Source organism: Mixophyes fleayi, chromosome 9, assembly GCF_038048845.1.
Source record: "Mixophyes fleayi isolate aMixFle1 chromosome 9, aMixFle1.hap1, whole genome shotgun sequence".
NCBI lineage: Eukaryota > Metazoa > Chordata > Amphibia > Anura > Limnodynastidae > Mixophyes > Mixophyes fleayi.
Window position 1 is genome coordinate 33925060 of NC_134410.1, and position 72089 is coordinate 33997148.

The window sequence follows — 72089 nt, forward strand, 5'->3', positions numbered from 1 at the left end:
ACAGATTTGTCCAGTCAAGAAGTCCCACCTCCTTCTTAGAACAGCAAGCATTGGAGGAAAGCCTAAAAAGCCTGGTGAAAACAAAAGCTATTGTGGAGGTGCCAACAAATCGGGAAAACATGGGCTTCTACTCCAAACTCTTCCTCGTTCAGAAAGCATTAGGTGCCTTCAGATTGGTACTAGATTTACGAGCTCTCAGTTGCTATGTGCAAGCAAAACACTTTTGGATGGAGTCTATCACCTCAATCCTCAAGGCAGTAGAAACAGGAGACTTTCTGATGGCTATAGACTTAAAGGATGCATATTTTCATATTCTGATCACAATCCATCAACAGCAATTCCTGAGGTTCTGCATTCAAGGACGCCACTTCCAATTTACTTCTCTTCCATTTGGTAAATATTCTTGGGGATGTGGAAAGGCCAAAGTCCTTATAGTTCTCATAGCGGCACTCGGGGAGAGAGGAGTAGGTTTGTGGCTGTATCTGGATTATATTCTGATGTCGGCAAAGTCAGAAGCGGCCTTTAGAGGTCAAATCCCAAGTAATCCGGTTGGCTAATCAATGTATCAAAGAGCCATCTGATACCCTCGCAACAGCTTGTTCGTTCTTGTATTTATTTGCACTCCTAGAAGTACAACGTCTGTCTCTCTCTCAGGAAAGATTGGACCAAATCCAGTTGCTGGTGCATAAAGTCCAATTTCAACATTGAATTTCAGCACAAACCTGTCTTCGCCTCCTTAGGAATATCTTCCTCAACAATGGGAATCCTTCCATGGGCAAGATGGCATATGGGAGATCTTCAATCAAATCTCTTTGCAGAATGGGATTATACAGTGGGGGTCTCTAGATTCCAAAATCAACCCCACAGGGTTGGCAAGACAGTCCCTGGATTGGTGGCAGCTCCCAGGCTTGAGAAAGCAAGGTGTGTCAATACCAGGCTGGTGTGTTTTTACCACAGACGCCAGTTCAATAGGTTTGGGTGCCCACGTGCAAGCGATGGTTGTGCAGGGCACTTGGCGAGAAGAAAGACTTCTCCAGGGGAACATCTTGGAGATGAAAGTGGTCTGGTGTGCAGTTCAGTAGTTCCATTCCTATCTACGAGCCAAACATCTGCAAGTATTCTCCGACAACAGGACTGTAGTAGCCTTTATAAACAAGCAGCGTGGTACCAAGAGCAGAGCAATGCTGGCCGAAATAACCACACTAATGGCATGGGCAGAGATGAATCTGAAATCTCTCTCAGGCCTTTAAGTGGCAGGCAAAGACAATGTGGTGGCAGACTATGCAGATGCAAAGTCCATCCTTTCAGCTTATGACACAGGTTTGGAACACCAGAAATAGACCTGATGGCCACAGGGAACAATACCAAGGTACCCCTCTTCTATTCCTGTCACAGAGACAACAGGGCCTTAGGGGTAGATGCCCTGTCAATGCAGTGGAACTTCAAGCTGGGGTACGTGTTTCCTCTTTCCAGTCATCCCTCAGGTACTCGGGGAAAATAAGGAAGGAAAAGGTGGAGGTGATAGCAGTTCTTCTGGCGTGGCCGCGTCGCCCTTGGTTCGTGGTAGCACGGAGTATGCTGCTGGATCCATGGCCGTTGCTGGTCAGACCAGATACAGCAAGGTCCGGTTCTGAATCCAAATCCGGACTCCCTTGGCTTGATGGCGTGGAGACTGAGCGTGACTATTGAAATCCAAAGATGTTTCAGACAACGTAATAGACATTCTAATTCAGGCAAGGAAAAAGAATTCATCTATAATTTATTACAGAATTTGGAGAAAATTAATTTGTTGGGCTGGGAACATGACGAAGGATCCCATGCCCGCCAGTGTTCCAGGTGTGTTTCTTAAAGATGGTTTTGTTAAAGGACTAGCCACCATCTACATTAAAGGTGCAAATATGTGCTCTTAACATCCTTTTGTATGTCAATCTTAGCAGCATGTGAACCTCTTTTTTTTTTTTTGCAAAACAGTGACTGCACGTGTTTCCTTGCAGATAACCATGGTTAACAGAGGAAGACCAATGATTTCAAGCCCCACCCACCTTTTAAAGCTTCCCGTCTGCTGTTCTAACTGAATCAGCATGACTGTGATCTCCAGTCTTGTCCTTGTCAACACTCACCTGTATTAATGAGTGAGTCAGTGACCTGATGTCAGTTGGTCCTTTTGTGACACAACTAAAATGCAGTGGAAATGTTGTTTTTGGGATAAAGTTCATTGTTCTGGCAAAGAGGGACTTTTAATTAATTGCTATTCATCTGACCACTCTTCATGACATTCTGGAGTATATGCAAACTGCCATTGTAAAAACTAAGGCAGCAGACTTTGTGAAAGAGTGTCATTCTCAAAACTTTTGGCCATGACTGTACACGTACTAAGAGTTTTTGAGTTTTGTTCCACTTTTGGTAACTGAAAACATTTTGCTCTGAATACATTTTTTTATTTTCTAGTACTCCAACTTTTGGTGCTCCTAAACTAACATAATTAGCAAGAACAGAGAACTATACCTGTATGGCTAAAAGCGGTGCATTCTTTTGTTAAGTGAATATATTGGAGCCCTGACAAATTTATATGTATATTTCAGAATGTCCTCTTTCAATATACATACATGTAAATGCAGACCTCAAAGGAGTAGTGGTAAATTAACTGCTGACTTTGACATATTCAAGTCAGTATAGTTCTTTTATATTGAAAGTTATTGTAACCATTTCAGAATTTTTTTCCCCAGGTATTTCTCCATGCAAGCTGTGCACCTCACAAGTTGAGCTCTAAATCATCCATTTCATCACATTTATTCATGGGGTACAGGGGAGGGGATTCAAGACAAAAGCAATACCGCAGTAAATTACTATAGGTAGTGTCATGATATGTCACAACATTTTGTTACGTTGTGTGGAACAGGATAGAGCATAGATGGCCTTAACCGAAAGCCAAACCTTTCCATGAGGAACATCAACAAAATCACAGCGGCATCAGCTGTGATCTAGTTACACAGTGCATTGGGAATTGTATCCCAAAACTTAATTTTGCTACAAAGTTGATTCCATATTATTGAAAATGTACTTTTGTTCCTGACCAACTTCAGGTAAAAATGAAGCTGCTTTTATACTCTGGAATCTAAACTGAATATGGTCATGACTGGGTCTTCTATACATTGTCAATGCTTTTGATTTCATCTCACTGTAATACCACTAACCAATTCTTAGCTGTGCCAGGTAATGGAAAAGTTCCAGGAGTTTTCTTTTTGGTTCCCTCCTGCCAGCATAACCGTTCGTTCTCCATTCCCAAGACTGCTGTGGTTCAGGAGTGGTGTTTGTAGCCCCATGTTGAGCCAGGGCTCATAGTCTAGAGTTGCTGAATTGCTGCAGGTGTAGGTTGTCTATGATATTGCGTTATCTATTCAACTTTTGACAACCTACATCCAGGGAGTGTACATGGTCATTCTGCTGTTTAGGTGGCAATCTGTAACTATTGCATCTACTGCCTAGACTCTTTGCCTCGTTGGAATACCCCTGCCTGAAAATCCAACTGTTTACTTAAATATTACAGAGTGTGAGCCTTGGAGCATTATTAGATACAGGAGCCAAGAAGGGTGACTCATTCATCCCACAGATGTCCTGGGCAGTGGGACCACTGTAGTTCTGTTTGGTAAAGAGGGGTTCCTTCTAAAAATAAAACATTGCACATACAGTAGATTTTATTCTCTGAAATGTCCAGTGTTGTGTTCATCTTTTTGCTACTAATAAATATTGTCCATTGCAATCGCTGTGGTTCCAAAGCACATAGGTTTCATTTGCAAGGTATATTAAAAGGCAAAGTTTGGTATGCATAAGCTTCTAGAAAAAAATGCTCTGGGGTTTAAGACACAGAGCTCAACAATTTAGACAATGTACAGTTGTAAAGGTAGTTACATCACTGATATACAGTTATAGTTGTAAGGTCAAAGGTTCTTGCATTCTCAGGTACTAGATCGGTCATTGGAATTCCTCTGGTCGTTGTTCTCCAAACTGCCAGGTGTCCTTTCCTCAGGCTCCCACCTCCAGACTTGTATAAACTGGTTTTTATGGCCCCAATGTACTTGGTTATTTGGTGTATTAAATAGTGATATTATTTATAACTAGCGTTCGCAAGGTGCATACACTACACAAGTAACACCAGAAACTTTCTCATGAAATTGTGAGCAGATTGATACCAAACCTCAGTGTTATTCAGATGTCAAACATTATTTAGCTTTTATATTTATATTTTATATGAAAAAGAAATACATTAAAACACTGAAATGTTATGATAAATATGTTGTGTATGGTATGCATTGTAACTGATTGTAGTGTACAGGACAGGAATTATTAATTCACCACCTTCAGCCAATTATTCGACTTCCACACCAGGTCCTACAACACCTCTGCCACTGAATTCTGTGGAACATATTGTGTTGGCAATAAACTTGTCGCTCTGCTCCATGTAGATCTACCATTTTTCTTGTGGGCAGACAATCCTAGTTAAACGCAAGCACAAAATATTCTTTCTTAAACTTTCCAGATTGAAAAGAGACTGCCGCTAGTTTAGGAACCAAATATCACATTATGTCCTCCTGTCCTAACATTTAAGCCTACAAATTTGTGTCTGATGTTCAATGGTCATAGAAGACACTAACTCAAGTTGGCTATAGTCCACAATTGCAGCGTTTGTCTTATGACTGATCTGCATTGCTGTATTTTACAATCTAGTTGAAAGTTGGGGCATCTGTGTAATTTATTTTGGACAGGAATTATATGTAGATAATTGGAGGATTGCAGTTGTCTAATGGACAGAATGAGATTAATTTATAATATGTCTTATGTATAATACCCATATCCTCTGTTCAGTTTTATGCACATCTAACAATCCTCTCCTACTTGGGTTGCGTGTATCGTTGAGTTCTAACAATAAATCGGCAACCAGATAAGTAGTTCATAGTCTGCATAGAGGATCAGCATGTCTATCTGTAAATGTCAGTTGAGGTGTCAAGATTATTCTCTCGCTCCTCTTATTTCTCCTCCAAATCAAGTAGTTCACAAACTTGTCTTCTGGTCGCACAAACAGTTCATGTTTTCTGTATCTTCTCACAGGAGCTCAGGTGGAATAATTATTCTATATCCCCAAAACATGCAATGCTGATGAAGCCAGAGAGATCTAATTGGGCACTTCTCTTGAGAATAAGTGCTGGTCAGTGCTTAGGAATTATCAGCAGGGTTTTGTTGGAGTATATAGAAGAATATTGATCATGGCAAGCTCTGCTACCCATGTGCAGGTTATGCCCCCCTCCCCAAACCATGATGTTATCATGCACATTGCTACTCTTATTTTCTTCATGACCGCTGCCGTGGAAGTTCACACCAGTTTTCTTCCCCTCTCCGACACTACCCTACCTCCCTTGTAGAAATTGTGTATATTATAACAGTGTGCACAAACGGTTTAAAAAATAAATATATATCTTTTCCCTGGACCATATACTTGTAAGACCTTGCACAAAATACACATGCAATAGCCAGGATTTAGTTTTTAGTTTTTTTGTTTTTTTTTACATATCTGGGATTGCACAAGTTAATAATTAAGGAAAATTTTAAAAATAGCGTACATCTTGCTTTTCCCCAATAATTTAACTGTTTTAGTTCCTGCATGTTCCAAAATATACCCCAAACACATTCTTGTTGAATCTGGCACATTGGAAAATTGGTGTGGTTACGCAGGATTAAACAATACTATAGCCTGCGTTGCTGTTGACATTTCTTTATTGATCTAAGTCATTAAATTGTAAGCAAAGCCATTCTGATATTCTGTAAAAGGAAAGAAAACACATACAGTTCAAACTCCTTTATCAAAGTATTTTTCATGTTTAGTTTGATTTTAATAGGTCTTTGAAAAATACAGAAAACCATTAGTTTTAAGATATGTCCACCCATCGAAAAATAGAACTACACTTCAATTCAACAAAATAAAATTGTATTGCTGCCAGTGCCAGTAGCACTGCTCTTGCTGGGCATGGTATGGAGAAGGAGCAGTAGCTGAAGCACCAAGTGGTGAGTAATTCCCAAACAGGAATGGCACCAGACTGTATTTTATTTGTGCACCGTAACTGTTGGGTGAACTGGTGCCACCATGAGTTAGCTGCAGTAAAGGTTTACTGAGCTAGAGTTCTGTATTTGACCAATACAGGAGGATGCAGCTTTACTGTGCTAGTAGTAAATGCTAAAGTCGCATTACCCTATTTGTATATAATATAATGTAATGAATTCTCATATACAAGAAAGAATATTGTCTTGACAGTAATTAATAAATGTGAGAGTTTCCATAATGAAACACCGCTAAATCTGTTAAAAAGAAAACAAATCTTGTATAGTAGTAATCATCATCATCATTTATTTATATAGTCCACATGAAATGGTCAATAGAGTAATGTAAATAGATTTAATGCATCAGTGTTGTGGCTATATTATATCAAGTACTATTAGTTTGAAAGGTCAATATTCACTCAGCCAATCAGAAGCAGCTAGACAGTAGCCATTGCCATAATTACATATCATTGCACCTGCAAGACTTTCCTAAAAGGTGTATCTGGGATACAGCCATGTCTAATTGTGCCAGTTCAGTGAATATGTCCTTACTGTACGCAGCCTATGCTTGTCCTTGCTGTTAAGCCAATTTCCACAACAGATGTACATACAACTATTTACAGTTTGAGCAGCTGCAGGTGAAATATAAAGCTCTAAGGTAGCAGTGGTCACGTAGCTGTTATATTAGGGTCCACCTCAGCCATGTAAATGGATTTATCAATTCTCCGTTCAGACATTCTTGGCTATGAATATAACTGTATATTTCTGAACTAAGTGTGGTAATATTTTTTCTCTTGTTTGGGCTTTCTATCACATTCCCACACATTTAAAGGAACCTCCTCCTCCTCATCCAGCTGCAGACTACCCGATGATAACCTAACTCTTGCCATGGGGTGTCTTATGTTTTTCCCAAAGACAGCATAATAATATGGATTTATTATTTCAGATTCAGAGTCACTGGATTCCGTCCCACTATATACATATCTCTCTGTGACTTGTGGACCTTTCTTTGATGTTGATGAAGGAAGAGGTGGTGGTGGAGGAGGAGGCGGCAATGGTGGAGGTGGAAGTGGTAGAGGAAGAAGCTGATGTGGTAGTGGCTGCCTTGAGACACTAGATGTTCTGCTTAATATAGGATAAATACCTAAAGGTCTGAATTCTGAACCATGTGGAAACCATGCAGACTTCATGTCTGAATGACTCAAAGACCTCTTGGGATAAGGTTCTGGGTTATTTTCTACTGTTTGGGGTACCATGCCGGTACTACTCTTGCAGCTAGTCCTGGGATATACTGGTTGATGGTAATTCTTTAACCTTTTGGCACTTTCATTTTGGTTTGCTGATTTACCTTCAAAAAGCTTAGATTGATTGGTAAGTCGCATGATTTCCTCCACTATGGCTGAAGTTTGTGCTGGAATTGGAGACTGACCATCGGTATAGCAGTATATGGGAGATGGAGCACGATTCACCTGGTGTCTTGCTGAAAAGGACTCAAAACCTGCATCAGTGTAAGTCCTTGGTGATGAAGGCCGCATGCTGCCTTCAGAAGAGCTCTTGAGGTTCCTAGAAAAATGGTTATTTTCCTCGTAACAAGACAAAGGTCTCCTGTGCGCCCGTTGTTGAGACACTTCACTTGCTATATAACTGTAGCTATAGCCAGGGAATGAAGAACTGCTTTTGGATTGTTGCAAAGCCACTGGCTCCATCTCCTCTGGTTTAGAGTGCTCCAACTCTGTTGTAAAAATGACTTCAATGGCTGAGTTTCTCCGGTTTCTTTCCACAGGCGCATCCCAGCCCACACTGTTGACACTTCTAGAGCAGGGTCTACTGGTGTATACTAGACGCAAGTCAGTGGGCTAGTGGACAAAATAAATATTTTAGATTAAATCCAACCTCTGGGTGGTTTTCATTTTTTGATTCATAGTACATTGTTGCTTTCAAACATCAACATCAGTGGGAAGTTAATAGTTTCTAATGTTTATGTAATGCTGGATTGCATTCTAAATATCAAAATTACTAAACTTGATAATTAAATGCATTAGCCTCTGAGCCTTTGTAATTTCTATGCTCACTTAATTTCTTAATGATCGATAACTAGACCAATTTCTATACCCACCTAAAGAATATATGTATAGCGAAACCACAATTGTTCAGATAAGTGGTACTTACAGTGATGCTAGAATGTTTGTTTTGTTTAGAATGGTCTCAATTTTTGCATAAATGTGACCGTAAATGTGTTCAGATCCTTATTTAATTTATTGTGTTCTCATTTATTGACTTAAATAACTAAATATAAATAAAAGGAAATACTTTTTCTTTCATTTATTGATTAAAATGATCCAACATTAATTTTTTTTGTTGGAAAAAATATCTGATTATCAATGGGATGGCAATCAGGGGTTAGTTTAATTTGTGTTCGTCATAGAGGTTTTGTCAATCAGAGAAGATTTCGGAGGACCTCAGAAAAAGAGTTCTCAATGCTCATCAGGTTGGAAAAGGCAAATAGTGTACAAATGGAGAAATTCAACACTATTGTTACTCTCCCTAGGAGTGGTCGTCCAACAACATTCATTCAAAAGAGCAACATGTGTAATACTTCAGGAGATCACAAAGAACCCCAGAGTAGCATCAAAGCATTTGCAGGCTTCTCTTGTATTGGCTACTGTCAGTGTTCATGAGTCTACTATCAGACAAATACTGAACAAGAATAAGAGGACAACAAGGAGGAAGCCACCACTCTGTGCTAATGACCACCTGGGTCTTTAGCAAACTTTAGATCAGCCAGAAGACTACTGGTAGAATGTTCTGTGGGAAGATGGATCTAAAATAGAACTTTTCTTGGCTACATTTAGAAAAAATATGTTTGGAGAACACCAGACACTGCATTCCAACATAAGAACTTCATGCCAAACATGAAACAGTGGTGGCAGTATCATGGTGTGGGACTGTTGCTGCTACGGGTCCAGGATGGCTAGCAATATTTGATAAAACTATGAATTCTGGATTGTAGCAGCAAATTCTACAGGAGAATATCAGGCTATTAGTCATCTGTGAAGTGAAGCTACGCAGGAAGTAGGACAGCAAGACAACAACCTTAAACATACAAATCAGAATGCAAAAAAAATAGACGAAGCAGAAGATATTCTGCATTTTTTGAATGGCAGAGTCAAAGCCCAGACCTCAATCCAACCGAAATGTTGAGGCAGGACTTGAAGCAGAGCGTTCATGCAAGAAAGCCCACCAACATCCATGAGGTGAAGCGGTTCTGTAAGGTGAAATGGCCCAAAATTCCTCCAAGCCAATCTGTGGGACTGATCAACAATTACTGTAAACTTTTGATTGACGTCATTGCTGGCCAAGGGGTAGTCACACTAGTTACTGAAAGGTAACATACTTAATAGGTGAATAGGTTCACATACTTTTTCCAACATTTTGTGTGTTATTGGATTTATTGGGCTCTTTACATATTTTTATTACTTAAATGAATAGCTGAAATGTCACATTTACGCAGGAAATTCTAAAGGGTTCACAAACTTTCTAGCACCACTGTAAGTATGCATGTCACATTCTGCAGTTATGTATAATGCTACTAATTTGGGAATATAGCATCTAATGCTTTAAGTTTGCTGTTCATAGCTATGAAAAGCCGGACAACAAACTACAAAATCGTACATGTGGATCAATGTTAGGCTTTGAGTTCATTGAAGCAACTGTATTTCTGAGACATGTTATTAAAATGCTTGAATACCGTTCATCAGATTGAATGCTTTGGGTAGTGGCACACTGGTGCTTACTATGCCCAGTGTAATATCACCAACAGGTGCCCAGTATTTATTTGAACATAGGCAGAGTAAAGGCCAGGCTCCTTTCACACAAGCGCTGATGAGCTCTGTTGGTTTTCTGGGCAACATTCATTGAGCTTATAAGCCCTATGGTGACATGAAGTCAGTGTTGATACTGTCTACTAAGTGCTGGATTCCTGTTGCTGATATACTCAGAAAGCAACCCTATTGATATACTTTTGAGAACTAGTGGATCATTCCTGGTAGCATTTTTATGAAATGATCCACACAAATGTAGAATACTATTTTCTTTTAAAAATAAATTATTCCATCTATAGAGCTTTCAGGGAAGCTAGTGGCCACAAACAAAATGCTTTGGAGCATCACATGTGGTCCATAGGCCTCCAGTTGGAGAGTCCTGAATGATATAAGCCCATTGTGGACACTCCTAGATATCGTTTTAATAAGGCCTGTGGAAAGTACTTGCATAGAGCCATGGACTGATGGTGACATTCACAAGGCATAATTTAAAGCAAGTATTCCAACAGCATATTTCATAACATATGCCTCTTCCCATTGTGAGCTTTACATTGCTTTAACACAGAAGTCAATATGCAGAGAAAAACAAGACACTATGGGCCTGAAGAAGAGCGGTCTTAAGTGTTTTTTGAGTTGTATGTAGCATGGAATCCTCAAGAGCACAGGGGGGGAATTGTACTGTGGCACCCAGTGGGCACCAAGGTAAAACTTGTTAATCAAAAAATTGATTAGGTACTGTTATGAAACTAAAAGTGCCATAAATCCCTGGCAGCCATCAACCGCTTGGGCATGCTGGTGCCTAAAGGATTACAAGACCAGCATGTCCAAGACTGCCTGTAGCTGCCAGAGCATGCTGGAGCTTGTGGAACTGCTATGAAGACTGGAAGTTTGCTGCAAAGCTGACGGTAGCTTTAATGGCTTAGATGGTACTTATAACTTCTATTTGGAGAACCTGGATCTATTTACATTCTACAAGTGGCCTACCTGTTTTGCCACTTCAGTCAGGAGGTCAGGGGAGGATCGGCATTGTCGTTCATGAAGGTTTGCCTGAAAATGCTTTCTGTAATCACGAAAGGAAAATATTAAGATGCACAAAATGTAATGATCACTCATGTGTTAGTGATATTAAATCTATAGCTAATTACCTTTCAAAGGGAAGATTCTTGGCTTTTCCTTTAGTCCATGAATCAAATAGCTGTTTTTGGGTTCTCCCACTAGGTAAAACCAGAGATGGAGACCAAATTGTGACAGGGAGAGTATAAATTAATTTTAAAATATTAGAGAATACTTTTTATCCAAAGTGGAAATGAAAACATGAAAGAGAAAAAAGTAAGGTTTTCGTCTTGACGTATTCCCAAGATAAATGCTGAATACAATGAGTCGCCCTTGTTTTAAATGAAAGCAAAATGAGTGACAAAGATTGTCGTGACCCTTTTAAAAGGCCAAGTGGATTTGAGTTTCGAAAATATGTGAGCGCAAACACTGGTGGGGGGGGATGAAGCAAAGCCGGATTTTAAATTAAGGACCAGTTTATTTTAACCCACCGTATATTAGCCTGGCGTAGAAGGCGAGGGGGCACTATGAGTGTATTAGTCTAGGGTGACCTGCACACTTATTCAGACCCTGTATCTACAACCCTTTCAGTGAAGTAATTTTTCCTCAAACTCCCCCTAAACCAACAACCCTCCACTTTTAGTGTATGTCCTCCTGCTCTAACAGTAGCTGATATTCTAGTGCCCATTACACTATATGCAGCCTTTGGAGGGTTTTATTTGTATTAAACCATAGTTGCCACATTCTTGATTATTTCTCTAGTCTACCTAGATCATCAATCATTTTGTTTATCTTGCCAGTGAGGAACAGTCTGTAAATGTTTTGTCCTTTGGATCTTCAGATTATAAGTGCATTTCTGATTTTTACCTTGTGGTCTAATAACGACTTCATCTATTTGCAGTTTTCTATTATTTACAGCACCTTCCAGATTTACTGTAAAATCAAAATATGCTACATCATATTCAACTCCACCTTGCTGTATTTCTTTAATAACCCAGTTAATCATTCAGATTTGTTTGACATGATCCCTCTATTAAATCCATGTCGCTTATGATGTCGTGAGATTTGAGATATTCTACAATTCTTTTTATTCAAGTGTTTCTATCAATTTTGACACTATAGTTGTCAGACTCACTGGTCTGTAGTTGGCTTTAGCGGGACTATGGATTAGCAGGAGTAGTTCTGTAGGACTGGAAGCAGTCACTGGTTGAAGAATACTGTTGTGTTACCAATATCCCTTTAAATAATATTAGTACCCTTGGATGTATCCCTTCTGATCACATTGACTTGTCCATTTTCAGTTCTATAAGTTCTGTTTGGATCATCTATCCTGTAAGTGGATTTGTGTCTACCTCCTTCCTATCTACTTATATGTGGTCCCTTTCCTTCTCCTATGAAGAAGTATTAAAAACGATTTGCCTATCTCCCTCCTGAAGACCATATCCCTCTGTATTTACTGTGACTATTCTTCCTTTTGTTTTTCTTCTTTCACTTATATACATATAAAAGGTTTTCCTTCTGACTGTGCTACCTTCTTCTCAGTCAGCTAAGATTTCCTAAAAGTCATCTTTTTTTTTTATTATTATTATTATTAATAAGACTATACAATTATGTCCATCTTAGAATGAAACATTTCACATTTAGCACAGCTTGCTGATTTAAAAGGAAATACACCCTATTTCTAAATAAGGTTAATTTCCCTGTATTTCTTTGAAAGTATACCACAATTGCTACGTGACCTTTTTACATTTATATATTGGAATGTGTATTTATTATATATATATATATATATTTGATAAAGTATCCGCAGATTTGAAAAATGTTGCAAATTCTATACTTTTGCTATATGCAATATGGCATGGTTAATATGTTTTATTTTAAATATAAGAATCTTTATAGTGTAGTTTTGCTCTTTCAGTGTCCGCTGTGTGGTATTGAGTGTCAGGAACCTCCACCTAGTGGTGATTTGGTGTTTAGCACTTTCTGTTCCTTCTTACATTGACCCCGCGGAGTAGGTTTAAAGGGCTATTTGCTTAAATTGTCAGATTTTGGACATTTCCTCCCCCCCCCTCCCCCCGGTTTGAAAACAGCTGCAATTACTAAAGGCCAAACCGCTAGTAAAACGACCGAAAACATTAATTTCACAAACCTCCACTTTACAGATTGTATTTTGATTATGGTAAAAATCGGGAGGGCAAACAGCCATATTTACTAAGGTGCTGTTTGAGAAACCGCCAGGAAAACAGCCAAAAGAAAAGAGCTGGTTGTGAGAGGCAAGATTGCTCAAACCGCATGGTATGAGGCCATTCAGAACATAAGAGGAGGCACTACGGACTTCAGAATTAAAACGCAGTCATTATTGATTAAGGGGCAAAATAAATTTAAAATTATCTTATGGGGGCAACAATTTTAATTATATTAAGGTGCAAAATTTTTCTATTACATTATGAGGGCAATAGGTAGTGCAACATAGGTGCATCGTATATAATTAGCAATCAAACAGTATTGCCCCCTTAATATAATTATATATTTATAATGAGCCCCCTAATATAATACAATAATATTGCCCCCTTAATATAATTATATATTTATAATGAGCCCCCTAATATAATACAATAATATTGCTCCCTTAATATCACATAAATTTATTTTAAATTAATTTTGCCACATAATAATGATTGTCCCCATAATCCATATGTCACTGGTGCCTCCTCTTTTGCTCTGAATAGCAAATTAGCTCAAACGTAATGTTTGAGCTATCTAGCCAATCAGAAAAAGGAAGTAAAACACATTTCTCTTATTTATTTATTTATTTTTCTCCTGGTGTTTCTTGATGGCTGTTTTGATTAAACCGTCGGCTGTTTCGAGGTTTTCAAATCGCCATACATCGTCAGGCATTAAACATCCCAGCCTCAAATCACCCTATAGTAAATGCAGTGGTTAGGAGTTATAAACCATCAGCGATGTGTGGCAGTTTAAAACCGTCACCGGGCACAATTTGTAGTAAAACTAACCCCCTAAGAGGGTTATGAATGGGTCCAGCTCTAACTAGGGAACAAAAAAAAAGAAGAAGACCCTTTAACTCACAATACTGGTTTTCCCATTAGAGACTTCAGATGTACCCAAGCAGCGATACGTTTCTATAAATATCTTACATTATTTGACTGGCATGTGCTCTAGTAATAGAACACTGCAGTTTCATATGAAAAGTAAGGGAGAAGCCACCCCCGCATGTTGTCAATGGTGGAGGTAGTTTAGGGTTCTATTCGTACCATAAGGTGCAGAAAATAAGTGTTCCCTTAAATTAAGGTATGGTGTGATTTTATATCGTCATGGGGTGTAGGGCTCATCCATCCATTGCATTATTCAGTCTGTATGACTGAAAAAAAATCACATTAACAGATGCAACACGTAACTTATCTCCATACACTTGATCAGAGCTTGACGTGAGTAGCACAAGGGATACCATTTTTTTTTTTTTTATTACCTGTATCTGAAGTTGGAGCCTTTACTACACAGGAATGGTTTCGGTCTACACTTGGGTTCCTCAGAGAGACGGAAGAAGGCATGATACTCCACACAGGTTTTCCAGAAGGCTTTACAGGCATCCCGACTTACCATGGTGAATTCTAGGGTGTCTCTACAGGGGGTCTGCGCAGGAGAATATCAGAGAACTTAAACATTCTGAGAAAAGTAACAGTGAAACAATGATTCATTTGATTTACATATATTTTCATTTTTAGAAAATCTGATAAATGCATTTTATACAGTGGGGTTAGCACAGCGGACGGTTAACCACATGTACGCCCATAAGCACACCAGAAAGGCACCAGTGGTGGTTTTAACATTTTCTGCCATCAGTGTGTTACTATTTCTAGGACTAGAGCAACAGATTTCCTGGTCTGTGATTCAGTGGTGAAGATGAGTATAAATGCTCACTTACTGGCAGCAATAGGGTATTTGGTTGTGCTCTCTGGTTTGTGTCTGAGTAGGTGGCAGCTCCAAGTTCCACATTTTCTAAAAGTTTTTTGCCTGATTAATGATCTGGGAAATCCATTGACAATCCGGACTCCTTGCAGTTGAATCCTATCCAACACCCTTTAGCTGCATCCCATCCAACACCCTTTAGATGCCTTGATATAGCTAGTCCTCATGGTAAACCAACCTGCCCAGCCCTAAGGCACCCACTAACATCTGCTGGGAAGGTGTGCTTCATGTGTATTAGTAGCTACTATATTTTCTCAAAGCTGCTATGGTACCTTACATGAAAGTTATCTTCTGGAATCCTTGAAGGTCCAAATACTTAAATCGTTAAAGCCTTTTTTTTTGCAATGCCTTGGAAACGCTGCAAAGTCACAGTTAGGAAAATAAGGTCCACTAAGTAGGCAACAGATATACTTAACTACACAGAGGTCGTCCCAACGCTACTCACATCAATATGTGGGTGAAGTTTGATCAGGAAATGTTTCCTTTTGAAACTCAGCTTCCTAATAGTTGCCCAGTTGAAGGTATTAATCTTGGTGTTTCCCTGTAAAAGAAAACAATTGGGTGAGAAATCATTTAGTCTACAACATACAAGTTATCAGTCATTCACAGTTGAGAAGCTCAGTGATAACAACACAGAATAGTTTTCTCAAACAGACTTCTTACACTAATTAGCGACATGGAGCGAGATGTAAAACATGCTGTTATTATTCTCTTTGTTTAGGAACATTCCCAAAGCAAGGCCACCTCAATCCACTTTAAATAAATAAGATTTTTGTGTTCTGTTCCTTTATTTCAGATGAGCATAAGAACGGGGACAATTGGATGCTGGCAGTTTCTTGTTAGTGACAGCATCGATTGAACACAGAAAAGAGTGGTCTAGTGTTGGTTTAGGCTTATAGGTTCCAAAGATAATGTTGGAGTAAGTTTTTGCCGTTAAGACTAAAAAACAGTCTGTGGGGGAAAAAACAGCAATTTGGATGCTGAAAGAATTCAGTCGGAACCACAACACAGAAATCGGGCATAGTACATTTTGAATTATCTTTAAAAATGAATAAAACAATGTGTACTTGGCAGTGGGCATAACCAGATTGGCAGAGGAAAGCAGCTAAAATTGATTATAGAAAAATTATAACAGCTGTTCCGAAAATTAGCAGCAATCTTCACAGTGCAACGGTAAAGGTATCAAAATATACAATAAAAGCTAACCTCTTATAAGCAGGGTCGTATTTCTTATATAGGCAGAAAATGCATTTGATGGAAGCGGCCCAGAGGAAGCAATTTTATTGTTGGTTTCTTTTAGATGCATGTAATAGGCACAACAGCACCTTTTTAGTAGATTTTTCTCATTGTTGATTTAATCTATGTACAAGTACTAAAAGTTACACTCAGTGTAAAACAACTATAAAAGGCCCTATGTGACCATGAGCCCACCAATCACGTGAGCTCACCAATCACGTGAGCCCACCAATCACATGAGCCCACCAATCACATGAGCCCACCAATCACATGAGCCCACCAATCACATGAGCCCACCAATCACATAAGCCCACCAATCACGTGAGCCATCCTATCAGGTCCTGATGTGACTAACGCCACATATCGATCATTGTAGGTTCACAACCTGCTGTGTTCCTAAACAAGTCAGACTAACACTAGAGAATCACATGTGGGGATGGGTCCATCCTTCTCCGGAATGTTTTCTTCTCTCCACTATTGCTAAAAAGAGATGTCCTATCTAGCTTATCCTTAACATTAGACTTACATATGATCTTACTGACCTGTATCACCAGGACGCCCATGTGAGCTATTGCCAAGTTGATTTGCATATTCTCTCCATCGATGGCTTGATGAGGTCGTATTCCATACATGTCCAGCTTGCGTGCTATGTCCAGCAGCTGCATGTCTGACTCAGCTGGAGACTTCCCACTACGTAAAAAAAAAATATATATATTGTCTAATTTTGACTTTCAGGAGTCCAATAATTTCAGTTGCTCAGGACGTAGGGATCCAAATAACTCCTATTTTGTGGCTGTTTATGACTTCTAACCATCAGCACGTCATACAAAATACATAGTATATGGGCACCAACTGAAACATGGTCTCTGTCTCCAAGTCATTTCAGTTATCATTGTGTTCCCATTATCTCTGAGACACCTTGTCCTGGCTCTTCACCCCCATGCAGTCAGCCTTCCATGACCCCCATGCAACGCCACAGACGCAGCCTATGAGCCCTTCCTCCATGTCTCTCCCTCTCCACTACCTCATTATATCTCTCCGCACATGGTCCTGGTGTTGGACAGTGGAATGGCTTTCGGGTGGATTCGGTTACCCACTCACACTCAAAATAACAGAATCCTCCATGGAATGATTGGTGGGTGGGGTAAAGAGCAATCTGTATGATTGGTGAGTAGTTAGTTAACAAATAATCTGCAAGCTGGCATTAGAAACTGGAACAAGTATGCTCTGGAGAAAGGGAACTGTGAATGGTACTCGTTTATAAACTCATAATCCGTAACAAAAATCTAAAATCAAAACTACATCTCATCTGACAAAAGATCTAATCACCCATGTGCTAGACTATGACAAGTACTTTATTTAACTGGCAGGCTCTACTATTTATTTATCTACAAGACTGCTTGATATTTATTACTGATCCAATTAGGTTACAAGATATGATAAAGCTCTATTACAGGCATATTATCGGTTCTATAAACAGGCCCGGATTTGTGACTCCGTAGGTACGGGCCTTTGGGCGACAAGAGCGTAGGGGCAGCAGCCTGCTCTGAATAGTCTTTTATAACTGTATTATTTTTCTCCCACACCATAATTGCTGCAGTCTGTGCTTGATCTCAGGAGATGTGTTGCTGATGTAAAATGAGTGGTCTATTGTTCAGCTCTGAGTCTGCGTCCCAAAGTCATGGTTTGGTCTTTTTTAAGCCTGCTGTTCATCAGATAGGGCAGCACCAGGGCCTCATTATCCAATAGGCTGTCTAGGCTGCAGCCTAGGGCACAAAGCATTTAGGAGGAGCGGGAGATTTTTGGGGCTGTAACATTGTAGCAGGGAGAGGTATAAATTGAAATTCATTTTACAAATATAAGAGAATAGCTGTTCTCCAAAGCAAAAAAAAAAATATTAAAAGGAAAATGTAGTAAGGTTTTAATTCCCTTGGGCGTGCAAGTAGGAGAGACAGTCCCCACCCGCCACCTTCACCCTTTCACGTTCAGTATCGCTAATTCACACCTCCGTTCTGTTATATAGTTCTGGTTTTAATGAAGTGAGTGACACATTTTGCTGTGTCCTGGCCAACTGGAGCGGAGTTTGGAAACATGCAAATGTGAACATTGTTGGTGGTGGGGTGAAGGAGCTGAATTTTAAATTAAAGATAAGCTAATTCTTACCTTTAGCCTGGAATTCGAGGGGACACTATGGGCTAGATTTACTAAGCTGCGGGTTTGAAAAAGTGGGGATGTTGCCTATAGCAACCAATCAGATTCTAGCTTTCATTCATTTAGTGCTTTCTACAAAATGACAGCTAGAATCTGATTGGTTGCTATAGGCAACATCCCCACTTTTTCAAACCTGCAGCTTAGTAAATCTAGCCCTATGAGTGTATTTGCCTAGGGCAGCCTAAACCCTTAATCAAACATTGTGCAGCACGGTGGCACAATAGTTAGCAGTGTTGACGCACGGTGCTGGGGTCAAGGCTTTGATCCCAGCATGGCCCTATCTATGTGGAATTTGTATGTTCTCCACATGTTTGCTCCGCATGTTCTGGTTTCTTCCCACATTCCAAAAACATACTAGTAGGTTAATTGGCTTCTGTCAATAAACAGTGTCCCAGTGTGGTAGGGAATAGAGATTGTAAGGTCCAGTGGGGCATGGACCGATGTGAATGAGTAAATATTCTTTGTAAAGCATAGTGTAATATGCAGGCCCTATATAATTTACTTAATGAATAAATAAATATAAGAGGCTCTATTTATTATCTCACCCAGACTAGGTGTCCTGCAGCTCCCCCCTCTACACACCCAACCCCTCAACTACATGCAGTGCTAACCATGACTAATCAGTGTCTTTTACACAGCTGTACTGGAGTTATGATCTGTGAGCACCTGGATCCCCTAGTTCATGTCTAGACTGATACTGAGCCGACCTCACTACAGACAGTGTTTTCTGAGATGAGCGCTGTCCTGCAGCAATACACACTGAAATATAGAACTGTGACCTGATTGAGGGTTCATAAGGAGACATACATTTTACTGTAACGCAGAGTTGATATTAGTGCTATGCAGTGTTCCCTCTAAGCTGAGCAATCTGGAAATGATAGAGTTAAACCTGTATCTTACTAGGAAACATCCTGAAGATTGAGAATACAAGCCTTTCGGGTGGAGCCCTGATTAGAGTGACCATTTAACTCTTTCCTTGCCAGAATTCTCAGCATAGAGGGAACACTGGTGCTATGAGTTTCTATAGAGGTTATGTGATGGACTGTAAACTGTATGTTAAATTGGCATTGATTCATCTAACCTGTTCAGCACTTGCTTACAAAACATGTGGCAATGGTACTATGGCCCTCTGTCTGGTCCGAAAACTGACCTGGCTGTTCCTATATATAATACACTTCATTAAGATTATATTTGATCTCCTATGCCATATAATCCATGAAAAGTTGTTTTTTCATTTAATGAAGTGATGTATTTAATTATTATTATTAAATTCTTTCAATAAGGTTACTTACATATGCCGCTGGTAGTATTTGAGGATCTTGTTGTCCAAATATTCTTGATTCGGCAAGTATTGGTTCTGTTCCAGGTGCTTCCTGGCCGTCTCCTCCTCAAAATCTCCCAACTCCGCTTCATAAAAAGACAAAAAAGTCAGATTTAGTCGACTTACTCTCAATGAGCCTACAACGTATGCCAAACACGGGTCTCAAACTTATGATTTGCCCAATTTATATAGTGCCAGTTTAAGGCTACTTCTGGCCCTAGATCAGATGTGTCCAAGTTCAGCCCTCAAGGGCTACCAGCAGGTCATGTTTTTTTTTTAGGATTTCTGTCTGTAGAAACAGGTGGGATAATTACTGACCCAGCCAAATAGATTAACTCACCTGTTCATGATTAATGAAATCCTGAAAACATGAACTGTTGGTAGCCCTTGAGGACTGACCTTGGACACCTCTGCCCTAGATGGTGTGTAGGCTATGCAGTAAATCCTCTACAAGAAGGAGCACCCATAGTAAATCTCCATTCTCAGAGCAAGTCACTTACCAAAAGTATTTTAACACACAAGAGGGGTGCCCCAAACTCCAAGTATTCAGCATGAAACAGTAGGAACATCTCCCAAAATGTATTGGAATATACAGCATGTATCTTAACCCCAGGGGTGCGGAGATCAGTGGCAGGTACACCGTTCCTGTCAGGTGCCATCCCTGCTTCCTTCCTCCAGTGCAGAGACGGCCGCCTGATAGTCTCGGCCGGGGGGCGCCTGGTTGCTAAGCAACAGGTGCGGTGTCCCCGGCCGTCCTCTGCCTGCTGGGCGCAGGTGCTCTGACGTTCTCTGTCGGCGGTCAGACCGCCCTCCCTGCGCGGATATCACCTTCTTCTTGCCCCTATTTAAAGCTTCCTCTGGCGCTATTAGAGTGCCAGAGTATCAGTGTCCATTAGTGTTTCCTGCCTCTAGCTTCCATTTTGATTGCTTACCTGTTGTGACCCGGCTTGCCTGACCAGTCTCCTGCTGCTGATCCCTTCCTGTTGTGACCCGGCTTGCTGACGATTTCTCCTCTGGTTGTCCCGTTCTGTTACCGTGATTTGGCCTGTCTGACTACTCCTTGGATTTCCCTTTGGCTCTGTCTGCTCTGATTGGCTCTGACCCGTACCGTTGACTCCGCTACCGCTACACCGGCAACTGTCTAGTGGGACCGTGACCTGCGTGCCCTGCGCAGCTAAGTCCAAACCCCCTTACGGGGGTCCCTGGTGAAAACTAGGGGCACGTTAGACTCCGCACCCTCTGGTTCAGTGGCGTCAATACTGGTTAGTAGTTCCTGTGTCTGCATACTCCAGCCGAGCCTGACAGTTCCATTGCCCGGCACAGCTGAGTTTGATTTGTAAAGTTCTGGGCTCATTTTAACTCAGGATCTCGGACAAGTGCCACTGACATCCTTATTACAACTCCCAATATTGTATTTAATATTAAGTATTCATTTTATGTAAGAACTGTTGTGTATTATTTAAACACACTGCACTAATATTTAATGGCTTACTTACCCTGAAGTATGTAAGAAGTCATTAAGGCACCGCTGTTGTCATTGCAAGCTAATTTCCCAGAGGCCAAGTCCTTTTTCACTTGGAGAGCAAAGAGGTACCTGGAGGTTTAGTAAGATTTAATAAACACATATACTATAAACATGAAGATGGCGTGAAATGGAATTTGTTTACAAGCATTGATTCTTTATATCCTTATTAACAGTGTGCATAGAATAAAGGCTATTTACTCAGTTATTTTTCGTCTTTGACTACAGATGGTCTCTGGAAATATCCATCTCACTGACAATCATCATCATTTATTTATTTAGCGCCACCAATTCTGCAGAGAATATTTGTAATTCACATCAGTCCCTGCCCCATTGGAGCTTACAGTCTAAATTCCCACACAGAGACAGAACGTGGCCCTTGGCCAATGGTTTCGGAGTTTTTCCATGGATTCCTCATTTTCACATTTTGCTGGGTTACTTTTGACTTATAGGTTATAAACTGACTTTACATCATCAGGGAATGCAAAATAGAACTATTGCAATCTATTTAGCGCAGTGGTCAGGGAACAGGGGTAATTTACCCCAAATGGGGTAAAAATTAAATTCCTGGGGGTAATGCTGCTGATTCACATGCTGTCAGTTGGTTTGTAGACCCCTTTAAATTTGAAATTGCTGTAGTACCAGAAGAGCTTCAAGGATTGAAAGAGGCACTTCTTGAGCTTTGATGCAATAATGAAACACGTATTGCATTTGAAAACAAAGCAGATCTGTCATATTTTTGGATGTCAACAGCTGCCTTATGCAACAACCTACCTTTGCGAACAAGGATTTTCCTCTCTAACGAACATAGACACAAAGCAAAGAAATCAATTGGGCGCTGAAAACTGTATCCAAATTGCTCTGACATCAAAATGCCCCAATATTGAAGCTCTTGTATCAAAAATGAAACAACTTCATTTCTCCAAAACCTGAAGTTTTGAAGTTGAAGCTTTCAAAGAAATTTTGAATAGATTCAATAAAATTTTCAATTCCAATAATTAATAATATATGATTTCCTTTCTTTCAAATCAAGGGGGTAACGTTGGCATATCTAAATATATTTGGGGGTAAATGGTAAAAAACTTCTCTGACCCCTGATTTAGCGGGAACCACTTTCAAAGTAACATAAATAGGCAAAATGAGGCAAGTAGTTTGGGTGCTGTAAACATGGAATAAAATTGAAAGTTCGATTCCTGACCATGGCCTTAGCTGAGTGGAGTTTGCATGTTCTCCCAGTGTTTGCGTGGGTAACCTTCCACACTCCAAAAACATACTGATATTTTTGGTACAATTGGCTGCTGACAAAAATTAAACCTAGTCTGCGTTTGTGTCTTAGGAAATTTAGACTGTGAACTCCAATGGGTCATGGAGTGAGATGTGAATGACAAATTCGGTGTACAGCACTGCATAAATGGTGGCGCTATAGAAATAGAAGATAATAATAAAATAATAATGAGTAAGAATTCCATGGGGCAGCATATCTATATATTTGCAAGTACACTTACTTTTATGGGTCAGCGAATCTGTATATTTGCAAGAATCTTAAGTTTATGGGCCAGTGCATACCCGAGTGTATATCCACCTTTATAGTTGTGATTAATCTGCACATACTGCATGTGTAGAACTATAAAGCTTCTCTCTTGCACACCTGAAAACATCAACACCAAGCACCACCTATAACATTAGGCCCACCTCCCATTTAATGCACATTTTTTCTGCTCTTATGGTGATTTCACCCTCATGTTTCATATAATTCCTCAATTTAAGAGGGATTTGAGGGGCTGCCTTTATTTCAAATGTTAAGTACTTTATTTCATTTATTTATTTTAACAATCTTTTGCATATTTGTGAAGTGTTTTACTGGCTGTGTTCTCTCGCCTATATTAAAAGCACTGCAACCTCCAAGGTGTTATAAGTATTTTTGGTATTTTTAAGAGGCTTAAAAGCTCTACCGCTAAATTAAGTGTAAAAAAAAAATAACTTATCTCAGTTTTGTGGTTATGTAGTGTTAGCAAAAGTCAAGTGGAAGGATTATCTTGTGCAGCACTGTTCACACTTCAGGGCTTCTCACGTCAACCCCCCAAGTGCCACTTCTTCAGTAACCAATTCTAACTGATACAGTGAACTTAAATTCTGCCATGAACTCATTTCGAAGAGCTGTTTGTATTAGTTGCAACTCATATCTAGGTAGGTGTGCCTAGCAGTTACTGACATTCATAAATTCCATCATCAGGAATACTTTGAAAATGAGTCGTAGGACATGAGTCACCTAAATGGGATTTATTACCTTGTCAACTCTCCGCGCAATTGACCTGGGTCCACTAAGAAGAATTTCACCATAAATTTGAAAATTGTTTCCTTAGGATCTTAAAATAAACAAAGAATTTAAATGCAGGCAACATGAAAGGAACTAAATGTCAACATGCAAAGTATGACAACACAGATCAATTAAATATAATCTTTCTACATGTTATGTAGTTGGCTCAGCAGCATTGGTGTAGGTTAAATATTACCTTTTAACTGTAAGCCAGTACTATGGTTTCACAAGGATTATAAAACATTTACTGAACTTACTTTTCACCTGTTTGCTTATAGGTTTCAAAAGTCCCAGCCAAACCTGCAATGACAACAGGATGATATTTAAAATTTTATTCCAAAGATTGGAGAAAATTCAGGCGCAGAATGGAATAGAGAACAAAATGTAATAAAAAAAATAATTAATAAATATAGTAAAAAATGATATTTGTTTTAAAGGATATTATTTCCTTTTCGCATAGAATATATAAGTTATCCTACAACATGTGAGCTCAGGCTGCTATATTCAGAGATTGCCTGCATATGCCTAAATCAAAAATGAAAGAAAAAAAATACAGCGCTGTCAAAGCTCCAATAGTAATAATCTGACAATTCAAATGGCAGAATAAAGAACCGAAAGCATACACACATAAAAAAACATTTTTAAATTTTTTACAAAACTACACTAATAAAACACATACACATACATAAATAATGGCACGGTATGAAATCAAAATAACTCCTATAGGAGACAAGATACTTTCTGTAACTAACTTTGCATCAGGTTCAATAAGCATAAAAATATATGCAAAAAATAACCCCCCTACAAATGTGGCACCAGAGATAGTAGAATAAATATTCACTTATTAAATTATCCAGCCTGCATCAGGCATCAGCAAATGAAATCTCCGTTCAAAGGATAATGATAGGTACAGACACTCGGTATCTGTGTTTAGTAGTCTGTTTGAGTCCAGCAAATAATCACTTGAAGGTTCTTACCCAATTCCTGGGAAATGCAGTATGAATACAATGAATCACCTGACCCAGCAGACTTGATACACAGAGTGTACGATCGGGTGGCCACCCAAACAATAATACCACTTCCGCTCTAAGATCCATGGCTTTTCATTAGGGTTAGTCACAAACCAGAGATCTCAAAAAATCTTTCTACATGTCCACTATGGACTCCAATAAGGTGCCTCAAGTAGTGGGTTATCCAAATAGAAAGACACAGTTTCTGACGCAATTCGTTCAAAAGTGAACTTTTCCAAAGCATGGCAGGAGTCACTAAATCATATCCTTAAGTAGTCTCAGCCTCAATAAGGAGAAACACCTGCATTCCATTCTAAGACAATCCAGCCCTCCATCCATTTCAGCTTGTCAGATGTTTATTTCTCTATTCCTAATTATTCAGCTGTTATCACTATCAAAGTGGACATGGATTCATGTGTTAAAAAGTAAATAAAAAAATACTCAATAAGAATAAAAATAAAAGTAATTAATAAACAATACAAATATATATGCGCATCCATCCGTATCGATAAAATATATCACAAACTAATGACATAAGCTCATTTTCAAAACATAGATCTGTAATTAATCTACCATAAAATGCTTGCAGCTCTTCACAAATACTTGCTATACTACATCAAAAAGATAATAACCAGAGAGAGAGTTATATTCAAATAATTCTAAGTCCCTCTATCAATCAAACAAATAAAGAGGGGGAAAAAATATTTTTATTTCTACTAAACTTAAATTAAAAATACAATAAAAATTCTATTCATAAAAAGATTTTCATATAGGTCCAACTCTAGAATTGAACCCCAGTCTCTTACATTCAACAGTTTATCACGCAAAATGCTTGTCCTATATTCCATTGAGTAAACTGACAAAGTTCTACCCATCAGGGAGGTCAACCGTTTTCTATTGAGAAGTAAATCAAGTATATGGCAGCCAAACAGATATGTCTGATGAGCTCATTAACATATTTCAAGACACCTTGGAAAGCAAATGAGTCTGGTACTTAGGCACTTAGTATATCAGAGATCAGATTTCCCACCTCTTACCAGAAAGTACATCATTTTGGGCAGCTCCCCCAACCGAGATTTTAAATTATAATTCCGCTGCCGGCAATGAACATACGTCCTGACAATATACTAAAACTTTGGCATTTTATGGCACATTTTGGTCATGCAGGCTACTGGTGATTCTTCTGCCAAAAGTCTAGTGTAGAACAATCAGGTGGAAATACTATAGAGGCATTCAGGTATGCTTCCAGAATGGCTGTTCATCCTCTTTCAAAAAAGAAAATCTGCATTATTGCTATCCTTATATATTGTTTGAGATTTTTAATAGATTTTCTCTCTTTCCATGGGAGGCAGTTTTGCTGACAGTTCGCTCTGTTTCATTATTACATTCATTACCACTGACGTGAGGTTGTTGTGATCACATTGACACATATTCTCTATGATATATTTCCTTTTCTTGTTGTATGAATGATTGAAGAGTTTCTGTGTTTCTTGGGAGTGTGCACGGATAACTGTCACTGCTAGTATACCCCTTGCTGGTGCACCTAGGCTGGTACTCCTGACCTCTTCCTATAGATCAGGGTTGCTGTGGATGGATCCTCCCTGGCCTATCACACTGCCCAGAGCTGCTGGGTAGCAGGCAGAGCAGTGGTACTGGAAAGCTGGGTCCAAACCTCAGAACAGCCGGAAACGGATTAGTTTTGGGTCTAATCTGTAGGTCACAGGAAATTACAGCAGGGATAGAAGTTGTCAAGCAGATCTTGAACAAAGTGATGTTTATTAGCTCCAGTGTCCTGATAAGGACAGTTCACACTGGTTGAAGGTACCAGTGATCAGAAAGTTAGATGGAACAATAGTGATACATTTCAGTACAAACCAGTGCTGTTTTATACAGTTTTGGACACAGCCTCACAGGGGGTAAACCAGCCTCCTGAACTCTTTGCTGGCCCCAAGAAGTCCGAGTTATTTTTAGTATCAGGATGCAATATGTTTCCCCAAACATTTATTTAAATGCAATTTATACTTAACAAAATTTACACTTATCTGCTATATCCCAAAACCTTCTGTGTGTATTATTCGTACAGGGCCTGAGATGCATTATACAAGCTACAAATACAGAGTGGCAGCGGCCCTCCCTGCTGTATATACAGGCTGAAGAAACGTGTTGGCCACTGAGATGAAAAGGTCAATTAACATGAGGGACTTTCTTTAGAAAAGTTACACAAATCCAATCATGACATCCTGTCTCAGAAGTTACAAATCAATACCTCAGAAATTAAGGCATTTCCTATACAAAGTGCCATATGATATAATAAAATAATCACATTTCCAATACACAGTTTCAAGAATCAGTACATTTGCAACAATATATATTGACACACTGTGCTAATGTCTACATTTTAAGCTTGTCAACAGAATGAATGTGTCAACATTTTTCCTTTCATTATTTTGGTGTCAACAGGATAAATGTTGACAGATCCACTGCCGGAAATATGACCACCACCAATAAACTGTGTAATAATATATATATATATATATATATATATATATATATATCTATATATATATATATATATATATATATATATATATATATATATATATATATATATATATCTATATCTATATCCATATCCAATAATACTAGAGCTAATAATAGCACATAAGCCAGAATAAAGGGCTTCAGTATTTATACCAGGAAGTATGTGTAGTCCGGTTATGACCCCTTGAAAAAGTCTTCTTGAGGACTAAATGCGTCAGGATTTTTTGGGTTTTCCTACCCCACTATCGTTGCCTGGAGTGTGATGTACATCTGCCAGCCAGAACTTTGCTCACGCCCTTGGACATTACCATCTTGATTTGTGGAGGAGGACAGATAAGCTGATTTATTTCATTCTTCCTGTACGGGCATACTTTTTGCTCTAAAGCTGTTTTATTAGGCTTTACGCCATGTTTTAATAAATTTAAGTGCTATTATTAGCTCTAGTATTATTGGATCATTACATATTGTAGATTGAAGTACACTATTGTGGATATCTTCTGAGTTGCAGTTCCTTGTAAGACGGTGAAAGTTTACTGTAGAAACACATAAAATTGCCAACATGCCATTCTACCCAAAATATTAACAAGCATACAAGCATTAGCAAGCTGCCTTCTCTCAGCTAGATCCCAGCACCTGCAATCTACACTGTCAACATCCTCACCCTCATCAGTGTGTACATCTTCCTCACACAATACTAATTCATCCCCGCTGAAATCCACAATTACAGGAGTCATTGTACTTTGATGTAATTGCCGGTAGTGGCCTTCCTCGTAGAATTTGTAGTTTATTTTACAGCAGAGCTGTCACGATTTTTGGGCAATTCTTTAAGAACAGACCAAATGTCATAATGCTGTGCTGACTCATCTGCATCACCACTGGGTGTCTTGGGAAAGTTTTTTCCTAGCAGCAATCACCAAAGAGGGAGGAGACATCGTTGTGTCATGTACCACTTGAGCTGTCACCTTGCTGACAAGGAGCTCATTGTATCTCTCGAGATCTGGGTCAGTTGGAAAGAAAGAAAAGATATAGCTCTTAAACCTAGGATCATGCACAGTTGCCAAAATGTGGTGATTCGATTTCAAGATGTTGTTAACTCTTGGATCCTGGCGAAGCAAATAAAGTACTTGATCTATAAGTCCTATATATTGCTTTGTTTCATCTCCTTCTTCAATTTCTCTAGCTGGTTTTCCAAAAGTCTAATTAGGGGAATCACTCAGGCTAACAGTGTCTGAACTCAATTCACAGGTGACTACTTAGAGTGGTTTCAGCACCTTGCGCAACACGGAAAGTGTTCTCCACTGCGCTGGACTAAAGTACTTTCACCCTCAAATTTGATTCTTCTTGCAGCTGCAATCTCCTACATGTTGTTGCAAAATTACCCTAAATATTTTGGGACACAGACAGCATCTCCTACATGTCATTGTCAGTTTTTAAAAAGCTCTGTACCACCAAGTTGATTGGTTGAGAAAAACAGGAATGAGATGGAATTCTCCTCGCTGTAATGCTCTCACAATATTGGTGGCCTTATCAGAAATTACATATCCTCAGGAGAGTCCAAGCGGGATAAGTCAAGTTGCAATGACATCCCTTCATTTTTCAAACAGGTTGTCAGCAGTATGCCTCTTAGTGAAGGGGGAAATTTGGCCCTGAAGAAAGAGCAATAGCAGTAGCAGCGCAAGATCCAGTAGAGATGGGGCCAACCCATTATACCTCCAGGACCCAGAGCTGCAGCTGTCCCCCAGAGATGAATGGGTTCGTTTGCCCTGGGAGCACCTCTACATGGTCTGGAATGAGGTCAGCAGTTGGAAAGGAGTTGACAAGCAGGAAAAGTTGGGAATTCTGTTTGATGTGTTTGTGCAATGTCAGGTAGGGCCAGAGTGGAAGTAGGCGCTGGAGTGGACATTCCATAAGATTTTACAATTGGGCCAAGAGATTCAAGCACTTAATTCTGAGGTATCAAGTCAGCAGGCAAAGGAGGCTGAAAAAAGTGCAAAGATAGCAGGGGCCAAAACCATTGGGCCCTGGGAAGACTATTCCTACACTGTTCCCTATGCAGAATTAACAGATGAGGAGATGGTGGCCGAGTGTGAGCCTGAGAGGGCACTGGCACAGTAAGAATCACCAGCCCCACAACATTTGGAGCACCCCAATCTAGTTTCAAATCTGGGGACCCAGGACCCTTTACCAGAGGCCTGTACTGGACCATCCACTCTGGTTTGCTGCCAGGAGGACACCTCTGGGTCCAATAAGGATTCACAATACCTTGATGCGCCAGAGGAGAGGGAAGTGGAGCAACAGGTGAATGTGGTAGTAGGGAAGGGGAGATGCACCCCAACATATATACAGGGGCACCTACAATTGGTTTGGGAGGTGGACAGAGGATTACCCAACAGCAAAAAATTAATGGAGCCCCCACGTTTGCCTGCCACTGGACATTTGTCACTTTAGTGTTTGGGGGAGGGGGGATTGGATCTTTGGTAGAAAGAACCAGACAAGGATCCCCAAAGTTTTCCTGCCCCTGGGCAGTTTTAACTCGAGTATGAGACCCAGGGGAAACCACAGCAGGCCAGAGACTTTGGACTTGGGGGAGAAAGGTGTACTTGGGGCAAGGGAGCCACTGGGGAACAAGAGCTAAAAAAGTGGAGAAGGTATATGCGACGAAACAGGTTTGATAACACCTTAACCAGCCTGACCCTCGTTTCTCACAAAATGTGGATTATAGCATGTACTTTTTATATCCTTGCTTTTGTTCACCAGCTCAACAGAGTACAACTGCAGTGTCTAATTACATGTGGATTAGGTGACATTGTAGCAAGTATTCATGGCTATATGTATTTTATGCTTTCGTGTAGAAAATCTGTGACTGCAAAACTTTTTTACCCTCACAAAACTAATAGACTTAACAAGTTCTTTGACGTCCTGGAGTTCAGTTATCAACTTGTACTTTCAATGTATACTTTCATTCACTTTACATAGGAAGACACATATAAAAGTGCACAAGAACAAATTGTAAAAATCAGGACAAAAAATTTCTATGTGTAAACGTGACCGATAAGAGAAACAGTCCAATGTCCCTGCTCATTCAGGACATAAATTGTATTTACAGTATTTTAATGGAAAAATGCTGTTAAATTTAATTAAAGGAGTGGTCCAAAAGTGATAAGAGATAGAACTTTAAAGGGACTTTTTTACTTTTGGCGATATGTGTGCTCATATCCTGAACCGCAATCCTGCAATACTCATGCAAATTTGGGCCCACAGTTTTGCAGGTTTGTGAATCACCCTTGACTGAAATGTGGTACTCACCTAAGGAACTAAGGGAAAAACAGTAGTAAAATCATTACCTCACTTGACACAATTGCCTGCAAAGGATAAACAATATTTTAGAACATTCACTTACTTGGTATCCCGAGTTATTCTTGAATTCTAAACCAAAGTATTCTTTCTCAGTCAGGTTTAAATGGTTGCAGCTCATGTTAAACAATTCTTTTCCAGCAGCTTTTTGCTAAAAAACAAAACAAAAAAAACATACGAAATCTGAATAAAATATAACTACTACATTATATGCTGATTTATAAGTCATTGAACATTTTTCCATTGTGTTGGTGTTATGTTTTTTTAAATGTCCCAAATAATCAGGTTTTAGAGCTTGTGAATGACGGTATCTAACATTAGTAAACCATTTTGCTCCTGCAAGACGCTAATTTATTGTCCGGTTAAAGTTTAACTGACAGAGAATAGCCAAACAAATAAATAATAAACTTATGCCAAGATGTGCAACCCTACGTAATATGATGATGCTATATAAATATTAATAAAATTAGTGCAGCACTGTGGTTTAGTGGTTAGCACTTCTGCCTCACAGCACTGGGGTCATGAGTTTGATTCCTGACCATAGACTTATCTGTGAGGAGTTTGTATGTTCTCCCTGTGTTTGCGTGGGTTTCCTTCGGGTGCTCCGGTTTCCTCCCACACTTCAAAAACATACTGGTAGGTTAATTGGCTGCTATCAAATTTACCCTAGTCTCTCTCTCTCTCTCTTTTTGTCGGTCTGTGTGTGTAAGTTAGGGAATTTAGACTGTAAGCTCCAATGGGGCAGGGACTGATGTGAGTGAGTTTTCTGTACAGCGCTGCGGAATTAGTGGCACTTTATAAATAGCTGATGATGATGGTTAATAAAATTATGCAGTCCTCAGTATAGTTTGCTTTGGTAAATTGATAACTACAATACACTATTCATGTCCTTTGATCTTTTTTTACAATAGCTATGTAACAGTGACCATATAGGCACACTAACTCCGCATAAGGACATACGCCTATGTTTAATTTGCTTCTGTTGTTGCTCCTGGTCCTAACCCTTAGTCATATATCGTGTGCTAGCATTAGGCGCATTCTGTGGCCCCAAATCTAAAGCTATATCTAACACTAGTCCAAGGTGAAGTCCTGACTAGCTCTAAACTAGACATGGACAACCTGCTCTACAGTTGTAGAACTGCAAACCCCAGCATGTCTTTTATTCTTAAAGACATTACTGAATTGAAGTTGGAAGTACATGGGCAGAGCATTGTGTTCTAGGTGAAATGTGAAAGGTTACAGGGTTTTAAAATGTGATTTTATATATGGAATAATTAACCCCCTACTGTAAGAAGAAGAAGAAAGAAAGAAGAAAGAAGAAGATGATGATATTGGAAGTTACTGAGGAGATCTGTGACCATATGAAAGCACAATGCCTGCTTTTATACAGGTCAAAGAACTCTACGGTGACTTCAAATATCTGTAATAAGGGTGCTTTATTCCTTATAATACTCATTTTCCTAATGATTGGTGAAGTGATGACATCAGATCTCACCATTTATACAGATATTATATACCGGAGTTTATTACTATATTAATATCACTTGTCTATTATATACTTCATGTTACAGAACACTAACATTCTTGTGATGGTAGAAAGAGAAAGGCAGCGATTGTGACCAAATGCTGAGACTCTCTGGAATTAGCTGAATGAACGCTCTAATTCCGCTGCCTCTTGGGATGAGTGGAATATAAGGCAGGTGAGGGGTTGAACGGTTTGTTGGTGTAATGAGCATAACAGCCTTCCAAAAATCAAGAGCTGTTGGGTAAATTACTATGCTTCTCTGTGCATCCTCTTGAACAGTGACAGTCTAATAGTAGCGTGCGCTGTACAGTCATCCTAGGTTCTGTCTAAGTTAAGAGGCCGTATGTAATTAAAACAATTATAATGCTCTGCAATGGAACATTTTAATGCGCTTCATTCTGTGGATATCTTTGGAAAATGAAGGCATTGCCAGCACAGATCTTATTTAATTTCCACTTAACACTACAGTGATCCCGGGAACATTTATCCTGTAGCCAATATTAGTGTTGTTCATCAATGTTTTTTTAAACGTCACATACATAGTGTAACAAATACATCTAATATATTATTTGTTAATAGCAGTTAGGCAACATTTTGCTCCCCAGCTGTTGTGGAACAACATATCCCAGCATGCCATGCCTATTGATGTCAGGACATGTTGGGACGTGTGTTTCCAATGTTGCATACACCTGGTCTAGAGGGATTGGTCGATACTGCTAAAGGATAGATTATAGTTCATAGCCTACTTCCCAACAGTCTCAATTTTCATTGATTGGGGCATAGCCATAGCTAAATGAGCCATAGAGATAGATAGATAGATAGATAGATAATATATATATATATATATATATATATATATATGTATATGGCCATAGACATAGGCTATTTGTCATTTGGTTTTTCATTCTGGAATATTGGGATAGTTGCTGACAGTACTTTCAATGTATTGATGTAAATAGTACGCAGGTTGGCATATGTTGGCAGGGGGGCTATTATCAAAGTAGGTAGCCCATTGTACAACCAATCCACATCACATGGTTACAGAAATAAGCTTTTATTGTGTGCTTTTCAGTGAGGATCTGCTGTGTGACTCATAGCAGAACTGAAAAAGCACCACTGCCAGTTCGTTATCTGCAAAAACAAGCCCTTAGCTTGGTGCATTGTTGGAAAGAGAGGGTGGTCGTGAGCAGATTAAGGGAAATCTTATTTTTAAACTAGAAAAGGAGTATGAGAGTAGAAGCAGAGCTGGGGTAATAAGCCTACTGCTTTATAACAACACAAATAAACCTTGGTAAGGAATACAGGATTGGATAAATTTGTGACTTATAAAAAAGTACTGTGTCTCTTAATGGATGAGATATTTATATATAAAATGTGAACCAGTTTGGGCTACTCTATGTGTGACATATCCCTACTAAGGTCTATCGGCTCAGGAGAAGAGTTATTATTTAATGGTCCGCGAAAGCGAGTAAATATAAATAAAATGTTCTGTTAAAGTAAGCACAAAGATGTACATGGCATCCACAGTGGCCAATTGTCCCTAAGTTCCAGGATAATCTCAGGTTTTAAAGATGTGTTCCTCAAACATGTTCCTGTATTGAAGAGAACCACAGTTCAATTCCACCTGCTCCTTTGCTGTTCAGTGCGATTCTTACCAACCATTCTTATTTAGGCTTTATACATTAACATTTATTGAAAAATAATCTTTAAAATGCTAAAAGGTACAGAACAATAACATTTAGCAGATATGTAATGATGGGGATTGTAGTGCTCCAAGGTCTGATAAGACCGTTTCAAACAATGCACAGAGATGCACTGGCTCATCAGTTCTTATAACATATTTTAAAATATTAGCAAATATAGCTATATTACACAGTTCCACACCAGGGGGCCTGATTCATTAAGGATCTTAAATTAAGAAGTTTCTTATTTAAGTCTCCTGGACAAAACCATGTTACAACAATGCAAAGGGTGCAAATTAGTATTCTGTTTTGCACATAAATTAAATATTGACTGTTTTTTCATTTAGCACACAAATACTTCATAACTTATTTGTACATTGAAATTTGATATTTGTGTGCTATATGAAAAAACAGTCAGTATTTAACTTATGTGCAAAACAGAAAACTAATTTGCACCCCTTGCATTGTTGTAACATGGTTTTGTCCAGGAGACTTAAATAAGAAACTTCTTAATTTAAGATCCTTAATGAATCAGGCCCCAGGATGAGAAACCCTGTGGTACACCCACTGTTGTGGAACTACTAGTCCCAGGCTGCCAGATCTCGCTAATTTCCCAGCAAGGTCACAGGTTTTAAAGATTCATTGCAGGGAATGCCCCAAGTTTTTCAACCAACTTTCCTGCAAAGTTTCTTTATATTTAGTGCAATGTTCACTATTCTATTCTTCTTCTCTTTGCTTTATTAGTGAAATGTATGCATTCCAGCCAGGTTTAGTACACATGCCAAGATGAGGAATGTGGTGGTGAAAGTTTTGCAGAGTCAGTACTGTGCATGGCACGCTTAGATGCATCTGCTCTGTAGCAAAGTGTTTCAGGACTGACCTGTCAGCCTTTGGTGCTGAGGAACTCTGCTAGTTTCCTGCTGAATAATATCAAATGCAAAAATAAAAATGGACACTCTGCAAAAGAGAGAGCCTGAATTCCTCAGTTGTTTGAGGTTTTAGATGAATACAGGCAGTTCCTGTAGATTACTTGCAGTACAGGCGGCTTATGGAAACATATTAAGCCATGCTGTATATTGGGTTAGTGATTCATGTAGTTGCTGTGTGTTTAGTGCACATTTGTCTCTGTACACAGAGAACACACATGTGGATTTCCCCATGTGAAAGTCCTGTGTTGATCACTGATGTTGCCCTGAGCAATTCTCCCTTTTACCCACTCTGAGCTCACATGCTCTATTCATGCTGTACAGTTTCCGTCACCAAATGGATCAAATGCCTGCAAGTGAAGGGTCAGATGTGTTCATCCTGTGGAATAATAACCCATACGCACATGTCCTAATGGAGCCATTAACTATCATAACAAATACTTAGCCACCAGCTTGTTTGACTTGATTCCAACCTGACTATATAAAGATCTGTATGTATATAATATGTAACTTATCGGAACAAGCAAAGCTAGATACATACGTGTAATGTAAATATTTATAATATACTCCATACTAGTTTCATAGAAATTTTGCTTATAAACTATGATTAAGGTGACTGAATTTAATATTTTGCTAATACCTTACACATTACCCATGTGAAATATCCAGATGGGGGGGAGGGGAGAGAATGTATTTGCCTTGTTCCGGTCTCTCCTTTGTTATGGATTGTAATGTTTATAAGACAAGATAAATAAGGGGTATGATAATATAGAAAACATTTATCACTCTTTAATGTGCCAGCTAATGAAATGAAAATAGCAGAATTTCAGATATTATATCTGAAATATTATATATATATATATATATATATATATCTGTTGGCCCCACGGGGACTGTGAATGCTTATGTTCATATAATATAGTATACCTAATATACTATTATGAGATGCATAATAATAGTATAAAATAAACTGTCACAGACTACAACATGAAATTAGTAAAAGTATCATCCAATTTAAATAATTGCAACATGGCCTAAAACATTGGTGTTCAGCCATTTTTATTGGGGCCACTGCTCTGGGAGCAAGAGTGTCGGCGCACCCCTGCTCTGGGACACCGAGTGTCGGGGCACCCCTGCTCTGGGACACCGAGTGTCGGGGCACCCCTGCTCTGGGACACCGAGTGTCGGGGCACCCCTGCTCTGGGACCCCGAGTGTCAGGGCACCCCTGCTCTGGGACCCCGAGTGTCAGGGCACCCCTGCTCTGGGACCCAGAGTGTCAGGGCACCCCTGCTTTGGGACCCCGAGTGTCGGTGCACCCCTGCTCTGGGACCCAGAGTGTCAGGGCACCCCTGCTTTGGGACCCCGAGTGTCGGTGCACCCCTGCTCTGGGTTCCAAAAACAGGAGGCTCCCTATAGAATGTATTGTATATCTGACAAACAGGGGACCCCAAAAACAGATACTGTGATTTGTCTTTGGGGCCTCAAACAACAAAGTAAACTCACACTGAAGTCAGTTCACATGTGTGGATGGATTAAAGACCAGCAATGTTATTAGGACTGACAAGCTATAGAGGATACAAGTGTCACCGACATGTTGCATTTGTAAAACCGAGATTGAATTTAGAACATGGCATACTACAATAATGTATTTATACATAGCATTGCTGGTTTCTATCAGTAGTGATATATTCCTACAGTATTTAATAACCACATGTCTGTTCAATTATCCAAATTCGAAAAAATATTTGTGAATAGAAGCAGAAATAACTTGTTACAATTTTTAGACAAATAATCTCCTATTTGAACAACACAAGAGTATTACAATGGACACTTTCTTAAGACATTTCATTTACTGTACAAACACACTAGTAAGGAATTGTAAATGATTTACTTACATCCACAACAAATGTCTTCTGCGAGTCGTCCAGAAATTGAACTTTCAAGTGCAGCATCATCGGCTGTAAGACAGACTATGAGCTGCTTACAAGGAGTGTAGCTGGATGGATGAACGTGCTGCAGTGTCAGGAGCAGATCGCGGAGGAGACAGTTTTTTTCTTTCTTTCTGCTTATAGACAAAACATCTACAAGCAGTGCATGCTATAAGGGCACAGGAAATATACTATACATACACATATTATATAATATAAAGAATAGAGCCAGTATATTTGACTGAAACAATCATTGGGATTGGACTATGTAACATTTTTTGTATCTTTGGAATAAACACTTTCATTTTTGGAACCATCTGGGGCACTAATGCGGGTCGGTTTACTACCTAATGATCCTGCACAGGGGATCATTTTTGTGAGTACTGAGTACTTTCTCTCTCTCTCATATATATATATACACACATATATATATATATATATATATATATATATATATATAGCTTTAGTGTGATTATTAAAAAAAAAATATATATATATATATATATATATATATATATATATATATATATATATATATATATCCTATATTTCGGTATCCTTAAAGAGCAAGTACATCCACTAATATATGTGACAGGCAGCGTATTATTGAGCCGAATTATATACAGAACAAAAATGAGAAAAAGAGAGGTTATAACACGGGGCACTCCAGGATAATTGGTTGTGAAGAAATAGAACATAAAATAAATAGGTTTTATTGGTATATATTAAAAATAAATAAAGCATCCTAACAAACAAAAAGCTGCGTGAATTATAAAAACCTCTAAGACCTAGGGCTAGATTTACTAAACTGCTGGTTTGAAAAAGTGGAGATTTTGCCTATAGCAATCAATCGGATTCTAGCTGTCATTTTGTAGAATGTACTAAATAAATGATAGCTAAAATCTGATTTGTTGCTATAGGCAACATCTCCACTTTTTCAAACAAGCAGTTTAGTAAATATACCCCCTAGTGCGGTTACATTTCCTTTTTCTGAATTATATATAGTAAATTACTGGAGTCCAGCAGTCACACAGATACCTTTCAACTACCAGGCCCCTATTGATAAGATTAACCAACCACCAACTTCCCAGATAATGGACTGCCTTATTTTCCCGACATTCTCTAGGGCTATAAGTGGTCCTCATTGATCCTAAAAGCAACGTGAAGGCTCCATCAGGGAATACTGGTGTCCTGTTAATACAGGCATAGGAGCTATAAGTGCTGAATAGTATAACACAGCGCAGTAACAGTAGAGGTGACGTCACCCTTGTCACCAACAGTGGCTTTTGAATCCATGCGCAGGGAGACTAATGGGGTGCTTTTACCCACCTTAGAGGGAACAATGGTTCTTGGTGCTCTTGTGAATATGTTATATCCAATATATATAGCAAAGTCACCTCTGTGCTGCACTTCTAATCATAGATGAGCTCAATACAGTATTGGGTCTCTTTGAGGTTCAAAATACAAAAATGCAGCTCAGACTAATAATAGTCTTAAAAAAGAGAAGTTGTACACACACCTAGGATTGATAGGAGCCTCTCATATGCAATCTGTGCTATTGTACGACCCTGCTCTTTCAACTATCAAACTCAGTCACTTCTTACTTCCCTTCACTTCCACCCTCTCATCATGACACACTCCTTGTCCTAACATAAGTCACATGATGAGGTCACTACCTCCCACAATATCTGCACACATCTCCTGAAAGAAGATTTTTTTTCGTTGCTGTTGTGAGCGTTCTGATGATCTGATTGGCTGCATTGGCCTACTCCTCCCACTTCAAAAACAGTACATTAAGACATACAGGATACACACCTTAAAAGACAAATGTAAACAAGTTGGTTTTATAATCGGGTTCATTCAACACATGTGCTGCTAGGATTTTAGGATCTTCAGTAAATAGGCTGTCGATGAAATGCTGCACAGATAAATAGCAGAGCAGACCTTAATTATTCACATAGATATGGCTACTACCATTGCTTTGCAATTATTCATTATTAAAATACTTTAAAATACTGTTGTTTGACAAGTCATCAGTACCTGTTTATAATCGTCCATAAGACACTTTCTAAGGACATCATCTGCAACAGTGACATACTAGATAAACATTTAACAAAACAAAACAAACAAAACAAAAAGCACACACATCCTGGAGAAGTACAAGCTCAAATATTATGCATTATTTTCTGAAATATACTAAAAAATTATATATTTACCTTTATACTTCTTAAGTGAATTAAAAAACAAAACAAAAAATTATGATACAAATTCTTTAAATGGGCTATAAAAGTGATTATAATTTTATTTATATTTATGAAACTTTAAAGGATTCAGTGCCATTTTCCCAGGTAGCACAAGACCAGCATTTACACACAGTACCATAAGATAAAGGATAACAAGACCACAGCAAAGAACTGCAGGTAATTAGAAGCCAATGGGCACCTTTTCATGAAGATGTTTTACAACCATTTCAAACACAAGCAATATAAAAATACAGACATAACTCCAACTCAGATGGTTTGTGTTGATCTTAAAAGAAAAGATCAGGAGGAGATGGATGTGTGACCAGATGGGCTTACTTCGCCACCCGGTCTGTTGGGGAAAGGAGGAATGTTCTTCCTGCACAGTTTATTTTGGTTTCCTTCTCACTTTCAGTAACCGACTGTTACTGACCACTTCTACTGGTGCTACCTTGCCACCACTCGCCGACTGAGCAATGGTTGTAGGAGAATTCGGCTGCCACCACTGGACTCCTTTGCGGAACACAAAACAGTGTACTTCTGGGGTCACTGGTATAGCTGCTGTAATGCCTTTTTGCTGTGGGCTGGCTGGTACCTCCTGACCGCTTATATCAGGACTGCTGGGTAGCAGGCAAAGCGTTGACACAGAGAGACACTGAGTTCAACACAGGACAGCTGGGGAACGGATATTAGAGTTTAATCTCTTATCTGTTGGTCACAGGATACAGCAGGTAATAGTTGCAGGCAGAATCTTCCAGCAGTGGTGGTTTATTGCTCAACAGTCCTGACAAGGACTTTTACACACTAGTTTGTGGTACCTTTGATCATCCAGAAGTTCAGATGGAAAATGATACCTTACATGGTCAAACAGTCCTCCTTTTATACAAACGTTGTCAGAGGGTAGCCCAGTTCCCTGACCCGACCAGGCACCAAAACGTCTGATATCAAATCAGATGATTTAACATCAGAATGTGGTATTTCTCTAGACATGGAGTTAATGCAGTTTTAACATTATTTACTTCAATTTCCTAAATGAATTGCTGGTTGCATTATTTATGTATTTCGTCTATCTTGCATTTAACTTTCACATCAACCTGTGATTTCCTCAGATTTGTTTTTTTCTACATTGTTAGGAGGTATCCTGTCTCGTTATGTTCATTTTATCGCTTACAAATAAACATTGTTAAATGTAATTATTGTGGTTCCAATGCACAAAGATATTTAATTGCAAAATATAGCAGGATTTACAGCAAGCCATCATAATGCATAAAAGATATTACAATAAAGCAGGAAAGTATAAAAACCAAATACAATACATTTTCGCTAGCGCTTCACCTAGGCCCAGGTCCATGTAGGTTTGCAGTCAGGAAGTTAGAGAACAATGGGCCAAGGAAGCTTGCTTATATCCAGTTCGAATTAACATGAACAGTGATTATGTCACAATTATGCACAGATAACACTAATAGAGGTCTTCACTGGTCCAGGATTCAAGCCCATTCAGTATAATGCAAATCATAGGTCAGTTCAAATGATTCCTCTGATAATGTGTGGCCAGCTCACGCCAACAGCTGAACACATGTTGTGCCTAAGGGAACTGACCTAATCCAGTTTTTACTAACCTATTTGCATTCCAAAGACAATATCATTTTGAGCATTAGCTTTTATCTTCCATAGCTAGTGATCACAGGAAGCGATCGCTTCGCCGATAGTAGCGGATTCCTCATGGTAATATATAGATCAAAATTACATTAAACATGATACATTTACTATATCCTGAGCCTTAGATACCTTTAATATATTATCATCTATGTATAAATAATCTCGAATACATTTTACTACTAAATAAATGTGGATTGGAACCTTAATAAATTTATATTATATACAAGTGTAAGTGCGAATATAAAAGTGTGTGTTATAATTAATCCATGCGATTGCATCACAACATGTGGTGTACTAATCGCAAGGTAAAACAATATTAATTATTTTAGTTTACTTCATCCAATTATTTGAATTTCACACTCTCTAACAAGACATGACAAAAGGTAACGACCTTTTGCTGGACCTTCAGGCTAAAGCAGGTTTTTGTCACTTTTGAGATGAAAAGACTTACTTAGAATTTCCTGCTTTCAGAAAACAAACTTCTTCTAGAGGTCTTAATAGGAGTATATTAAGAACTCATCGTGCATGGCCTGGACAAAGCCTAGTGTGGATTTGTAGTGTGTGAACAAATACCACCTTGCTTTATTACCCTATTTGGGAGGATTTTCATGGTTCATGAGCCCTCTCATCTGCCCTTGGACACCTGCTATCCTCCTACACTGCCGGTACACCTGAAATCTGCAGCTTCTCCCGACCTCAGCACTTTGCGTCCATTGGATGGATCTATGCTTTGCTGCTGCCTGGGCTACATTGCCTGCTGGACAACCCTCCTGCCTTCGCCACTGCCTCCTCCTTCACCTACAATCCACGAACAGACCTTCACCCTACACACTCTGTGCCAACAGACCGCATTCTCTGGCACTTACCGCGCACCTCCTGCCATGTTGGCCCAGCCTGGCACCCAGTATCTGCAACTCTGCGTCAATTCTGACGCTGCATCTGCATCACCCTACCTGGTCTGCTGGGCGCATTTTCACTACTGCCACCAAGAACTTCCCTGGTAAACCTGCCTATTTAAAGACTGTAAGAGGACTCCATTCCCTCACCAAACTCCCACACTGCCTCTCTCTTTCCCCCATGTGGGATATTTCTCCATTTTGTTCTAGTACATAGGCCTCCAATCCCACTGGACTTTCAATATCTCAGCTGCACCCCCCACCCCCCCATCTCAGGTTCTGGACCTTTCTTTCTCTTTCTGCCAATGAGATCATTAGTTACACAACATTAGAGATAACCTACGCCAGTCTCCGTCCACTTCAGCCTCTTCCACGTGGACCTGAGAAGTTTATTTTGCCTGACTCTATTCAATGGCTGTACTATTTTGTTTCTGTTCTGGAAGCTGTGATTTGCTCTCCAACTTACTTCCTGCAACACCACTAGAGGTTTGACTACACCTGCCTTACTTGTCTCCCAATTTTGGACATACAACGGATGACTTACTCATGCTTAAACCAACATCCCCCACATAGGGGAACAAATCGGTTAATCTGCCTGCATAATGTAAAGAGAGTCTCTACCTCTTCTGTTTTGTGGGCTCCCGTTCTTCCTTTTATATCTATTATCGGTGACCTACTGCAGTGCCCAGACTGTTCGCATCTCCTCAGCAGAATAAGTTAATCAACAGTGCCAAAAGGCAAGAAACCTCACTCTAATGGCCTCTTCCACTACTTCTCAAGGAAAGCCACACCTGATCTTAGGCCATCGAGATAGTGCTGGCCACAGAGCTAGGGAGACTTGGACTCCAATGACGATGACTTTCTTCTTCGGTCAAACTTCTGGCAATGCACCAATGACACAGACTCCACAGGAGAGACTGGGCTACGGTTGAATAATCTTCCACTCAACATTCTCTTGGAACCTGACTCACTAGTTGTGCTTCTACTGATCACCTTTGACAATTTTTTTGTAATTTTTCTGCATTCACGTGTTTGGACACCTCTAGAACTTGAATTTCTGATGACTCCTTACTGAGGTACTGGGTCCTCCGAGGGCACATCCATTTCACCCTTCTCCTTCAGAACCCAGTGCAGTTCATACCCTGAAGAAAGACTATCCCCATCTATGGTCAATGCCTGTGGTCATCCTTCTGGTACTCCTAATGTTTTGTTTGAATATTTTTTGTTTGCTGTTATTCTCCCCTCTCTTAGGTTATGTTCTGATGTTCCAGAGAACCTTTAAAGACAAGGATAGTTTCTAATTGGTTATTTACGTACATATTTTTGGGATATACACTTTGTTTTAGTTGCCTAATTTTCTGTATTATAAGTGTCAAAGGAACTTATATTTAATGATGACTGACCATATGTCCCTGTAGAGGGGTTCGTACATTACATGATCTGTTAAGGTGCTTCTGATCAGGCCTATCCATATTTCAACCCATTACTTAGAGCAGATTTGGAAGGTGTATTTGAATTTATGGATTGACGTATTGAATTACCTTACTTGCACAACACTGCCCACAGCTGGATCCCAGTTTTGATTTGTCGCATGGCCTTAACTGAAACCACTTCATTGCTTCTTATTTGTTATACTTTCTACCACTTTGCTTGTTTATTGTTGCCTAAATTAAATGTCGAATTGCCATTTTACATGTCTGCTTTGAATTGTTCATCTAGGCATCTAACTTTTGTTTGTATTTAAATCTGGTTTGCCTTCCATACCACTGTTAAGCAATTTTGGTTCCCCTACCCCACTCTTCCTCTCTCCATACAGCCACTACAAATACTTTGATTCTGAATCTGCCTCCATATGTACATCTTATGTATGAAGAAAACATTATCTTACCCGCAGTGATCTCACTGCATACTTTGATTGACGGTTGATTTATGTTATGTATTGTCTTTATTTTTTATTTAATTTGTATATCTTCTCTTTGTATGTACAAAAGAAAACTAATAAAATTCCCCTCAGAAAGGTTCCAAGCTTTTCTCTTCCCTTTGTACACTGAAAGGTGACCTAGTGTTCCTGCAGGAGACAGTGTCGAACTCCTCCACCCTGAACACCACTCTCAAAAATTCCCCCCACGCACATGGCACCAGGTAGAAGTGTGCGATCCTGGCCGCTCACCACACCATTCTCAAACCCTCCGACATTCAGAGACAAATGCAGATATCTGATCATTGTTGGCAAACTCAATTCCCCCTGTACACTAGTCAATATTTATGCTCCTAACAAAAATCACCCCACATTTTTTTAGAAAATTAGGCACCCTTCTCTTCCACATTAAACAAGGTGAATTGATTATAGCCGGCAACTTTAACACTTATGCCCTCCTGATAGATCTGCCCCCTGGGGATCCCGTCTGATCGTAGGGTCAACCAGAATTCTAAAGCAAGCTCAACCTCCTGGAGAGTGAACAACCCGCTCTCCAGAGACCATGCTTTTTATTGCCCACTCCACAATTCTTACTCCATGATTGACATGATCCTGCTCAGCCAGGTCCTCACTCAAACTATATGACACCCATACTGTCCCTGCGGCCTGGTCAGACCACTTCCCTGTAACAACTAACCTCTCCAACCTGTCCCTTAGGCCACAGAGGTCTTTCTGGGGGCTTAATGGTTCGTTACTTCACAATTCCTGCCCTATTACTCAACTCCAAACCATCCTCTCTGAATACTTTGAAGAAAATACTCCTGATGTTCTCATGACAGGCATCAGCAAGAATGGGAAAGAGACCTTCGCCTTCTCATGAGAAATAATCCGAGAGAAGGTTGCGTCCAGCTTCATCTTGAGCCTGATAACAGAAAACCTACAATGTATATTATCGATGGTAGTACACTCAACAGGCTCAGAGCTATGATCCCCTCTGCAATTCCACTCTGTTGGTGGATCTGTGGTCAGTTGGGCACATACTATTATATCTGGTGGACCTGTCCCAAAGTTTCCAAAAATAATGGGATAAAGTTCAGGGCCTTGTTCTCCACTTGTCCTGTTCCTAAGGACCTCTGGACCCTCCTCCACTGTCACCCACTTGGTGATGCTGACAAGCATTCTGCTAAACTGGCTTTCCATGTCTTGGCAGCAGCCAAATGCCTCATAGCCAGGTCTTAGAAACACAGCGACACCCTCCTCCCTCACATTCCTGCTCAAGTCTTTCATATGGTTTATCGCACGCTGGAAAAAATTACCATCAAGAAAATTCCTTCATGCATGTTTAGGCACCATGGTGCTCCTTTCAAAGACCCTCAACACAGCCAAATTTAAACATAGGTCCCTTCCCGATTTCCCTTCCACCCCTTCAACTTATCACCCTCCTTTTTAGTTTTTGTTGATTAAGCTTTTAAATTCCTTTATTCATGTGTTTTTTCATTTCTGTATATATGTGAGCACCATAGTGGCAACTGCCTCTTTGCTTATCCCCCACCATACATAGTATTTCTACTACACCTGCTTTTGTTACTTGATTTCATTGTTGCACTGTGAAAAATTAGACACTTTTTTTGCATTGTGATTATATTCTACTTTGAGTTCTGCTAAATAAGTCTTTTTGCAACAAAAAAATATTTAAGTAAAAAAGTCTTGTAAAGACGTAATTTAAAAAAGAGGAGTCAGTTTACAGGTTGTCTACAATAGTTAGTATAAAACAAAACCACACCAATCAGTAACTCGGTCATTAATACATATTTATTTTATATATATTTATAAAAAGAAAAAAAAAAATTACAAAAAACAAGTGAATCGTTGGGTTGCTTTACAAAATGCCAAAACCGTATATGTCAGAATTTGCAAAAGCATTCTAGATGTCCCGGATATCTTCATTTACAATACACCAGACTACCTGATCAATGAGAAACACAATACAATGTCCATGTCTGAGCCATAGTCGAGTGGTTTCCATTTGTAAAGTGGTGTTCTAGTTAAGATAATACATTTGTTGCAGAAAAAATCTCAACATTAATATGTTCATCCAGAACATATTCAGCAAGCTCATCCAGAAGCCTGAAAGTTTGGTCCAAATCTCTCATCCAATGTGCTGAGTAAACCATTTATGTCCTAATTGTACTCAAAACCAATATTCCGGTAAACTTGCCCTCTAAAAGTACTAACCCATTGACAAACCGCATAGAAAAAGAATCTTCATACCAATTATCCATTTGGACGTTTTCTTTTTATGGTCTTAAAAACATCAAATTGAAAAAATAAAAAAATTTAAAAGTCAGCTTTCATTAACCCTCTGTGTGCATCCCTACTGACCATTCCACCTTGCTTACATTTTAATAAAGTGCAGGCTATGTAAATGGCAATAACAAAAATTTTAGGAAAACAAAATAAGTGTTTTTACAGACATCGTAACTCAGCAAGCACCTCCATTTGTTTTGTCAGTTGTACAACTTAATCAGACATAAAATTACTTTATAAATATTATGTCTGCATTATATTGCATTGTAAGCACAGCTATTTTTTTCCCCCCTTAAATGGAGATCCCCACCCCCCACAATCTGTTCGATAAAGGACTAAAAATTATATATATATATATATATATATATATATATATATATATATATATATATATATATATATATATATATATATATATATATATATATAATGTTAAAGGGCTGCACTAGTAACTTCAATTGTGACTTTTCTTTTTCAGGAGGTACTTATCGAGAAGTAAAAAAAAGAAAGATTCTGAATATGTCATGAATACATTACACTGAACAAAAACATTAGAAATCTGTAGAACTGCTTAATACTGTTGTAAAGTACAGAAAAGTCAGTTGACTAATGGATGCCTGCTACAGCTGTCAAACTATTTCCATCATCACTATTTTGAACCTGACAGGCATTATGTACCGTTTTCCTTGAAAGAAAAAAATCCACCATAACTAAACTGAAAATATGTTAATGATTTGTTTTGTAGCCGTTTACAGTAACAATAGCTGATCATTTACACCTACCCTTGTTTAAAATTCAACCTTTATAAACAGATCTTTGAAAGTGAAGACTGAATTAACTATTGTACACAATGGATTCTGGGAAATAGTCATTTAAATAAAATGACCGCAGAAGGGTCAATCTGAAAGAAAATGAACTCTCCCTAATTAAATGGAGAAATCGAAATGGAGTTATTTCTGTGAAATGAACCCATACTTTGTAAACCCACAGAACATACTGTACGTCTGATTGACTTCAATTAATGGTGGATGTAATGTTATTGACGTTCGTTTAATAACGGATTACCAAAAGATTCAAAACAACAAAGGGGAATAAAGGAAGAAATAGGACTTGTATATTGTAAAGATCACAGGTTATGAAAAAATAACATTGCAGTACTAACATTAAACAAGGGTACTCCTAGTACAGAAATGGATAACATGTAAAATAGAATGCATTGCATTCAGACAGCCCTCCCCTTAGAAGAAATGTATCCAATAGCACCATCATTCAACACGACTCCCTCCACCTCTCAAGATTTATCTACGCTTCAGCAAGAAACATCACTCCAATCAGGAGGAGAGCCTCCACTGGCAATTCATAGGAGTCTACAAAACATACATGACAGTCGTCGTATTTACCAATAATAAAGGGTAAGCATCACAATGTATGCTCTCCCCTTACAGCAGAATGCGGATAGGAGAACAGGAAGTCTCCAACTTTCACTCAAAATGGATTATTTACCAGAAAATGTCCTCAAATATGTTTTTCTCCAGAGTAAATTACACTTCTACCTTAAAAAGAACTTTAAGCTGGCCTCTCTTTGGTAACAAAGTATTTGATCTTGATTAAAAACAAAAAAAGGGGGACTTTTTACAGGTCTTTTGAACTAAACCGGTAAAAACATAACACTTCCACAAAGACTATCCTAGCAACATAACAGAGAATTGGGGGGGCGGGAGTCATTATTTGTAAACAACTCAGTGACTCAATTCTCTGCAGCATAAATTGTAGATACACAGAAAAAAAACCAATAAAAAAAAAAAACAAAAAAAAACAAACCCAAATACTCTGACAGAAACAAAACCAGATACAAATACAATTGAGTAAAACACCATGGAAGGCTTTGGCTGTATAAAGCACATTTGGCTGGTCACAGGAGTGAAACGCACCCAAGTCAAGGGCTCCGTAACTGTAACCCGGGTCTGGAGTGTGCAAGAAACAGAAAGCAATGAGCGTGGTGGGAACAAACCTTGTTTCAATCAGTGTATTCAAAAACACAACTATTATAAACTAGAAAACATAAAATCATTTTATTTGCATTGGGGAATTATGTGCACAGGTGGGAGGAGGGGGGGGGGGGAATTTGTTGGAAGTAATATTAGAGACACACAGGAGGTTAACATCCCTTACCTAAGTAATAGCAAAAAAGCAGGTGGTCAATGTATTTGGGAAAATAAAGCAGAAAAAAAAAAAAAAAAAAAAAAATCAGGACAGGAGCAAAACATAGTATACATTGGAGTTTTAACCACTGGGTGCCTGCACAAGCCCATCCACTAGGCAGCTAACTTTGATGCACCATGATAGAACATTTTCAGTTTAAGCATTTTCATATGTTCAAAACATAAGTGCCGCTTAATCCTCCAGGAAGATTCCAAACACTTTGTCGGGAGTCATCTCCTAATCGGAATATAGGTTAGAGGAAACAGCGTGCATCCGTGCGCCTGCTCGCTCGCTTGGCCGTAGACAGTTTGGAGCGGATAGGCATCTTCTGCAGCATGTGCTACAGTGCTGAGAAAGGAACTCCGAACAGGCAGGTCCGATTAAAATGTTAGAGCAGCTTCACGTGATAACCGGAAAAACGTAAACATAAACATAATCTCAAAGCATATACCAACCACTTTCAGAAAAAGAATAAAAAAAAAATAAAAAAAAAAAATCTATATAGTGTATGAACACCTACAATGCAAGAGGGGCAGGCGATGTGTGGGTGTCCAGCACTTTGCTGGCCCACTGGCACTGAAGGGGTTAAGAGCAGATTTGAGGTAACAGACATAAAACCATGCTATTAAGGCTCCAATTATCCTCCGTTAACGGTCTTTAAAAAGGCATTAAGTAGGTAATACTGAATTTAAGTATTTAATAAATATAAGTTTCAGAAACTGCTTAACTATATTGATTTAAAAAAACAAAATTAAAAAACGAGAACAAGACTGAACTGTTGCATATTAGATGTTAATAACAACTTAGGAGACTAAAAATAAAGGAGAAGGATAAGGAAAAGAATATTTTTTTTTTTTAAAACTTCTGGTAAACGTGCTGCTGATGGTGAGCGAGCATGATAGCCGCACACCATCTCTGAGCGTTCGATGACATGTATGGCAAATGTGCTGTTGTGCAGACAGGTTAATCAGGGCTCAGATCTGCAACCTGGGCTGTAAGAGTCCTCAATGCCGAAGCTGTGCAAATTTCCTCTGAGTTATCTGCAGAGAGAGAGAGACAAACAAGCATCGGTCATTTCATGCCCAAATAGAGAAACTATACAATTTAAGACTTTTTGTAAAGACAAGCAGTGTTTTTGTAACACTATTTTAAGATTTGGATTTTACATAGTTTTCCTTATTGAAGATAGAGAAGAAAAAAAATTAGAATAACTCGCCCACTCAAATTAAGCACCAGATTATTTATTATATTTATAAGGTTTGACCTTTCATGTATTTATTGTTGCACGCTACTGCTCAATCATCGCATATGCAGCCACAAAATCACCATCCATGCAGTCACAACACTACCGTGTAAGGTCAATAGGATCATTTTGAGGCATGTCTGTAAATACAGACAGACATAAGACTGGTACAGTCCCTAGTGGTGCCAGACACATGTGGCCAAGCTGGGACAGTAGTCTGGTCGGTTGACTCTCTGGCACTATCTAGGTGGCCAGTTTAAAGCTCAAAATATACCTAATTGGAATGACAAACATTTGGTGGAGCTGGAGTGATCAGCCAGTCTTTATGGAACAGCTGGATATCCTTGTTGAAAGAGTATTTATGGCATCAGGATGTGGCCTTAATGCAAATCCAAAATTCTGCATCTCTTTGGGGCTTTATGTGGGCTCCATAATGATGCTAGCTGCAGTGACAACTGTATGCCGCAGTGCTTGGTAGGGGATGCGTTCTTGTTACGTACTGAGGACACTGCTCTCGGCAGGCTTTACGCCACAGGTGGCCTAAACAGTGTTCACATTTTTATATGGATCAATGAAAACATTTATTTTGGGCCTCAGAATTCATTACCGCCCCTTTCCCTTCCCCATCACTCAAACAGATGTGGACATCCCATAGAATTGTAAACCATGTTCTGCACTCCCTGCAAATTTGTCAAATGCATATTTTTACTTATAGATCACAAACAAACAATGTTTTTGACGTTTTTAAATGGAAGCAATACATGAAATTACCTACTACTAAAAAAAAATCAAGTGTGTACAGTTCATAATACTACATACACCTAACTTGTGTGGGCTCACAAAACTACTAAAACCATAAGAATACATAAAAAAATTTTTTTTTAAAAAAGTAAATTGATAATCATCCCGTACTTTGTAAATTCCACTCAATTAGCGTTATCCTACAATTATAACCTGAAGTTTATTTTGAGGCTTCATACATTTATAGGTATACCAAACGTGTGAACTTTAGAGGGATCTGTGTACATTTTCATGTTTCTGGGGGTAAATTACCTTGCCATCAAGAAGGAACAATTGGACTTTCACTGTGTGGTCTCATGTGTGCCCCCCCCCCCCCCCCCCTTTCCCGCCCACATGGGTGACCTGGAGGGAGCAGGTTACCGGCTATGGAAGTACTCGGACAACCAGACGGTCATCCTTTGTTTCCCAGATAGGAGCAAGTCCAAGGGTTCCGGAGACCAAAAAACAAACAACTCTTCATGACCAGAGACAGCTTTCAACTGGAGGGTGTCCATGGCTACCTGGCAGCTAAAGAGTTTAAGATAAAGTGATCATCAACCTTTTACTGAACTAATTCTACCAACAAAACAAATAGGAGAAGCTTTTTTCCATAGGTTGAAGTTAGGTGTCCTCAACTCTGCAGTTACTATCGTGCCATTCTTTCATTGACCAATATTTATAAATTTTTCACATGATCTTTGCTAATCATACAAAAAATGCCACATATTCAAAAGTGAAACACACACGAAGACCAGCAATAAGTTTCTAAAAATTCTAAACTTGCTATACAAAACTAAACAAAGGTGTGGGGAGTAGATAATCGGTTAAAGAATATAAAACAGGGTAAATATAAGTTATACATATTCAGACTGAGCTACCATTTATTCATTAGTGGGTACCACAGGCTACTGTATATATTTTATGTTATAAAAGGTCTTTACGTAATGTTCTGTAATTGTGGTCACATATATGCTGGGATGACATGGAGTCCGTAACATCTTTGAAGGGTAAGGGTGCTTCCCATGGGCACTGGGAGGGTCTCGTCACTGTAAAGGTGGTTAGATAGGGTGTTGTATTCCATACCACAGGAGGTAATGACATCAGATTCATTCATTTCATGTAAAAATTGCAGGTATAATTAGTAGATGACATTATACAGGGTGATTTATCTAGATAGTTAATCGGATTGCCCGTTATGGAGCCAGGAAGGAATTCCCCTCCAACTGAGGTCTAACTGGCCTGGCAACTGCCAAAGTTTTGTTTGCTCTTTCTCTGGATCAACACAATTAGAATAGGTTGAGCTTGATGGACCTGTTTTTATTTACTTCATATAACTCTATACGCTCCTAAGCAGAGGAAAATACACAATCATTTCAAATAAAAAGAGGATTACAAATAGTGTTCCAATTACGGGCTTTAAGAAGTTCTGGAATGTAGCCATCTCGTAGCACAACAAAGATAAGGAAAATGTGTATTAAAGGGGGGTGGCCAGCCACTGAACAGTGCAGTGCTCAGGCACTCAAAGTTTCACATAACCACGTGATTTTAGAATGCTCACTGTAAAAAAAACAAAGGGAGAATAAGTGCAAGGTGGCCCAAATATATAATACGTCCATTGAAGGTGCTGTGTTTTTAATGATAAAAGTTTAAAGCCTCCGAAACAGTGATGGGCAACAAGGTGCCCACGAGCATTCACCTGCAGCCCCCAGTTTCTTCCTGGTTTACTTGTTATAACGTGCAACACTTATTTAAAAGGTCTGCTGATATTTAATTAGATAGATGCTCCTTTATTTGATTACATGTAGGTTTTAACTTATTACTGAGATATTGGACAATGTGCAGCCACACAGGGGTGCTGGTGTATGGCAAAAAAACAAAAACAGACAAATTGCAAAGCATAGCATGTCAATTATTCTTTCAGTGATGCTAGTGTGGCCATGCTCCTGTGCATAAATCCACCAATCTGCATAGTGCAGTTGTTACCTAGGAGACTGCAAGCATGTCATTCATTGTCTTTTGCAGTACCCCACATCTGTCTTCCTGTTCTAGGCGTGATGTAAAATAGAGGAGATCCACCCTCCTAAGCAGTTTCTCTGGACAATGTTTACTTTCTGCACCGGTTTGGGACAGATAGCATGTTGGACAACTTTAAGGAATTAGATACACTTAGTTATTTTCAGGCGTTCTTTAGTAATACATAACATGATACAGAGTGTCTACTTACTATTTAAGATAGTTAACGTGTACACTTTTTAGGGAAGATTTGCACAAAACAAACCAAAACCATGAACTGCCAAAAGTATTCAGCCTCTCTGTCAGTATGTGAACCTGGATTGACCAGGACTGAAAAACATTTATATAACCCAATATACAGAGACAGTTATCCTTGGTTACAACCCCAATCAAATTGTGCAATGTCAAACATTAAGTGGGGCCTGGCAGATCTGAAAGAGTCAGAACAGGAGCAGATAAGCATGCAGATACATAGAGACGTGGTTAGGAAGAAGAGAGCAAATAGAACCTCGTATCGCAAGTTATGGCTCTATTCTAGACACACCTTGTTAACTGCTTAAATTAGTGTGGAGGGCAGTAATCCAAGTCTTGTGTCTCTTAATTTAAACATGGACTATTTTCACAATGAACTTGAGTTATCAATACTCCAGTCATGCATGTCAACATTGATACAAGTAGGAGCTGGATATAAAAAAAACAGTTGGTTGATTAGGATTTAACAACATGAAACAAACATTTTCTTAAAAGGATAAAGGATAATTCCACCTTAAATTAAAAGCTATCGGTGGACACATCTAATATCCTTACCACCAGAGCCCAGGTAAATCATCTCTGTGGAATCAGTTAGGATATTCCACCTACCCCAATTTATCCTTTAATCTGGTTTACCATTTGAGGAGACACCCTAATGAACAGATTAAAAACCGATACAGACAGACGCCTAAGCCAGGACTAAACAAGAAGTCCACTGAAAGAAATGTCTACCAAACCGACCTGCTTTTTATGGCCATGTTTGAGGTCCCTCTGAGTATCTCATTGAACAGTGCATGTTGTACAACACTGATCCTGCTTCTCAGGCAAAGACGCATAGTTCATTTGCCTGACGATCTCCGCAAACAGTTCGTCCACCATTGTCTTGCTCTTGGCAGATGTCTCCATAAAAGGACAGCCCCACTCTTGAGCTAAAGAACGGCCTTCTGTAGACATGACTTCTCGCTCAGACTCGAGGTCAACCTTGTTCCCGACCAAAATAAGGGGGACTTTTTCATATCTCTTGACTCTGACTATTTGGTCCCGCATTGGCTTGATGTCCTAGGTTAAAACAAAGCAGTTAAAAGTGAAAAAGGATTGCTTATACAAATCGATCTTCAAGTATACTGAATTTTGCATACACAGGCTGTTCTGTATTCAACTGCAGATTACATTCTGTAGGCATGGTAGGTTATTTACAGACATCAAACTTGCAAAGTACAGTAACCTACAGTATTCAGATACAGGCTTCCGAGGCCACACTGCACTAACCAAATGGAATGGTTGTTATGGGTTACTGCACTGCAAATTTCCATGTGTCTTAATAACTAGGACTGCCTCTAATTCAGGATTTACCAACATACAAAACAAAACAGAAGTTTCTTGCTGATGGGAAAACATGACTAAAGCCAACTATGTGTTTGAACAGTTTACATCAGAGTGCTGACCACTGCAGTGCTCACCAATACCGCTTGTAAAAGGTGGCCATACAAGTGGTCATTAATGGCAATTCCTCTTCAAAATATTCCATGAAATGGGTAGGGAGTGAGTGAAAACACCAAAGGCTAGTGCAAAGATGTAAACAGAACTAAGTACATAGTTGAATCATCAATTTTTTTCCCTCCTTGATTTCTTCAGGTTATTTATAATTCTGCAGTTTCCAGTGTCCCGTGACAACCATGATTATATGGCACAAAATGTAGTGAGCAGGTGCACTTTGGAACATCCCTCTGAGCTCTGTCTGCACTGTAAGAACTTCCCCTTCCCACGACTACCTCTGATTTTATATGATATGCAAAGAGCGAGTGTGACTGGCAGCCAGATTCTGAATAGGAGGCGATTTGTACAAGGATGGCTCAGAAAAAGGATTGTCAGATGCATACTTAAAAGGGTACTAAACTTGCTATTTAAAAGGGTGAGGTGGGGGTAGAACACAACTGTGGGATTGCTGATTACTAATATATACGAAAGGCTGTCTTGTTAAGCTGAAACTACATTAAACTGGAGTGTTTAAATATGTCCACAATTTTCCTTTTCACGCATCCGCAGCAGATTATTAAACTTTGTTTCCGTAATGCCAGTCAAACGATTCAGCGATGTACAGAGAATATGTAATCATTCACATCAGTCCCTACCCCAATGGAGCTTACATTCTTAATTCTCAATCATACAGGAGGCCCATTTTGACAGAAGCCAATTAACCTACCAGTATGTTTTGGACTGCATAGGAGGAAACCCGCACTAACACAGGGACAACATACTAACTCCACACAGATGCAGAGCCTTGGTTGGAATTGAAGAAATGACCCAAGCGCAGCAAGATCCCAGACAACCCCCTCACAAAGCCAGGCCAACAGGTCATTGTATTGTTCGATCGCTATAACACAATTAAGCTTGAAAGAAGGGTTATGGGAGCAGAAATGGAATTGAGGGATAGAATGGCTTTGTATGAGCGATTTCCTCTGCTAGAAGTCTGTGTTGCACCTTTTACAAGACTACATAGAGTATTACAACATTTTATATAATCATTTAATGTAAACATTGCACAAACACACAAATGTAAAGAGTGTTCGAGCACCTTTAATTATTCTGTGACGGGATTATAATGTGTGTTAATTCTACTAAGTGCATTGTTTTAGTGGAGGTTAATGATACAAAAACAGATCTTTTCTGTATGAGCCGCTTGTAATTGATCTGTTTTCTTCTGACGGAATTAGGTAAGAGATGAGCTTAACAGGCATTAGAGCCAAACCTAGGACATTAATGGAATGAAAGGTTTACAAGACTGTCCCACAAAAACAAAGAAATCAGCACTGGCTGATTAGCATTTACCAGCAGTGAAACACAGGGTATTATTACCATTCTGGTTTTGTACTCTGCATTACAATGCCTCTGGAGCAGAAATGTATGAAGGGGATATTCCTGAATTTACTACAGTTGCTGAACTGTTCATTTTCGGTATCTGGATCACTGACATATCCTGCAAAATAGGAAATCACTGATCTAGGTGAAACACTGTGGGTCTATATGGACAGGCCAACAAAGTAATAAAAGGGCCCAAGTTCTGTATTCACAAGTTCTCTTACTGCTCAGACGTCCATGTTCCAGGATGTTTCTCATAGGAACAAAACCTAGTACCACGGAACCTACCAAGATGCAGGATTTAGAACAGTAAAATTTACTTCTTCACAGACTTGTCTATTCTCCTGCTGTAATGTTCTAGCAACACAGCAGTATGTAGTCCATGAGTTACAATATTCTTAAAATGTAACTAGAGAACTTGTTGCATACTGAAGAAAACAGAACAAAGCTATGCTGTTCCGAACTCTACTCTAGCTACATTATAAAACCTCTCCCCACGACATCCAGGAACTACTGCCTAAAGAGGGATAATTGAAACCGCGAAACGTTCCTGGCCCTGATTTCTAATTGGCAGCCTCCAAGGTGAGCGATCCTGTGGTTGTAAATCTGAGCACACAGATGACATACAATCAGCAAAGCAGAGGGCACAGATATCATTAGCATCCATGCCAGCCAATCAAACAACCCACTAGGAGTAGTGAGAGTTTCCCTAGAATTAAACTGGGTTCAGTGATTAGGAATGTTTTATGTACTGCCTATTCAAACAATGTGAACAGTCAAAAACCGAGGTTAAGAAAGACAAAATAAATGCTGTAGCAAAGAGCCAAGTATGTACTTGTAATTTACAACTGCAAATTTAAATTAAATTACACTTACAGCCTACTTGAAGGATGGAGGGCAGTACATGCAGCCTTAGAGCAGTGATGGGTAACGACCTACTTCAAAGCATACAGAACTCTGCATTAACTGATCAGCAGGTTAGCTTCCAGCAAGCAGAGGCAGAGTCTGTAGTTGTGAAGTACTTAGTTGTTAGAGTCTTAAAGAAGTGGTTCCATTATTTTGGATTTAGTTCCACTTTAAGTAAGGGTTTTAAACTAGAAAGTAAAATAAACTTTACTCAGAATAAGGAGAAGCATGCAGTCATCATGTGAGCACAGTTCTGTCTTATTAGGATGTTGCACAACATTGGTTTTAGTAGTGTAAAGGGATTCATATGAAACCACAAGGTAGTCAGTGTTAAACCATCTTCAAGGCTTTAGTATAATGCATTAATATTTGTATATTCTTTGGCCATACAGCTAGTAAAGAGTAAATATTGGGGGACACAAAGCCACTACATCTAAAATGTAAAACACCACTATATAAGAGAGCAACTGGCAAACTTCACTGATATATATCTATTATACACACACAAGAATGGGACTGGGTGAAGCCTTTTCCAATATATGTAGGTCTTCCTGTCTTTAGGCCTCCGGAAAGCCTCAAACGGCCAATAGCAGTACAATATACAATATACATAAGATCATATAGAATGTTATACATAACAGAGATGGTTTGTACCAATGACCAGAATACTATTTACATTTTTGAGCTATGTTGGCTTCACTGTGAATAACTTTTCAATTTCAAAGTCCAACTAACCTAATTTTATACTATGCTTCTTGATGAGGATTTATTTGGGAGAATATTGTCTTAAGGTTTTTTTTTGTTTGTTTTGTTTTTTAACTCTATGGACCTTTAAAATGGGAATTGCTGTTTTGTTTGTTTTTAAACCAGGGTAGACCTGGTAGAGTCAGAACTGAGTGATCCAGGACAAGACCTCCCCAGGTGTAGTGTAAATATATATATATATATATATATATATATATATATATATATATATATACACACATACACATACATACATACATACATACACACACACAGAAAGGGTTAAAAGGAAAGCGTGATTCGTGCCACTATATTAAGGCACACATGTATACCACTTTTAATACACTTATGAGGTTCCTATGTAATCATGGGATAAAGATGCAATCAATATGGTTCCTGATCCTACTACTCGAACTCCCTGCCTGACATTGACGATGTGGGTCCAGGCTTACAGCAAGTGTTCGCCATTTTAAAGGGTCATCTACATACGGCACCAAGCAATAGAGCTCAGACTCGCCAGCTGTAGGAAAGAATCTGTTTTGTCCAATCAGTGACATCTGTGAATGTTACAAGATACCTTTTCACATTGGATCAATTTGTACTTTATTCCAAGTGAAATCTCAATATCAGGGTGACGCATACATGCATTTCTTTGACATAAACTACTTGCACTAAACTACCAGTCTGCTGCATTATAAACCATTGCATTGACTGGTTTGGTAAAATCAGAGTCTTGCAGTTAAGAGTTCCTTTATTTAGCCCCCATTTCCTAAGGTCCTGTAAAAAAAATACCAAGAATCTTAAAAGCACGGTGGCTAAGTGGTTAGCACTTCTGCCTCACAGCGCTGGGGTCATGAGTTCAATTCCCAACCATGGCCTTATCGGTGTGGAGTTTATATGTTCTCCCCGTGTTTGCGTGGGTTTCCTCCTGGTGCTCCGGTTTCCTCCCACACTCCAAAAACATACTAGTAGGTCAATTAGCTGCTATCAAAATTGACCCTAGTCTCTCTGTGTGTGCGTTAGGGAATTTAGAGTGTAATCTCCAATGGGGCAGGGACTGATGTGAGTGAGCTCTTTGTACAGCGCTGCAGAATCAGTGGTGCTAAATAAATGGTGATGATGATATTTTAGGCTACAAATTACATTTTACTTTACCATCAATTTACCACCTTAAAAAACACACTCAGAGGAAAAAAAATAAAATGGAATACCGAGAATTAAGAAGCCTGTTCAACAGTCAAAGAATCATATAATGGTACCACCCCAAAAAGTAAGGCTCCATTGTTTACCTTGCACTTGAAGGTGACTTGTTTTATGGAACATCTGGACAAGTCTTAATGTTGCCAATAAATACATTCTAATAACATTGTTGAAGCCTCCTGGCAACATACACGAGTTTAGTATTATTATACACACAGTACATACTCACCTGGAATGACTGCTGATTTACCAGGCTATACACCAAGATGAAGCCCTGTCCATTCTTAATGTACAAATCCCTCATGGAGGCAAACTGTTCTGTGCCTGCTGTGTCCAGGATCTCCAGCACAGACGGTGAAGAGTCCACCTCAATCTCCTTCCGGTAGAAATCCTCAATGGTGGGGTCATACTTCTCAATGAAGGTGCCCGTAACAAACTGTACAGTCAGGGCCGATTTCCCAACCCCTCCACTGCCCAACACCACCACTTTGTATTCCCTCATGGACCCAGAGAGTCAGACCGCACATGCACTGCTACACAACAGGGTTAGGAGAGCGTTAGTGTGCTGGATGGAGATTCAACGTGGTCATATCCTCATTCAATATGAAATATTCCTGTGGAGGTAGATTTGGTGGCACAGGAAGAGATGTGCCAAGCGGTTGTGTCCAGGCAATGTAGTACAAGAACTGCAACGCCTTCAGGGCTTCTCCAGATTCCTACTGCCCCTTAATACAAACACAAATAAAAAAAATAATTATTGTTACCCAATCACACATGATAGAAAGACTGATGTATTAACTGGTATACTACTGCTATGTGTTTATGCACCAGTTGCTTTCCCACAGGTGAGGCAGAAGTTATACGAAATGTCACAATGGTTTTAAAGAGTAGCTAAATACACTATTTGACATCAACATGTGAAAAAAGCTGTGTATCACCAAGACAAATAATATGCATGACATTACTGCAGTGTTTATACTTCTCTAAATATGTCCAATCCCACTCTATTTTACTAAGGAGGGATAAGCTTCTCTAGCTAAACAAGCAGTTTGTAGAATGACGGACAGCTAGGCAGAAATGCTTTGCCGAAATGAATAGTGTGGATTGGTCGATTCATTAACAGCAGCAGCGGTGTCACAGCAAACCAGTCTCAGCCTTTTGACCTATCATATCCCACCAGTACAGGTCTAAAAATGTTGGAGGAATCAAAGTTATCTAAAAGAGTGGGGTGAAATACTTTACTTTCTAACAGAGCTATAGTGGAAAATCAGGTTAACCATGCTAATCATATTTTTTTCAATTTTTTTTTTTAATGTGCACTTCAACCCATTTCTTGTACTTCAGGATTATTTGTAAAATATATATAATTTTAGGATAGTCCCTTATATTCAGAACAAAATAAAAACAGAATTAAAATTGTGACAATGTATTTGCTGCCTTCAATGTGGAAAAAAAATTTTTGTGAGCCGAACAAATATCCACAAGAATTCAACCTAAAAATTCCCCAGGAACCAGCGAGTGTAATGTTACAGAAGCAATTAAAACTCTGATTTTAAACACACTGCTTAATTGCCAAGCTCTGATGCATATTAAGAAATGGATATTTGGAATTAGCGATTGTAGTGTAATTAAGAGTCTACGGGGCAGACAGTCACGCTGTTTCTCAGAACATCACGGCTTCGCACTTTTACCGTTACTACGGAAAAATGAGCAGATCTCTAAAAATATTTGCCACAAAATGTCTTCAGAATGGACATGAGACAATTCACGACTAATTGAATTCCTCCCTACATGTCTTGTGTGATACAGTCTCCTAGTAAAAAATTTCATAAATATTGATTTATCTCACACAATGGTGGCCAACACGGTATGTAATATTATGGTCTATTGGCATAAACGCACCAAGTCTACCAAAGCGGTTAGCACAGTACTTTAGGTATCACAGTGAAATCACAAGATCCATAAATAAAATACCTGCAGCACTTTTAATTAGTGGCAATAGTTATCTCTTATTTTGGAACACATTCACAAGCACATAGGGGGAAATTATTTTTACCCAACAAACCAATGTTAAAATATTGTAATAAAATAAACTATGATCCTGAGCAAATGTGTGTACATTATAAAAACATAAAAAAGAACAATTAAAATATTGGCTAATGATTTCAAGATCAACAAAAATGTAGTTCACATATCATCCCTAGTTCAAAAATTCAATTGCTTTCATAAAGACATGTTTACATAAACCCTTCCTACCGTTGGTAGGGTATTTCTGCAACTGAGTTGGCACTGCTAACACAGCCCATGGACTTGGTTTACTCTTGGCTGTAGAATCTTGTGTGGAGAGCCAGGAGTCTGAAGCCACATAAAGTTGGTATAATATGGCGCTTAGAGACTTAGCAGATACCTATCTGCATGTGTGAGTTTGTATAAATGGAATGTGTAATTAGTGTACATGTCTTGGGAGGCATATGTACAAGTGTAGTATGTATTTTGATTGGGTATAGTGGTTTTAAGGAGTGGCGTTTCTACTTTGAAGAAAACCTCATTTAGTAGGTAAGATAGCATCAATATAAGGTAAGAAAACATTCTTCAGCAACTCTGTTTACTAAATGTAGATTTGCATATATGTTTTTATATTGTTGACAATGCTGCGGTCATTTCAGATACAGTTCTGGCTCACAACAATCAAAAATCTGTTAAGAAAAGCTTCACCATAACTCATGTTTATGAAGCAAAGTGTATACGCAAAAATATAGATGCAACAAATGTAAATAAGGTGAAATGACACTCTCACGTATCCCAAAATAATATGCTTTATGGTGGGCTGAATTTTAGACCAGTAAATAGGCAAGAAAAAAAAAAAGTGCTTTTCTGATTATACAGAATTAAAGTATCACAGGAGGAAAACAGTTAAGCAATTATGCTTCCGATCTATAACACAAAACACCTGTAAACATCCCAATCAGCTTGTGGTTTGCAATTTAACATGCAAAAATCCCGTGATCTGCCTATGGCTGGCTTTGTTAAAAAAAAAAAGGAAGAAATTAAAAACTCCCGTTACAATTTCAACCTTCAAACTTCATTGCTAAGATGGCAAACCATGAACAGCAGGAGGACCAACAATTGTCATTAGTTTTTTTTAAATACTATGAGATATAAATAAAATAATTAGAGTGCTAGGGCTTAAAGTGCTTGTTACATATTCCATCCTTGTGACAGGTCACTGTATTGCACAGTACACCACTATCCAAAATAAATGCCCTCTTAGCAACAGGTTAACATTTATTTGTTCATAGCAGGATCTTATATCTGTTTAATAAAAAAAGGTCTCACTCATCTTTATGGGACTATATGGGTGGACAAGATGAGAATGGAATATAAAACACAGTCATTGCATCCTCCCACGACTGCAAACGACAACATATCATCATGGCTTCTGACTGCTTCATCCCTTATTAGTTCTCTATTTACCAAACAGCAGTGTCAGCTCACCACAGTCTATATCTTACCACACCCTGTTAAAGTACTGCCATTAACAATCACTTCTGTTCTAACAAAGCTACTTCACTTCTGTACCGATTGATGTAAGAGAAATTGGATCAAACAATGCAAACTGCCTCATAGAACCCTTATTTCATAAAGTGCTAATTGACAATTGATTTTTTATTATTCATATTGTAGGGTCTGACAGCAGTGACAATCCATTTCTTCTTAAAAAAATATTCCGTACAAAGCCTACACTCAATTATTACTCCATTGTTATTTGATCCAACATGTCACTAGCCTGACCTTTACACCACTTACTTTGTGGGGTACCAGAGTGGTCAATCCTTATCCCACTATAGTGTTCACTCTGTCCACAAAGAACTAGGTAAGGAAGGGTCAAGACCTCTGAAGGTGTCCTGTGGTATTTGGCACCAAAACGTCAGCAGCAGATCCTTTAAGTTGCAAGGTGGGACCTCCATGGCTCGGACTCGTTTTTTTCTAGCACATCCCACAGATGCTATAACGGATTGAGATCTGTGGAATTTGGAGACCAAGTCACCTCCTTGAACTCATGTTCCTCAAACCTTTCCTGAACAATTTTTGCAGTGCTGCAGGGCACATTATCCTGCTGGAAGTGGCCACTGCCATCAGGGAATACAGTTTCCCTAAAGGGTGCACTTGGTCTGCAACAATGTTTACTTAGGTGGTACATGTCAAAGTAACATCTATGTAATGCTCAGAGCATCATACTGACTGCGCCGGCTTCTTACCATAGTGTATCCTGGTGCTATCTCTATCCCAGGTAAACGACGCACACGCACCCCACCGTCCTTATGATGTAAAAGAAACCCGATTCGTCAGACCAGGCCATTCTCTCCCACTACTCCATGGTCCAGTTCTGGTGCTCACATGCCCACTGTATGCAGCAGTGGACATGGGCACTGACCGTTCTGTGACTATGCAGAAAGCTGCGGTGCATTGTGTGTTCTGACACCTTTCTATCATAGCCAGCAATACCAGCTTCAGCAATCTGTGCTACAGTAGCTCTTCCGTGGGATTGGACCAGGAAGGCTAGCATTTGCTCCCAATGCACAATGACCCTTGGGCACCATGACCCTGTTGCCAGTTCACTTGTTGTCCCTCCTTGGACCACTTTTGGTAGGTACTAACCACTGCATACTGGGAACATCCTACAAGACCTGCTGTTTTGGAGATGCACTGACCAAGTCATCTACCCATTACAATGTGGCCCTTGTTAAAGTTGTACAGATCATTTAGCTTGCCCATTTATCCTACTTCCAAAATATCAACTTCAAGAACTGATTGTTCACTTACTGCTGAACATATCTCACCCTTTGACAGGTGTCATTGTAACAAGATAATCAATGTTATTCACTTCACTTGTCTGCAGGTTTTTAATGTTGGGGCTGATCGATTTATATAATACAGTGTATAAGAGAGAGTACACATTAGTGCATAGATGAAAGGCATAATGCAGGGTATAAGAGGGAGTACACATTATTACTGCACGGTTGGAAGGTATAATACAGGGAATAAGAGGCAGTACATATTATTAGTGGATACAAGGTATAATGTATAGAACACTGTATAAGAGGAGTACACATTAGTGGATGTAAGGTATAATGCAGGGTATAAGAGGAGTACACATTATTAGTGGATGTAAGGTATAATGCAGGGTATAAGAGGAGTACACAGTGAATGTAAGGTATAATACAGGGTATAAGCGGAGTACACATTATTAGGGGATGTAAGGTATAATACAGGGTATAAGAGGAGTACACATTATTAGGGGATGTAAGGTATAATACAGGGTATAAGAGGAGCACACATTATTAGTGGATGTAAGGTATAATACAGGGTATAAGAGGAGTACACAGTGGATGTAAGGTATAATACAGGGTATAAGAGGAGTACACAGTGGATGTAAGGTATAATACAGGGTATAAGAGGAGTACACAGTGAATGTAAGGTATAATACAGGGTATAAGAGGAGTACACAGTGAATGTAAGGTATAATACAGGGTATAAGAGGAGTACACATTATTAGTGAATGTAAGGTATAATACAGGGTATAAGAGGAGTACACATTATTAGTGGATGTAAGGTATAATACAGGGTATAAGAGAGAGTACACAGTGGATGTAAGGTATAATACAGGGTATAAGAGAGAGTACACAGTGGATGTAAGGTATAATACAGGGTATAAGATGAGTACACAGTGGATGTAAGGTATAATACAGGGTATAAGAGTAGTACACAGTGGATGTAAGGTATAATACAGGGTATAAGAGTAATACACAGTGGATGTAAGGTATAATACAGGGTATAAGAGTAATACACAGTGGATGTAAGGTATAATACAGGGTATAAGAGTAATACACAGTGGATGTAAGGTATAATACAGGGTATAAGAGTAATACACAGTGGATGTAAGGTATAATACAGGGTATAAGAGGAGTACTCGGGATGTAAGGTATAATACAGGGTATAAGAGGAGTACACATTATTAGTGGATGTAAGGTATAATACAGGGTATAAGAGGAGTACACATTATTAGTGGATGTAAGGTATAATACAGGGTATAAGAGGAGTACACATTATTAGTGGATGTAAGGTATAATACAGGGTATAAGAGTAGTACACATTATTAGTGGATGTAAGGTATAATACAGGGTATAAGAGGAGTACACATTATTAGTGGATGTAAGGTATAATACAGGGTATAAGAGTAGTACACAGTGGATGTAAGGTATAATACAGGGTATAAGAGGAGTACTCGGGATGTAAGGTATAATACAGGGTATAAGAGGAGTACACATTATTAGTGGATGTAAGGTATAATACAGGGTATAAGAGGAGTACACATTATTAGTGGATGTAAGGTATAATACAGGGTATAAGAGTAGTACACATTATTAGTGGATGTAAGGTATAATACAGGGTATAAGAGGAGTACACATTATTAGTGGATGTAAGGTATAATACAGGGTATAAGAGTAATACACAGTGGATGTAAGGTATAATACAGGGTATAAGAGGAGTACTCAGGATGTAAGGTATAATACAGGGTATAAGAGGAGTACACATTATTAGTGGATGTAAGGTATAATACAGGGTATAAGAGGAGTACACATTATTAGTGGATGTAAGGTATAATACAGGGTATAAGAGTAGTACACATTATTAGTGGATGTAAGGTATAATACAGGGTATAAGAGTAGTACACAGTGGATGTAAGGTAAAATACAGGGTATAAGGGTAATACACAGTGGATGTAATGTATAATGCAGGGTATAAGAGGATTGCACATTACTCGGTACAGTATCCCCGGGTAGGATACAGCTCTGTACAGTTACAGGGATATTATCACGGGGATATAACGCACCACACGAGGGTCTCCCTATACCTGGCTGTCAGGCACTACATGCAGTGACTCCCAGTCACAGCCGCCGGCCGCTCCCGCGCCTCTCACCTCTCTCCGCTCAGGGTGGGTCCCGGATCCTCCGCCGACTCCGGAGTTCCGGAAGGAAGTAGAAGCCGCTGGTGGACCGGATATGGGCAGATAGCGGCGGAAGTGAGAAACACGCCCGGGTCAGCGGGTGGGGTGTGTACGGCAAGCTGCCCTGTCACCCGGTAATATACGGGCGGGGAGAGAGACAGGCTGAGATGTGGGTTATATCTGTATTCATATCTCAGTGCAGCACCTGGTGTATCAGAGCACTGATGGGGTCCTACATTGGGATACATGTCACTCTATATAAGATATATCTGTATTCATAGCACAGTGCAGCACCTGGTGTATCAGAGCACTGATGGGGTCCTACATTGGGATATATGTCACTTTATATAAGATATATCTGTATTCATGTCACAGTGCAGCACTCAGTGTATCATAGCTCTGGGTTATCAGCACTGATGGGGTCCTACATTGGGATATATGTCACTTTATATAAGATATATCTGTATTCATGTCACAGTGCAGCACTCAGTGTATCATAGCTCTGGGTTATCAGCACTGATGGGGTCCTACATTGGGATATATGTCACTTTATATAAGATATATCTGTATTCATATCACAGTGCAGCACTCAGTGTATCATAGCTCTGGGTTATCAGCTCTGATGGGGTCCTACATTGGGATACATGTCACTTTATATAAGATATAGCTGTATTCATATCACAGTGCAGCACTCAGTGTATCATAGCTCTGGGTTATCAGCTCTGATGGGGTCCTACATTGGGATACATGTCACTTTATATAAGATATAGCTGTATTCATATCACAGTGCAGCACTCAGTGTATCATAGCTCTGGGTTATCAGCTCTGATGGGGTCCTACATTGGGATACATGTCACTTTATATAAGATATAGCTGTATTCATATCACAGTGCAGCACTCAGTGTATCATAGCTCTGGGTTTACAGCCCTGATGGGGTCCTACATTGGGATACATGTTACTTTATATAAGATATAGCTGTATTCATATCACAGTGCAGCACTCAGTGTATCATAGCTCTGGGTTTACAGCCCTGATGGGGTCCTACATTGGGATACATGTTACTTTATATAAGATATAGCTGTATTCATTACAATACTTCAGTTTAGGCTGCATATAATCCCTGTGTAGCAATGAACAACCAGATACAGCGCACCTTAAGGTCATTTGCAGCCTACTCAATCTCTGAATTGCACAAATACAGCTCAAATACAAATAATGAAAGAATTCAAAGCGAGAAGAGTAATGGCGCTAAAGTTCCCCAAAACATGGGGAAAAAAAGTTCTAGTACGAAAATATGTAACTTTCTGGTTTTCCATCTTTTTTGGAACTTTAGTGCCTTTACTCTCATTTTATAGTCTGCATTTAATTACCACTGTTGTCATTTAGATCCCAACCTAACTGAGGCGTCCTTGCGACCATAAAGGCTAGGTACACAGTGAAGTATTTCCCAACCAACCTGTTATTTCAAACGATTGTACCTACGACTGAAGGTCCGATCAGTCTGGCGATTCATGCATACACACTGACACAATTTACCTTCAGATCTGTGCTCTTCATCTGGTCCTCTAGTCTTCAGAGAATGATAGGCACAGTATTCATTCATTCATTATTGTCACACTGATTAAACCGCCTTGTTATATCTATACACATGTACTAACAAATTTCTTTAGCTTCTGTTACTCTGAAGCAAAACATTCTGTCTCAGAACGAACAAATTAATTATTCCTTTTACACCACTCTTTACATTTATTCACCGGTACATTCATTGTTAGCATCGGCTGAAAAGAGCACAACTCTATAAACTATGGAGATCATGAGCATGAGCGCATACACACTACATGATTGGTCGGAAAATATTAAATAGTACCACCAACCAATTGAAACGATGATCAGCACTTTGGGACGACTTTAGATCATCTTGTCACTGTACACACTCACGCGATATCTGACCAAACGGTCAGATGACGGTTGATTGGAGGTTTTCATGCAATCATTGTGCCATTGTGTACCTAGCCAAACTCACTAGAGTGAAATCTGTGGTAGTCCCAGGGGTTAAATATTACCAGTATAGGAGTGGCTGAGGGCCAAAATGTAAAATGGAGTTGGTTAATAGGCAGACCCCCACAAGAGCAGTTTGACATGTCTGTTGGAAACTGAGGAAGCACTTCTAAAATATTGCACTGAGATAATGCAAACGACTATATTCTTTATTATGTATGTGTATGTCTTTCTAACTTCTTTTTAAAGCAAGATTAGGTAAAAATAAGCCCTGCCAACAATCTGCCTAAACACCACCTATGTTCTTACAAAGGCACACCCACTTTGGAATAGGCCTATTTTGATGTCTGTGAATGAAAAAGGTCTGCCAAAATCAGAGTTATGCACATGTTCTATGACATGTCTGATCTGTTGTGGAGAGGATGCATTGAATGTTTTATTCTAACCTGTACATGTGCAGTATTGTTAATCCCCTTGCACACCCAGATTTGTAAAAATGGATTGTATATGTATGTCACCTCCGAGGAGTTGTAAGCTGTGTGTTTCATGTAATTGTGCACAATGGAAATAATTGTAATTCAGATATTAGAACTGATGGACTAGACATGACAAGCAAGTAATTTGTCCCCTTGCCTTTACTTTGATCAAAATAATGGGGGTAGTCTGAAGAGGGAGGTAAATTTTACTTAAAGTGGTGGTAAATTGACTCCATATTTGGTAAGAATTGTACCGTTTTTATCTTCAATCAATCTTTCGTTGCTGTAAATTAGTTATAAATATAGGGACACTTACAGAAATTGGAGTAAATACGACATTTTTTAAAGCTAATTCCCATAAAAGTTCTGATTCCTCTACTTTTAGAGTATACACATCCCCCTCCTTCGTTCCAATTTTGGAAGTTAGAAGGGGTGAGCAATTGACATTTATAGTGATGGTTTGGGAGTATTGGTAGTTTGGTATAAAATGTCTCATTTTCCAAATCAGGAAGCTCACCAGTATGAGGGTGACTCAAGGTGTTAAAAAAACCAATTAGAAGTGGCTGATTTCATCATCATCATCATCATCTATTTATTTATATAGCGCCACTAATTCCGCAGCGCTGTACAGAGAAGTAATTCACATCAGTCCCTGCCCCATTGGAGCTTACAATCTAAATCCCTTAACATACACACAGACAGACTGAGAGAGCCTAAAGACAATTTAATAGCAGCCAATTAATCTACCAGTATGTTTTTGGAGTGTGGGAGGAAACCAGAGCACCCAGAGGAAACCCACGCAAACACGGGGACATCATACAAACTCCACACAGATAAGGCTTTAACAAAAGTGTTGGCCAGAAGGTAGGCAATGCTTAGAAATGATTTTGCACTTAGTTTACAGACAGACTTGGCTCACAGTCCCATCACACATGGCAGAAAATGTCATGTAGATTTATGCACTGCGCAGGTATAAATAAACGTACATATTCACTAACAGACTCAAGTGTAGAAAAAGGTGTGCACATTTTTTGTCAGTGTGGTTAGAAACATGGTTGTGGTTTTACACAGCCAATGAAATATATGAAAACTTTTTATTTCAAATTGCTATAATCAAATACAACACAGACCCCTCTAATCAGTAATCAATGGAGATCCTGTTCCACTGACCAGTATACAGTACAGAAATAATTCTAGTCATCCATATACAATGCAGGGATCAATCTTAGCATCATTATACAATGCAAAGAACATTTTATTGACCAATATGTAATTCAGAGAGTATCTTAGTTACCACTGTACAATATAGACCCCAAATTGCAGATTACTAAACAATGCAGATCCCCAAATCAAAATTGGCCTTAAATTAGTTATCCCAAGTGGCTATGCATTACAGACCCCACAAATCACTGGTGGCTATGCAGACCTCCACATTTTTACAACAAGTACTTGAGCCTCCATACTTGGCTACCTTAACACACGTTTCTCTGAGAAGTGCTGGGAATCTCATAACCACCAGACTGCTACTAGCACATTACCAATTATCCACCAATCAGAGTGTCAGTTGCTGCCAGCACCCTTAATTAGGAATGCCCAGCACTCTATAGTAGAGAGCTAAGAGCTTCCTGGCACAGTCGCCACTCAAGTATGAAAAGGGCCAATACAGAGCAGCATTGCTGGGCAGCAGCGGGTGGGAGAAATGTGATCCTCTGTCTCCTGGTCTCATGAAATCCAGGTGATTGGAGGGCTAATATCAAAAGACATGGTCATAAGCAGAAAACCCGCAAAACATCCAAGAGACTTGACATGTTCACTTATGTAAAAACTGCTCATGACATGCACAAACATGTAGATATTGCTCCCTGTAGCTCAGTTAAGCTGGGTACACACTACACTGTTTTCGTCCAATAATCGGCTCAAACAGCCGACATACGACCGCTCGTTCAAAAGTCGGGTCGGTGTGTGCAATTACACGATGGTCGAAAGTCTGCCCAAATGGATGATTGTCGCCTTATTTGGTTGGTCGTACCATTTAATATTTTCGTTCCAATCTCGTTTCCGCTGTGTAGTGTGTATAAACTTCCGACCGATCCTCAACAGTGAGTATGAAATTACAGTCATTGCTCACGACAACATGGCTGTAAAAAGTCGCCAACAGGACGTCCGCTCTTCCCTTTATCATCCTAAACAAGGCTAGTGTGTATGCAGTCCATGGACAGAGCGATCGGACCGTCGGTCACATGTAAAATCGCTCACCATAAAAAGTTGGTTGAAATTTCTGTAGTGTGTACCCAGCTTTAGAGGGAAAGGTATAAAGTCCAGTTTGGTCACACACATTGGATTATTATCAGACATCAAGGTCATTTTAGGGGTTACACTGATAACGGGGCAATTGTCTGATATTGCTATTGTGATTTGTGAGGTCAGCTTAAAGGTTCCCATTCATATCTTAACAGAACTTGAGATGTTATCCTATTGTGCAACTGAATGCAAACTATTGTGCAATGTTATCAGCTATGTTCTACAAAAGGAGACTAAAAGAGGTTGGTTTCAGTATTTTATATTACTGATAGGAAGTCTGTTGTGTGTAGATAAATATTAGTAATATTAATTATTAGTAGCTCTTTTACCTGAAGCTACTTGGATTTTTGGTTTAGTGTTTTTTTAAATACTGTAGGTAGGCTTAGGGGGAGATTCAATTTCTTGCGATAGCCTAGGTACTTGGAGCCAAACTGCATACGTTTTGAGCAAGATACATCATGAAGTAATCTTAATGATGTCTTGTAGAAACACTGGACTGGTTAAGAGTTGCACTTGCGGGACAAATACGCTCCTTAATGCAAGTTGGTGAACTGCGCACGTGCACTGCAGGATTGGATCCAGGGTTGGCGATTGGGACAATCCTCCCCACCCCCCTTGCACACTGTCATCTCCAGACATTGCCACGCTCCCCCGTCTTCGTCCCTCCTCTTCACTGACTGTTGGTCTTGATGTCAGCATCATTTCTCAATGTTGTTAGTGAGGAGAGGGGCAGACAGAATAAAATAAGACCATAGAAAGCTAAGACAATGTCTAAAGATTTAAAGGTTGTGGGAAAGCCTGATTGGGTGTGGTAGGGAATTCCATAAGTGGGGAGCAGCACAGGAGAAGTCTTGTAGGTGGGAGTGAGAGATGGTTACCAGTGACGAGACAAGGCGCAGGTCAGAGGTAGACAGGGCCAGATTAAGGGCCACATGGGCCTACCTGGGGCTGAAAATGGTAAAGGACCTGTTGTGAGAAGTGCCATCCCACCGGAGGTGTGGCCAGTGGTGTGTGTGGGCGTGGTCAGCACCATGGAAGGCATAGCTTGCATTTCCCTCCAGCCACCCACATCTCCCTCCCATCCTCCCTTATATAAAGAGTGCACCACTAACTGGTTCACACAGCATGTATGTAAAGTAAAGAGTAGAAATACATCCCGGATGTTCCTCATGCTTGGACAAGCTCTTGGCTAATCAAGATAGTTCTCTAAAATCAGTACTATTCTGATGGAATCGGGACAGTTGAGAGGTAAAGGTATGTTATTTTATTGAATAATGAAGACAAAAATACAATGGTTGATTATTTTTATTTATAAAGTGCTTTTTTCATCAATATTTTTTATTGAAGTTTTTGCAAAATATTTTGTGTACAGAAAAAAAAGAAGGAATCAATATGGGGGGGGGAGGGGTTCCACCCACCAACAAAAGCTTTTTGCCTGACATTTCTATCTCTAAAACACGACCATAAAACCCACCCCACAAGCTCGCTGCCTAGGTGTAATCCTTGATTCGCAACTATCCTTGCTCCCCCACATCAACTCTTTGTTTACATCATGCAGCATACATTGAAAAAACATTTCCAAAGAACGTACATATCTCACACAGGACACTGCAAAAACATTAATTCATGCACTCATTATCTCCCGCAGCAACTATTACAATTCCCTCTTTACTGGTCTTCCCAAAATCAGACACAAACCCCTACAATCTATTTTGGAAGCGGCTAAATTGATTTTCCTTGCAAATAGTCCTTCCTCTGCTGAACCACTCTGTCAGTCTCTACATTGGTTACCTGTATTTTAACAAATCCAATATAAAATTCTTCTACTATTATTATTATTTATTATTATTAATTTCTATGTATAGGGCGCCACAAGGTATCCGTAGCGCCGTACAGGGACAGACAATATCACAGTACAGGGTGAGACAGCGCGGTACAGTTAACAAGTAGCACAGTAACTCAGGAAGCTCAAAACACAGCTAGAGGGGGTGGGGGAAAGGGATTGTCCGCACTCCCATTGTCCCATAGAGTGTAAGCTTGCGAGCAGGTGCTTCTTACCTCTGTATGTATTACCCAGTAGTGTGTTATTAATGCTTGCTCCCAATTTTAAAGCGCTACGGAATCTGGGAATCTGCTGGTTGTATATAATGATGATGAATTTTTGGATGGGCCTATTTCTGTGGAGAGCCCTTCGGCTGCAGCCCCATTAGGCCCATTGGTAATTCGGCCCTGGAGGTAGATCTAAGAGGGTGGTAGGAAGAGTATTTTGATTTCATATGGATGAAGAGGTGGTGTTGTTGAGGGCTTTGTAGGGTGAGTAATTTTAATTGGATTCTGGAGGACACGGAGCCAGTGTAGGGATTTGCAAAGTGGTGCAGCAGATGTGGAGCGGTGAGAGGAAGATCAGTCTTAGAGCAACATTTAGGAAGTGTGGATATATGGGTGTCAGGAATGACAGATAGCATGAGGTTGCTGTAGTCAAGACCAGCGATGATGAGAGAATGGATAAGAGTTTTGGTAGCATGTTGAGTAACAGAAGGGCGTATTCTGCCAATGTTTT

At 39.3% G+C, this 72089-nt stretch overlaps 2 protein-coding genes across 5 annotated transcripts; both read right to left on the bottom strand.

Annotated features, from left to right (window-relative positions):
• Window positions 1–5570: 5570 nt before the first annotated feature.
• FRMD7 (FERM domain containing 7) lies at window positions 5571–36549 on the bottom strand. Its single transcript, XM_075186260.1, has 12 exons — window positions 36493–36549; window positions 30510–30614; window positions 23816–23858; window positions 23529–23607; window positions 21216–21313; window positions 19691–19805; window positions 16730–16877; window positions 15397–15492; window positions 14452–14615; window positions 11057–11125; window positions 10896–10971; window positions 5571–7946 (listed from the first exon to the last, which is right to left on the bottom strand). Exons 1-12 carry the CDS (start codon window positions 36547–36549, stop codon window positions 6861–6863), a joined length of 2136 nt encoding a protein of 711 aa, XP_075042361.1. The 3' UTR covers window positions 5571–6860.
• An 11041-nt stretch (window positions 36550–47590) lies between these two features.
• RAP2C (RAP2C, member of RAS oncogene family) lies at window positions 47591–64826 on the bottom strand. 4 transcript variants are annotated; one of them, XM_075187245.1, is made up of 4 exons: window positions 64727–64826; window positions 57974–58469; window positions 52777–53094; window positions 47591–48787 (listed from the first exon to the last, which is right to left on the bottom strand). In XM_075187245.1, exons 2-3 carry the CDS (start codon window positions 58244–58246, stop codon window positions 52816–52818), a joined length of 552 nt encoding a protein of 183 aa, XP_075043346.1. In that variant the 5' UTR covers window positions 58247–58469; window positions 64727–64826; the 3' UTR covers window positions 47591–48787; window positions 52777–52815. The 4 variants fall into 4 exon arrangements, with proteins under 4 accessions (XP_075043346.1, XP_075043344.1, XP_075043345.1 ...); XM_075187243.1 differs by having other exon boundaries at window positions 64661–64790; XM_075187244.1 differs by having other exon boundaries at window positions 64640–64790.
• Between the last annotated feature and the right edge of the window lie 7263 nt (window positions 64827–72089).

Excerpts from the sequence above, each read along its gene's own strand:
- FRMD7 (XM_075186260.1), bottom strand. The coding sequence starts at position 36,549 with ATGCTGCACTTGAAAGTTCAATTTCTGGACGACTCGCAGAAGACATTT. Across the intron at positions 19,806-21,215 it reads GACTTCTTACATACTTCAGG|CGGAGTTGGGAGATTTTGAG; the intron begins GTAAGTAAGCCA and ends CTTTTTATGAAG. Across the intron at positions 15,493-16,729 it reads TGGGCGTCCTGGTGATACAG|GGAAACACCAAGATTAATAC; the intron begins GTCAGTAAGATC and ends TTTCTTTTACAG.
- RAP2C (XM_075187245.1), bottom strand. The coding sequence starts at position 58,246 with ATGAGGGAATACAAAGTGGTGGTGTTGGGCAGTGGAGGGGTTGGGAAA. Across the intron at positions 53,095-57,973 it reads TAAATCAGCAGTCATTCCAG|GACATCAAGCCAATGCGGGA; the intron begins GTGAGTATGTAC and ends GTTTTAACCTAG.